The 60,948-nt window shown below is 37.4% G+C and overlaps 7 protein-coding genes and 1 pseudogene across 7 annotated transcripts; 2 read left to right on the top strand and 6 right to left on the bottom strand.

Annotated features, from left to right (window-relative positions):
* Positions 1 to 816: 816 nt before the first annotated feature.
* Positions 817 to 2,564, bottom strand: LOC18010482 (jacalin-related lectin 8). The gene is made up of 4 exons (XM_006392904.2): positions 2,476 to 2,564; positions 1,904 to 2,118; positions 1,294 to 1,719; positions 817 to 1,074 (listed from the first exon to the last, which is right to left on the bottom strand). Exons 1-4 carry the CDS (start codon positions 2,522 to 2,524, stop codon positions 817 to 819), a joined length of 948 nt encoding a protein of 315 aa, XP_006392966.1. The 5' UTR covers positions 2,525 to 2,564.
* Positions 2,565 to 10,404: 7,840 nt separating this feature from the next.
* On the bottom strand, positions 10,405 to 12,457 carry LOC18010481 (jacalin-related lectin 10). Its single transcript, XM_024150386.1, has 4 exons — positions 12,409 to 12,457; positions 11,576 to 11,790; positions 10,978 to 11,409; positions 10,405 to 10,662 (listed from the first exon to the last, which is right to left on the bottom strand). The coding sequence occupies exons 1-4, from the start codon at positions 12,452 to 12,454 to the stop codon at positions 10,405 to 10,407; spliced, it is 951 nt and encodes a 316-aa protein (XP_024006154.1). The 5' UTR covers positions 12,455 to 12,457.
* A 12,908-nt stretch (positions 12,458 to 25,365) lies between these two features.
* On the bottom strand, positions 25,366 to 26,136 carry LOC112082824. Its single transcript, XM_024150352.1, has one exon. It carries the CDS (start codon positions 26,134 to 26,136, stop codon positions 25,366 to 25,368), a length of 771 nt encoding a protein of 256 aa, XP_024006120.1.
* Positions 26,137 to 32,295: 6,159 nt separating this feature from the next.
* On the top strand, positions 32,296 to 35,131 carry LOC18010461 (protein CHUP1, chloroplastic). Its single transcript, XM_006392902.2, has 4 exons — positions 32,296 to 32,612; positions 32,911 to 33,160; positions 33,268 to 33,305; positions 33,461 to 35,131. Exons 2-4 carry the CDS (start codon positions 33,004 to 33,006, stop codon positions 35,003 to 35,005), a joined length of 1,740 nt encoding a protein of 579 aa, XP_006392964.1. The 5' UTR covers positions 32,296 to 32,612; positions 32,911 to 33,003; the 3' UTR covers positions 35,006 to 35,131.
* Positions 35,132 to 38,661: 3,530 nt separating this feature from the next.
* Positions 38,662 to 43,160, top strand: LOC112082823. The gene is made up of 9 exons (XM_024150350.1): positions 38,662 to 38,827; positions 39,065 to 39,078; positions 40,123 to 40,374; positions 40,474 to 40,980; positions 41,162 to 41,704; positions 41,930 to 42,294; positions 42,382 to 42,463; positions 42,544 to 42,762; positions 42,864 to 43,160. The coding sequence occupies exons 1-9, from the start codon at positions 38,662 to 38,664 to the stop codon at positions 43,158 to 43,160; spliced, it is 2,445 nt and encodes an 814-aa protein (XP_024006118.1).
* Positions 43,161 to 44,338: 1,178 nt separating this feature from the next.
* On the bottom strand, positions 44,339 to 46,060 carry LOC112082822. The gene has a single exon (XM_024150349.1). The coding sequence runs from the start codon at positions 46,058 to 46,060 to the stop codon at positions 44,339 to 44,341; it is 1,722 nt and encodes a 573-aa protein (XP_024006117.1).
* A 2,565-nt stretch (positions 46,061 to 48,625) lies between these two features.
* Positions 48,626 to 50,788, bottom strand: LOC18010450 (jacalin-related lectin 18). The gene is made up of 5 exons (XM_006392900.2): positions 50,558 to 50,788; positions 50,009 to 50,437; positions 49,498 to 49,917; positions 48,955 to 49,413; positions 48,626 to 48,877 (listed from the first exon to the last, which is right to left on the bottom strand). Exons 1-5 carry the CDS (start codon positions 50,753 to 50,755, stop codon positions 48,626 to 48,628), a joined length of 1,758 nt encoding a protein of 585 aa, XP_006392962.2. The 5' UTR covers positions 50,756 to 50,788.
* A 6,895-nt stretch (positions 50,789 to 57,683) lies between these two features.
* Positions 57,684 to 60,948, bottom strand: part of LOC18010505 — a 9,903-nt pseudogene continuing 6,638 nt past the window's right edge.

The following is a 60,948-nucleotide window of genomic DNA, read 5'->3' as shown; positions in this document are numbered from 1 at the left end:
TAATCCAAAATCACAACTCTATAAATTTGGATCAATTTTGTTAATTAACTATTTTTTTTTGATAGAGGGTATTCAATTAAAATGCAGAAAACAATACAAGCTATGAAAATTAAGTCATACAGTTTTAGAAATATGTAAGAACATAGTTAAAGAGAATTAAGCAAGAGCTTAATCTAATTTTTAAAGCTGAAATTAAAGCTTACTAGTAAAAGAAGAAATAGACGAGTTAAAGATTTGGACTTTTCTACTAGTTGAATAGTCCTCGGCCACCACGCCCTCCAACCGTAATCCATTGCTCTTGGATCTTTTGGGTTGGTTTAAGAGGTCTACCTACTCATCTATTTTGGGCTAACTTCTTACAAAAAGACATGAAAAAAGCACATCACGTCAGCAACTATGCGCTTCATTAGGTTTGCTGAAAATTTTACTTAGTTGGCAGAGATTAATATTTTAAATTTCAAAACATTTATTGTAGTATTTAATGATAGATAAAATAAGAAAAAGCATCACGCTGAAAATATCACTACTTGTTTTCTGGCAATTTTCTCACGGAAAAAATGTAAAATAGTTGCGTTTCTTCAAATTCGGGGAAAATTTGACAGATTTAAACCGGAGGATAGAAAAGGATTGATCAAATTCATTTTAATGTAATTCGACGACATGATAGTTATTTTATTATGAAATACTGATGATAGGTTACATAAACGTTTTCTTATTAAATGAAATTTATAAAACTGAAACACGATACCAAAGTAACAAGTAGTATAAGATAAGAAAGAACACGATTAAAGTTGCAAGGCTCTTGACTATGGAACCCTATGAAGGAGCCATAGGAGCGAAATAAACTCCGATAGCATCAAAAGAACCACCATCCCTTCCGTGGAACCCTATAATAGCATTACCTTGACTCTCCAATACGAATTTGGTACCAGTCACTAATCCAAATGTCTGAGAGATTCTCCCTTTTGATGTCTTGAAAGTCAAAGACGTAAGGACCAAATAGTTACCTTCATGTATGTGGTCGTAGGTACCCTCCACAGATGTCATATATTCATTAGGAAAGTCCACCACAAACTGCAATTAATGTATAAAATTAGTGTTGGAAATTCTGTTTAAAATAAATATAGACCGAACCTAGTATATAAAATTTGTTGACCATGTTTAACTAGTAAACTTACAGTCGAATAATTTTGATATAGATACAATATTCACAAGAACCTCGTACAATAAGCACTTCAAAACCATGTTTATATATATGGACGAAGAATGTTTAGGGTTGTAGAGATGTAGGACCTCTTGTGTTTCTCCATTCTTCATCCCGTGATAACAAGATGCCACTTGGCCGTCTTGGTCGTAGTCGATGTTCATACTCCTTATATGAGTTTCAGTAAAAGTAACATACACTGCTCTTACGCCGTCGTAATTAGGACCATCATCCCAATATTCGCCTCCGGTTATGCCACCTTGAAGCTCCGATTTGGTAGGAGGAGTCTTTAAATATGCTCCAAGAGAGCGGAGGTTGAGCCCAGCAGATCCATGGAAGCCAACAATGATCTTTCCACTGACTTCAAGTGAAAACTTAATACCCTTTTGATATCCAATAAATCCTGAAGTCTTGATGTTGGTTTTGAATTGGAGTGCTTGCATCACACCAGTCCTTACGTCATAGTAACCCTCAACAGATACAATATGTTCGTATTTGAGATGGTCAATCTCTAACTGCAAACAATAAATGCGAAATTTAATAATTTTGATTGTAAAATAAGATATAAATATTCTTATACTTTTATGGTTTGTTTTCACAGTGCTATACATATATATATATATATTTCTTAAAATACAAAAAAAAATTCCAATAAAAAGTGTCTTTATAAAATAACCCGCATGAAATTATTAAATATACCGTCTGTGTAAAGCCGTCGGCCGAACCACCATGGATGGTTCCATCTATGGATTGTCCATTCTTGACATAGTCGAATTTGATGTAGTGAATGCCTTCATGACCACCGTGTACATAAATCTTTGTTACATAATCATGGTCGGCTCCATCATCCCAAAGCTTGCCGCCCTTCCCACCAATCGCTTCTAACTTTTGAGCGATTGCGAACACATTTGAATCTTTAAAACATATATAACTGAATTAGGGTATTTTGTTTTAATCAGATCACCATAGTTTATGCTGGGACTATGAAAATAAAAATAAAAATTACTTTTTTTTACAAGCCAAGCATCAGCCCTTGTCAAAACGAAGGGAAGAAGACTTGTGAATTCTCTGGATATTTGTACACAAATTGATATTAAACGTAAAATTTGATGTTGCAAGAAAAAAGAAATCAATTCATATAATATTTCTTCAAAATAATATGACATATATACATATTATAATTTGAAGAAAAATGAGGAAGCTTGGCTGAAATCTTTCATTTAGATGGAATGAGATAGAGGAAGAGATCTAGACATAGTTAGCTTAATTACCCAAAATGGCAGATGAGAGAGAGAGAATAAGATAGAAGATCAACATCATATGCTTCAGTGATTGATGAATGTATAGTTTGGGGATGAAGATTTATGCATTCATTAACCATGTAGCATATCTTATATATACCAATAAATATTTTTGGCTCTATAAAATATGTATAGTGTCCCATAAGGCAATCACTACAACAAACACACCAAGTAGCGTCTCTTTTTCTGAGCCAGTTGCATAACTGACGCAATTGGACTATATAAAATTAAGTACTGTACTTTATGATAATACTATTCCCTCTTAATAATGAGTAAATTATAAATAAATTTATGCAACAAAAGTTCTTCTTCTAGTTTCTCTTTCCAGAAACTAAACACGGTCTCTCAAAATCAAAATCGAAGAACATAGTTTCATCGAGGTCATGGAATTTTTCGTTACTCTGCATCTCTAATTGAATTGGAATCGTTCACAGACTCAACAGTGTGAAGTAGCTTCACAAAATTCGTAAACTTTGAATTGCTTAGAATTTTGTTGTGCTTATGATGACGAAAAACTTGATTTGATAACGATTATGAATTTCATTGAAGAATATAAGGGACTTGTTTGAGATACGGTTTTAACGGTGGTGAATATTAAATTTAAGAAAAAATTAAGGTAATCTTAATTGATTATAACTTTGCTTCTCTTAACAAACTTTCTTAAAACGAGTCATCTTCAATGCCTGGTTGTATTGGAATCGCAGATTAATGGGAGTTGCATTTATGTAGATTGGATTGATTTTAAAAGTTTAGACAATTATAAAATTCGCAAAAAACCTTGTTAGATTTTGCATAGAGTTTTGTGTATTTCTAAAAATTCATCAAAATATTTACTGTAATAAATTAAAAAATCCAAAATTATCTATATGATTTTGGAAGTTTTGTTTTATGAGTTAAATTGTTAAAATAAATATTATAATAACACAAGTTTGTGATTAACAAGCGTATGTGACTATGTTCATATATATAGTTCGATATATTTTGAAGTTTATCATTGACCAGGCAATTAGAAATCGATTATTGTTAGCTGGTCTATCGTTTATATGAATTTCTTGTTCGATTGTTTTCATTTATCTTTACAGTTGACTTTTAGCGTGATACGAATACTTGTGATTCCAATTCACGTGCTTATTAGTGTTGCCTTCACCGTAAAGTTGAACATATACCGTATATGATATACGATCCTGAATCTGTCGTGGATCTCAAGTTTTGTTTTTTTTTTCTTTTTTTTTTTGTTGTTTCTGGTCAACGAGGCTGAGTGATTTTTCACTTATATGATCATTAATGGGATTACACGTTCCATGAGAATAAGATTTGACTATTTGAGTTGTTTTTCTTAAATCACGTACTTATTAGTGTTGGCTTCACCGTAAAGTTGAACATATACCGTATATGATATACGATCCTGAATCTGTCGTGGATCTCAAGTTTTTGTTTTTTCTTTTTTTTGTTGTTTCTGGTCAACGAGGCTGAGTTCACTAATAAGATCATTTATGGGATTCCACGTTCCATGAGAATAAGATTTGACTATTTGAGTTGTTTTTCTTAAATAACAGGTCCGATATATAATTTGGTCAAGTATCTTCTCTCATATAGAAGATGTTTTTTATAACAAGTCTCACCCCAAAAGGCCAAAACATATATTTGAAGTGATTCATGTATCATGTTCAACGAAAGATAAAAATGATCATAACGAAAACCAAACCTTCTATTAAAAAAAAAAAATCATAACGAAAACCTTTTTTGTATTTAATCGTAGGGTAGTCTGTTAAATTACTGCATGTTGGGATATGAACAGTATGTTGTATAAAGTATACGAAAAGTCTCAAAGACTTTTTTTTTTTTTTTTTTTTAAAGTCTATTTTATTTCATTCCAACCCTTTAAAAGGGACATCGTTTTGATTACAGGAACACTGAATTAAAAAGGACCTAAAAAAAAGAAATAAAAGACATATAGGAAACACATGTGAAACGGGAAATGAGTAGTCGAAGCCGTCACAGCTGGATGTATTTGAACCAAGTGTATATGAAACTTTCGTGATCAGGAGAAATGGAAGAAGTCTGACGGGAAAGGCTTTGAATTTCCTTGCGATCCATACTAGCAAGCTTAGCTCTGATGATTAGTTGAATTTCCCTGATAATAATAGAGGTCGACTTAAAAATTGCATTGTGCAACCGTGAGTTTCGTTCTCTCCATAAGGAATAGACCACTGCTTGTAGAACGATCTTGCAAATAGTATTAAGCTTTGCATTCCGTGAAGGATTACGAACCCAGGAGACTATATCAAGAAGAAGAGTAGGAGGCGAGAGAGTCCGGTGAATGAAGAATGAAGTCCAAACTTCCTTGGAATAAGAGCAATCGAACAGAATATGAGCTTTGCTTTCCGGATATGAGTTACACAAAAGACACTCTTCTGGGACATTCAAACCCCAACTACGCAAACGGTCCCTTGTTGGTAATCTGTCACGCATGAGGATTCAAAAAACAAAAGCTTGTTTTGGAATGCAATCTCTAAACCAAGTAGATCCGTACCAAGTGACAGCTGGGGCTGGCGGATGAAGGAGTTTCCAAGTTTTAGAAGTTGAAAACATACCCGGAGGTTCATTTGCAGAGTTTCTCCAAAGGAAGAAATCCTCTTGTTCAGAGGAAGTATCAGGTGGGATTTGGGGGAGACAGCCCCTTAGCAAAACCAGAATCGGATGTCTTCCGTTTGAAATAGCCCATGAACCATTTGCGCATGCTTGAGAGACCGTTGCAGAAGAAGATATTCCAGTAACCCTTGGACCAGGAGGTCCAGTTAAATCAATCAGGGATCCAGAGAAGTCCAGTCATCATGCCAGAACAGAGCTTTCCTTCCATTTTTGACCTGACAGGCCAGAAAGGAACGCGCCATGACTCGAAGCTTCAACAGTTTTCGGCAAATCCAGCTCCCGGACCGATGGAAATCTGCGGACCAAAAGAGTTTCTCCTTAATGATATTCTTCTTGATCCAGGCAACCCATAAAGACCCGTTTTTAGCAAATATCAACCAAATCAATTTTAGACTGTAGACTTGGTTGGAGTCTTTAATCTTCCTCAAACCCAAACCTCCTTCTTTCTTAGGAATACAAACATAGTTCCAAGCAATTTTGGCCCCGCGGGCAGAATCAGACGCACCGCTCCATAAGAATGCATTGCACACCTTTTCAAGGAGGTCGATGCAGCCTTTTGGCAAAGGAAAAACTGATGCCCAAAAGTTTATGATGCTGAAGAGAACCGACTGGATAAGTTGAAGCCTTCCTGCAAAGGAGAGATGACGGACAGTCCATGATGAAATCCTTGCTTTGACTTTATCAATTAAAGGTTGATAATCTTGAGGATTCATCTTATGAGGTAACAAAGGAAGGCCAAGATATCTGACCGAAAGAGACCCCTGCTGTAACCCAAACAAGTCCGCTAAATCTCGAGAAGCCACCAGATTATTTCCATCAACAAACAGATAAGACTTACTCAGATTTAGAGCTAAACCGGAAACCCCTTCAAAATTACGCAAAACACGTAATATACCGTCCAAAGACCTCTGAGAGTCATCAAAGAAAATGAGAACATCATCTGCAAAACTCAAATAGGTAATGAGAGGCTCATGACAAAGAGGATGAGGGTTAAAAACACCTTCACGAGCTGCCCTATCCAAATCTCTGGATAGAATATCCATTGCCAAAACAAAAAGAGATGAGGATATAGGGTCACCTTGCCTTAACCCTTTTTTGCCGGGAAAGAACCCTACTAATTCTCCATTAAGAGCCACCGAGTAGTGAGGAGTGCTGATACACTGATTAATCCATCGAATAAAACCATCCGGAAGATCATAAGCTTTTAGAATATTTAACACAAAATTCCATTCCACATTATCATAAGCCTTTGAAATATCGATCTGTAGACAGCCCCGAGAAGTATCACCAGGTTTATTGAAATCGACTACAAGTTCGGATGCAAGAAGAACGTTCTCGCACAATAATCTGCCTTGAACAAACCCTGCCTGATTTCTTTGCACTGAGTCAGCTGTAAAAAGCTTGAGCCGAGAAGCCAAAATACGGGAAATAACCTTGTAGACTGTGTTACATAAGGATATCGGCCTAAATTGTCCAAGCTTGGAAGCTCCAGGAACCTTTGGAATTAGAGCAATGACTGTGGAATTCACTTGCCTGTGCATTGAGGATGTCAAGAAAAACTCCTTAACTGCCTTAATTAAATCGGCTCCAACTAAAGTCCAAGAAGAGATGAAGAACTCGATAGTAAACCCGTCAGGCCCAGGGGCTTTACTCTTGGGTAAGGAGAAAACAGAAGCTGTGATCTCTTCATCGGAAGGAATAACACACAGCTGGGCTGAAATGGCACTTGAAAATCGAAAGGGATGAAGACTCTTTATATGATCAACAGAGTAGGGGTGGACGCCAGGATTTGCAGATCCTAATAAGTCCAAATAATACTGTGTTACCATATTTTTAAGCTGAAGAGGATCCAAAATTATGACATTTGCATTGTCGTAGAGAAAGTGGATTCTATTCCTGGATAGATTGGCAACAACAGACTTATGGAAAAACCTGGTATTAGAATCTCCCTCCGACATCCAGCGAATTCGGGACTTGAGTCTGAAGAAGTTTTCCTCAGCAGACGCGAGAAAATAACCACTTATCTTTAGCTATTTTCTCATCTTCGAATAATGCTGGAACTGGGTTAGATAACAGCCTTTATTGAATAGACTCCAAATTCTCAAAAGCCTCCTTGGTCCTAGACTGAATGTTACTGAAACTGCATTGATTCAAAGACTTGCAGCAGAGTTTTGCGGACCTCAAACGCTGATATAAAGTAACCATATGACCCGTTGGGTTGACCAGACTGTTCCAAGCACATGCCATAAGATCTGAATACTTCGGGTGAGAAGAATAAAAAGAGAAAAGGTAAAGCGGGTCTTCCTCCTTACAGATTCGTTTGACAAGGTGACAATGCAAGGAGAATGATCAGAGCTTCCCGGGGCATCAAAATAAGCGCTTGAGGAGGGAAAACTGACCTGCCAGCTTTCATTAATGAGAGCTCGGTCAAGCTTCCTGGACTTGGGGTTTGAGGGGCTCTTGTTGCTCCAAGTAAAGAAGCATCCCCGATGGGAAAGATCGAATAATCCAGAAGAAGACAGACAGTCCTGGAGATCGTTCATACCTTGAAGAGAGACGATACTCGGATGAAGGGAGTAAGCTTCCGACAAGGATAAAACTTGGTTGAAATCGCCCATGACTAACCAAGGATGATTGCCTAGTAGGGTTGAATTAGACAAATGGTCAATCGTTTCCCACAGAGAACGCCGTTCAGAGTATGTGTTCCGAGCATAGATGAAGGCTACAGTAAATGATTGAGTGGAGACTAGATTAAAAATTCCGCAGAGCATAATCAGGTCTGTCTTCATATAGGTAACAACTGATAGAAGGGGATTCCAAATGACCAGAATTCTTCCGTTTACTGCTTCCTCCGAGTGGTTTGAATCAAAGTTCTATCCAGGTAACACTTGCCGCATGAACTGATCCAAATTTTCTTGTTACACATGTGTTTCCAAAAAGCCGCCAAATAAAGGACGGTTGGTGGAGAGCCACCTCTTAACTGATAACTGCCGAGAGTCGCCGCAAAGGCCTCGTATATTCCAACAAAAACACTTCATAAGAAGTCAAAAGGGGAGTGCAGAGCACTAGGCTTTTAAAACTAAGGACAAATTGCGAGGGCAATTGTCCTTAGAGCCAGAATCAGGAATAGAACGAGGAGAGCGAGACGATGACGGGCCAGATGGAGAAGCAGATAATAAAAGGAGGGTTTGACGTTGTTTCCTTCTAGCACTAGAGGAACAGAGTTTGCCTTCCCCACAGAATCCGATTTAATACCAGAACTAGATATAATTCCTTCAGGACACCTGAGCTCCAAGTGCCCAAATTCCTGACACCGCCTACATCGTGGAGGAAGACTAGGATAAGATGCAAAAACAACCACTGAGTTTCCCAATTTGTCTGTGACACACACGGACGAAGACCTCTGCTTTGCAAGCTCGACAACAACCTTCAATTTTGCAATGCCGTTTGAGTAAGGAGGAAGCTTCGAAGATTCTGAATGAACAGGAATCCCAATTCCGGAAGCGATGGTACTGAAACTTTGAAGCGACCAAAGCTCTTGAGGAATATTTTTGAAGAGAACCCAAATTGGCGCGTGAACAAGTTTCATCGGTGCCAAATTCGCCAAAGGGGACCAGACAGAGACGGTGAAAGAGCAATTTCCGGAGTACCAAAAGCCTATATCCCAAATTGGATTTAAATCCGAAAATATTTTCGCTGAGGAAGGAGGATTTCCATGAAAATAAGCAATAAGGTGGTCTTTCCAAACTTGAGAGGATCCAAGGGTGATGGAATCTGGAGCCCTGACAACTGGAGTGCCGTCGGAGCCAAATGAAGGAGAAGCCACCTTAGAAAGCTTCTGGAAGGAAGATCTGACTTTCGAAACCCAAAGAGAAGGAGAATAGTCCTTAGATCCAGAGGCAACAACATCAACTTCTGCAGGAGACGAACCACCAGGGATATCCGAAGAGATAACACAGGCCTCCGAGGAGGGAAAGAGGGTCTTAGGACAAACCCCGCCGGAGCACCCAACTCAGAAATGGGATGGAGGAAGAGTAGATCGGGGGGAACAGGGGGGAGGGAGAAGAGGAGAAGAGAAAGGTTCAGCCATAGAGAGAGGAGGCAAAACAAGAGATGCGAGGAAAGGGAGAGGATTCTCACCGTCGGCGAGAGGCAAGACGGCGGCGGCGAAGGGTTCCTAGTCCTAGGTTCAGTTTAAATCAGATTCCTCAATTTAACCAAAATAATGTCTGGTAAACCTTTCATCCCACAAAAAATGTCTTTTTGTCAAGTCTCAAAGACTTTGTATCTCTATATGAACAGTATTTTGTATAAAATGGACGAATCATCTGTACTGCTATCCTATCTTATTAGGTAGCTACTAGCTAGCTGTTTTAGCTAGATTAGTAATGGAAAATCCGTCTCTAGGACTGAAGTTCTCTTGTAGTGTTTATATTGTAGATTGAGTTTTAATTTCTATCAGGAACACATTTTCTGAAAAATAAATAGTTTGATTGTCGTAAGTTAGATCCGACCAGGCAACCATGAACCATCTCAGACCACTAACAATGCTACTTAAATCTTTTGACATTATTTCAATTTACACCTCCTAATTGTCCACTAGTCCCCGTCTAAACCGTTTAACTGCTACTCCACCGTCCACTAGCCTACTGAGTTTTAGAACCGAGACAATGGAAAGTCCCGAGAGATCATCGTTGGTTTTCCCTTGAGCCATTGTCTCAGACACGGGACACGATCCACCCCTATGCTCTCAAACGACGACCAAGAAGCAGCTACCGAGCTTGTTGTCAAGTACAATCCGTTTCGCTTGGTCACCAAACACGGTTCAAAGTTTAAACATTTGGGAGATTGAGTTCACAACGTCAAGATTTTTTTTTTCTTACGACGTCACCCTCTATTTTGAAATTTTTCAACCCTAGACGCTGCCAAACAAATAGATCAATTTTCACCACTTAAGTCCGGCTGATATAACAAAAAAAAAATTTGTTCGTAATGATGGTACAAGAGTTGTTTTATTATTAAAATATTGAAATAGGCTTGAATAATTAAGCCTTGTCTTTATTACATGAGATTTGCAGAATGGAAAACCAACATCACATTAACATTTGAGACAACAAGTATAAATACTAGTACAGTAAGTAAAAGATACGAGAAATAATTTAAGCACCATGGTCAAACTGTTCAAACTCGTGGCTAGTTAGTTTTTCCATGGAACCCTAATAATTTATAATCTTCATAATTCTGAAATTACGAAGTAATCGTCGGTGAGAAATAAACTCCCATAGCATCGAAACCACCACCATCCCGTCCATGAAAACCAACAATAACATTACCTTCTCTCTCGAACACGAATTCAGTTCCAGACACTAATCCATACGTGGGAGAGATTCTTCCTTTGGATGTTTTGAAACTCAACGACCTAATGACCAAAACGCCATCCTCGGGGATTGTGTTGTAGGTACCTTTCACGGTCGTCAAATATTCGTTTGGATAGTCGATCGCAAACTACAATGTTTTATAAAGCAAAATTAGAAATTAGAACTCACCATTGATCTAGACAAAAAAAAGGAAGATCTCACCATTGAAAGAAATGGAGATCTAATACACATACAAATTCATGTCAAAACGTTTTCCTATGAAGTTCACATAAAATAAATCCTTGTAGACAAAGGATAACGATCCAATTAGTCCAAAGGAATGATATGGGCCAGTATATTCCGTACCAATTGGTTTGAAAGAACAAGAAGACAAGTTTTATCATATAGTGGTTCATCAAGAGCATTAAGAAGAATGTTAACATAGAGTTGAGGAATTTAGTACCTCCTTTGTCTCTCCATCCTTGCTCCCGTGATAAGAAGTTACCACTTGGCCGTCTTTGTCATAGTCGGTGCTGATACTCCTAATAAGATAGTTAGTATAAGTAACATACATCTTTCTTACACCGTCATAATTAGGACCATCGTCCCAATATACACCTCCATATAAACCACCTACAAGTTCCGATTTAGTAGGAGGAGCCGTTGTTACATATGCTCCAAGGGAGTTTAGGTATTTCCCAGCAGATCCATGGAAGCCAATGATAATCTTGCCATCGACTCCAAGTGAAAACTTCGTAGTACCCTTTGGATATCCAATCAATTCAAAAGTCTTCAAGTTGGATTTGAATTGAAGAGCTTGCATCACACCGGTCTTGTCGTCGTAGTAACCATCAACAGACACAATGTGTTCATAATTGGATTGGTCAATCTCTAACTGCCCAAAAAATAAAAAGATTGCTATATATAAACAAAGATTTCAAAATCATGGAATCTCGGCCACATTTTTTTTTTTAATTATCTCTGTATTCATGTACTTTTAGTAGAGTATTTAAATTTTTTTGAAGAAACTAGGATATCCACTTGAAAACTCAAAAACATACAGTTTGTGTGAAACCATCACTCGAAACACCATGGACTGATCCATCTATGGATTGTCCATCCTTGACATAGTCGAATTTGATGTAATGAATTCCTTCACGGCCACCTCGTATATAAACCTTTGTTACATAGTCATGGTCGGCTCCATCATCCCACTGTTTGCCCCCTTTTCCACCAACTGGTTCCAACTTTTGGGCCGTGGCTAACCCATTGGAATCTTCATAAATTGAAGGCACACAGTGTTATTATATTATAATCTATGTTGAGATTTTTATTTTTAAATGTTGCTTCATGTCAAGCATCATATCTGTTCAGAATTAAATTTTTATGCGTCTATAGTTTAATATATTTTGAACTTGATAATGATTATAATATATTTTTATGCGTCTATAGTCTTTATTCTTCAAAATTATTATTGAACTGTTATATTTTATGGTAAGAATATAATTAATAGAAATAATGAACATTAGTGTTTTAATGTAGTATCGTTTTAACATTTCATCTTATATAAAACAAATGCATGGAAAATCATGTATAATAAATTGGGATATATAATTAATAGAAATAATGAACATTAGTGTTTTAATGTAGTATCGTTTTAACATTTCATCTTATGTAAAACAAATGCATGGAAAATCATGTATAATAAATTGGGGAATATAATTAATAGAAATAATGAACATTAGTGTTTTAATGTAGTATCGTTTTAACATTTCATCTTATATAAAACAAATGCATGGAAAATCATGTATAATAAATTGGGGAGAGAGAGAGAGAGAGAGAGAGAGATAGATAGAGAGAGAGAGAGAGAGAGAGAGAGAGAGAGATTAATTACCTATAATGGCTGAGGAGAGAAAGAGAAAAATATAGATGATAAACATTTTTGCTGTGCTATGATGATTGATAAAGATGCTATTTATAGACACAAGTTTGTTCCGCTCTTTCACATAAATAAATAACTAGTGGCCTATATGGCACAAACAGAATAATGTTTTTCAGTTTTCAAGTTTTTATTCTTCTAAAGATTTTATTGGACCGATTTATTTTAAACGGAATTTGATTTTTTTTTTGTGAATAAAGGAATTTGATTTTTAAAATATTTGTTTTAGATGTGTAACGTTTAAAATATCTTATGAATTTATTGTACTGGTTATTAACTTTTTTTTTGTCAAAAAGTTTTCATTTTTATATATTTTTGTTTTTTTTTAATTTATAAAGGAAGATGGGTCAAAAGTCCAACACATAAAAAAAAGAAAACAAGGTCCAAAAAAACTCAAATGGACTCGATTAAGTGAAAATTCTAAACCAGAGAAACTACAAAACCGGTCTAAACCGGATGGCGGATACACATTAACCCAAAAACGAAAACGACTTTTCCACAGCCGCCGCTACCTCCGCCGTTAAGAAACAGAGCACCAGAAAACCTGAATCTGAGACCCAAAGAACGCTACCACCTCACGATGAAAGATCCGAGAGAAAAAGTAAAACACCTAGGATCCAACTGGTGACCATAACTGAGGAAAGGAATGATAGGGAATATGATATTCTTCTCCATTCCCAAATTTTTTTACTATTTAAATGGAATTTTTATTACATATCATTCCTCTTTATTCATTTTTATAGGAGGAATTATAGAACAAATATATTCCTTAGGGAATAGGAAATGATAAAGAAATAATAAAAATTGGTAAAAATATATTGTTTGACATCAATTTAACGTGAATTTGTTCCATTTTTTGTTCCTGTTTTTTAGTTACCATTTATTATGATAATCTGTTCTATTCTTTGATTCTTTTTATTTTTTTTCCTTATCATTTCTGTTATTCCCCAAATAGTCACTAGTTGAACCCCTAGAAAAGAAGAGGAGAGCCGATCCGAAGACAAACTCGAAAACCACCAGTGGGAGGAGAGACCCATACCACGCCTAGCGACCTCCGAGAAGCCTCCATCGACGTAGATCAGCCGCCGCCAGAAATCTCCTTTCATGAACCGTCTACGCCTTCAAAACAAACGTTTTACTCATGAGATCTCCGATGGTTCAAGCTCTCAAATCCTGAATCGCCGCATCTAAACCCCAACCTCGCTACAGCCACCACCACACCGCCGGGAACACCTTTAAAAACCATAAGAGGAGAGCTCGGCCGAGAGGCGCTTGAGGAAGCTTCACCCGATAGGATCCGCAAAGCACCACTACCACCGATCTCCTGCCGAGCCACCGCAGCTTCGCCGAGAAGCCCAGATTCGCCACCAACTCTGTTGAGGAGAACACAAACAAAAAAAAAAATAAAATAAAAAGGGGAGAGCCCTCTCCGGCAAGATGAATCGCCGGAGAGGCAAAGGAGCTTTCAGATGGCGTAGGCGAGAGAGAAAAGAGAGAGGAGAGAGAGGCCGCTCAAAGGGAAAAAAACTTCTACCGGTTATTAACTTACTATCCTTAATTACGATAACAAAAAAAACACATGAATGACTATGAATTATACTTGATTTATTTTCAAGTTTATTTATCATTGACTAATTAACCATAAAATCAATCAAATAATAATTCTTTATCAAAAAAATCAATCAAATAATAATTCACACATTTTTGCCCTTCATTCATCAAGACCCAGTGTAATCTACAAAAATAATTTTGTGCTTTCCATTTCTATCAGTAAATTCTTGTCTAGGGGTGATTTAGGATTTAGAGATGAAGGATTTTAGATCTATGATTCGTCAACACGTAAATTTTTTTTGATTCTTCTTTCCTTCTATATAATTTTATCAAAATTTTATTGGCCAAGGAGGCTGAGTGATATCTTCACTACTAAGATCAAGTTCTTGGGAATGTTTCCATGATTTTTTTTTCAAACCACACAATTCCGATATTTTGTTCAATACTTCTCTCATTTAGAAGGTGCTTTTTAGTAAAAGTCTCACACTCTTACCCCAAAACGTATATCTGAATCATTTTATGGTTACGAAAGATATATTATGAAAACCTACTTGCTTTTAACTAAGTCAGTCTCAGATCTGGTACCTAAATATATAGTTTTGACTTTGGAGACTATATACTTTGTTACTCACTTTTCGTGCCTTCTTAGCTTCACGTGTTCAATATTAATTATAAGACTGAAGTTCCTTAGACCATGATTATCGCTGGTCTTCATTGGATCTCTTATCATTAAAAGTGAATAACTATAATCCAATGGACCTCTAAAATGTTGAATACTTCTCTTATTTGAAATAAATTAGAGACGGTTTCAGGCTCTACGTGTCACGATGTCATTGGATATTAGAGAAAAGGGGAAAAAATTAGGATCTTTGATGAATCTGTCATTTCTCTTCCATGACACCTCGTTTCGTCTTCGATCTCTCCGTCAAAGGCGAGGAAGATGACATCTCAATCGACGGATGATCGGCCTGTTCTGTCATCGGTTTTTTAGCGGCGGATGATCGGACAACCTTTTCGACGGTAAGCAATTCCTCTTTCTTGCCTTCTCTCCTCGTTTTCATCGGACATTTCAAAAATAAGTCTACGATTTACTTGTGGTTTGTTTATTTCTTCTTCATCGTTTTCATTAGATCATTATTGATAGTTGATGCCTTTGATTACATCGATTTCTTTGATTATCGACTGTTTTTTTGAATGATGGTTTGAAAAATTATCGATGGTGTCTTTGATTGAACTTTTCAGTTTGTTGAATAATTGATGGATATATAGCAATGCATATGCAAAATAAGAGGGTCTTTAATTTAGGTTTCTAAACCCTGTTTATTATTTGAATATAGGATAAGATACCCATTAGGGTATATTAGGGTATACAGCGATGCACATGCTCTTAGCTCAAGATTGATATTAACTACTTGCTTGTTGATTAAGAGAATATTCTGTTTGAATTTGTGTTTACCATTTATAATTGCATGTTACATTTTTGTAAAGGTTATTTTAAGAAATAATAGTAATTCCGTTTAGTAAACCCAAAATAAAAGTTTAAAATATTTTGAAAATGGAATCTGAACCAGTTTTCTTTTCTTGATAAATTGTATAAATGGTCCCAGTTTTACTTATGGGATAGTTATCGGTTGTTATTTAATCTATGAGTTGCTCTAGTTTTGAGGTTTAATTTACTTAAACTTAGTATCAGAAACACACTTTTTTATAACTGCAGATGATACTTTTACTACAAGAAAACATGCATGTGGTTTCACACACCTTTACGTAAATATCACTATTTATATAATGTCAAAATATATTACTTATTTGAGTACATATTAATTAAGCTTATTTCAGATCTCAAATGAGAAATTCAGTAATAGTATTTTAATTTGAGATGATGCTTTTTCCGGTGCACCTAAATTCTACTATAGAACCGATCATATCTTATTAATTACCATATTTTGGTTTATTCGAGTTTGATAACATGTTTTAGCTCATCAACTTCTAACCCAAATCCGACTGGGACTTACCGTTTAAATATTAATTAAGTTCTCACTTTACTTCAGACTAGATTCTAACTCCGTGCATCCGCACGGAAATATTTTTTATTGTTTAACGAATTTTGTAATATAATATGTGTTTTTGAGTTTAGATATAATTATAATTATAAATATATTTTTAATAAGTGAAAATATTGATTTTTGTGTTTAGATATATTTTTATAGTATTAAAATTAATTATGATTATAAAAATATAATTTTAACCCGTCCGCTAATATTAATTCAAAATGAACTATTATAAAAACATAATTCTAACTTTTCCGTTCATATTACCGTATAATATAAATATTTGTTAAAAGTTTGAGATGTATTAACAGTACTATTTAGCATTATAGTTTTCTAAAATTTAATCAACGAAGGGAGTACAACTGTTTTTTCAAACCACATTATAGTGTATGCAATAATTTTTAATTTTTTATGTTTTTATTTTGTATGAAAAATATATTTTTGATATACGTGTATAATTCAAAATTAGTGATTTTAGTTACCAAAATATTTTTAACCCGATTTTTATATATATTTTTAGTTCTATAAAATTTTAAAAATATATTTTTAATATTTATATTATATTTTTTAATTTTACCTATTATTTTATTATTAATTTGTAAATAAATCATAATCGTAAATGATATAGGCACGGGCCTATAGATGGGGATGGATCCTTGTTGTTGGTTGTGTAACTCTCTCAACAAGAACAGAAATGGGTTTGATATGAAAAGAAGATGGAACTCGATCAGTTGGTTGTGTAACTCTCTCTGATTGAGTCAAGGAATGAAGCGAATGATGATGCACACGGTGGAACGAGGGTCGCCACAAAGCTCTATGGACTGAACCTTGATAAGACCGGCGAGAGATGGATCAAACACCAACTCTCAAGAGGAGGATCAAACACCAACTCTTAAGCGAATTCAGAGAATTCAAAGACAAGACAAAGCTTGAAAGAACTGCGTTATTTTATTGATAGTAGGGTAAAAGATACACGGCTGCTTATAGGGGACTTTATAAGAGAGTCCAATGCAGCTTTGCCCTTCTTGGGGACTTGAAGCAAATTACATAATAAGGACACAACTTTCTGGGACTCTAAAGGAACAGACTTGTGCAATAACTAAAGAAATATTCTAAGATTTAAAACTATGAATGGAACCTGTAAAACAAACCAAAGACAGAAAAACCATATTAGGCAAGTAAATAAACGTATTCATTCCCTTACCTTGGTGGGTTGGACGGCTGAGATGATCTTAAGTTGGTATGATGCTGATGCTGAACAAGGACACTTCTTTGTTGGGTCGGAGAAGTGGCAATTCAGTTGTTGGGCTGTCTTGTATCAGGTAAGCTTCTTCTTTATTAGGCTCCTCCAGGCTTCTTTCTTGGACCGTGGCCTTAAAGCTTGGGTACAAAGAGTCTTCTTGCTCGTGGATGCTAAGTAAGGCTTCAATAGCTTGATTAAACTCCTCTCTCAAGACTCTAGTTCCGGATCTTGTTCTTGGCCCTTGTCTCACGGCTGGTATAGGTGGAGCTTGTGCTTCTATGCCCTCATCATCCCCTCCCTCTTGAGAAGGTTCTGACCTCAGAACAGATTCATCTGCAACATAAGGAGACAAGTCAGTAACATTGAAAGTAAGAGATATGTTAAACTCACCTGGCAGCTCCAGCTTGTATGCATTGTCATTGATCTTCTCCAAGACTCGGAATGGCCCATCTCCCCTTGGTGCAAGCTTGGATTTTCTTTGTTGTGGGAACCTTTCTTGCCTCATGTGCAACCACACCCACTCTCCTGGTTCAAAGGTAACCTCCTTGCGCCCTTTATCAATTCTTGCTTTGTCCTTTTCGTTCTTTTTCTCCAGTTTCTCTTTAACTTTTTGGTGCAGCTTCTTCACAAAATCGGCCTTAGCTTCTCCTTCTGCGCTTGAATAGATGGCTGGTGGCAAAGTAATAAGGTCTAAAGGCGTGTGAGGGTTGAACCCATAGACAACTTCAAAAGGAGATTGGTTAGTAGCAGAATGTTTTGAGCGATTATAAGCAAATTCAATGAAAGGTAGACAAGATAACCAATTCCTGAGATTCTTACCAACCGTGGCTCTCAATAAGGTTGAGAGTGTACGGTTTACTACCTCTGTTTTTCCATCCGTTTGGGGATGACAAGTGGTGGAGAATAATAGTTTGGTGCCAAGCTTTTTCCACAATGTCTTCCAAAAATGGCTGAGGAATTTTGTGTCTCGGTCTGAAACAATGGTCCTGGGCACTCCATGTAGACGCACGACCTCTTTAAAGAAGAGATCAGCTGTTTGGGTTGCATCATTGGTCTTGTTACATGGTATAAAGTGCGCCATCTTTGAGAACCTGTCTACTACTACAAAAATGGAGTCTTTGTTGTTTATCTTAGGCAAGCCTAGAACAAAGTCCATAGAAATGTCCACCCAGGGTGCATTAGGAATAGGTAAAGGCATATGTAAACCATTAGGGTGTAACCTGGACTTAGCTCGGAGACAAATGATGCATTTGGTGCATAGCTTCTCCACATCTCTTCGCATGTGTGGCCAATAAAAGTGCTCCATCAGCACGCTTAGTGTCTTGTCTCGGCCAAAGTGTCCCATTAACCCGCCTCCATGAGCCTCCCTAGTGATCAACTCCCTCATGGACCCTTGTGGGATGCATAGCCGCTTTTCCTTAAATAGAAATCCATCTTGTTGGTAAAATACTCCAAATGCGGCCCTTGCAGTTTCTTTGTACACCTCTGAGAAGTTGGGATCAGATTCATATCCACCCTTGATGTGCTCAAAACCCATGATCTTGGCTTCCATTGTAGAGATGAGAGTGTAACGCCTTGAAAGTGCATCGGCTAAAACGTTTTCTTGCCCCTTCTTGTACTTAATCACATATGGAAAGGTTTCTACGAACTCTAACCATCGGGCATGCCTTTTCTTAAGTGTGGTCTGGCCTCTTAAGTGCTTGAGGGTCTCGTGGTCTGTGTGAATGATAAACTCCTTTGGAAGCAGATAGTGTTGCCACGTTTCTAGTGATCTCACCAAAGCATAGAGTTCTTTATCATAAGTTGGGTAGTTGAGTGTTGCTCCACTTAGCTTCTCACTGAAGTAAGCTACTGGCCTCCCTCCCTGAGTTAGAACAGCTCCTATGCCAGTACCTGATGCATCACACTCAACCTCAAACATTTTATCAAAGTTAGGAAGGACTAAAACCGGTGCCTGCGTGAGGCTCTCCTTCAGCTTGTTGAATGCGGCTTCTTGAGTCGGTCCCCAAGTGAAAGTAGTGTTCTTCTTGATCACTGAGGTCAATGGGGCTGCTATGGTACTGAAATCCTTGACAAAGCGCCTATAAAAGCTTGCCAGACCATGAAAGCTTCTAACATGTCCAACCGTGGATGGTGTGGGCCATTCTTGGATGGCTTTAATCTTCTCCTCATCCACTTTAAGACCCTGAGAACTTACAACAAATCCTAAAAATACCAATTGATCAGTGCAGAAGATACATTTCTTAAGATTTGCATATAAACCCTCTAATCTAAGTGTCTCTAGAACCTGTTCTAGATGCTTAATATGATCTTCTAAGCACTGGCTGTAAATCAGAATATCATCAAAGTAAACCACTACAAACTTACAGATGTATGCTCTCAAGACGTGGTTCATGAGTCTCATGAAGGTACTTGGGGCGTTTGTGAGGCCAAAAGGCATCACAAGCCACTCGTATAGACCTTGCTTGGTCTTGAAGGCAGTTTTCCACTCATCTCCTTCCTTCATTCTCACCTGATGATAGCCACTCTTTAGATCCACCTTTGAAAAGATAGTAGCTCCACTTAACTCGTCCAACATGTTGTCTAGTCTCGGAATTGGGTGCCTGTATTTGATGGTGATGTTGTTAATGGCCCTACAGTCCACACACATCCTCCAAGAGCCATCCTTCTTGGGCACTAACAAGACGGGTACTGCACACGGGCTGAGGCTCTCTCTTATGTATCCCTTAGACATTAAATCCTGGACTTGAGCCTCTAGCTCTTTGGCCTCAGTTGGGTTAACTCTATATGCAGCTCGGTTAGGCAAGGGTGCTCCGGGTACTAGATCGATCTGGTGCTCAATGCCTCTTATAGGTGAAAGACCGGCTGGTATCTCTTCTGGAAAGACATCTTGGAACCTTTCCAATAGCTGAGCCACCTCGTGTGGAAGTTCTGGACCTTCCTCAATACCTGAAAACAAGCTTTCTCTAAAGATCATTAGTAATACCGGTTGTTTATGATCAAGAGTTTTAAGAATTGTACTCGGTGAGACTAATATATTAGTTTTACTTAGCTGTTTCCCTTTGTTCATGGCCTGTTGCATTGCATGAACTTCTGATGGTGTAAGAGGGGCTAAGTTGTGCTTCTTGTTGTTGTGAGTGAAAGAGTAGTAATTGGTGCGACCATTGTGTACGGTTTCTTTGTCAAATTGCCATGGCCTCCCAAGGAGCAAGTGACCGGCTTGCATGGGTACAACATCACACGTGACTTGATCACTATACTTTCCAATGCTGAATGGCACGACAACTTGCTCCGCAATCCTCACCTCCGTGGTATCATTGAGCCATCTTAATCGGTATGGGCTTGGGTGCTTTGTCTTTTCAAGACCTAACTTGTCTACAAGATACTTGCTAGCCACGTTAGTACAAGAGCCACCATCTATAATGAGACTACATACCTTGTTTCCAATGCTACATCTTGTATGAAAGATGTTTTCTCTTTGGAGTGTCTCGGGGTCACTTAGAGCACCAAGAGATCTCCTGATTACCAACATCTCTCCAACCTCAAGGAAATCGGTTACCTCTTCTTCTGAGTCAGTGGCTTCTAGCTCGGCCTCATCTTGTGACTCATACTCTCCATTGTCTCTCAATACCATTACCCTTTGATTTGGGCATTCTTTTCCAAAGTGACCTTTTCCCTGACACTTAAAGCATGTTATATCTCGAGTCCTTTGATTAGGAACCTTACCTTGCTCATGTTGAGCCGGCTTTGATGGCCTGGAAGCTGGTTTCTTGAACCGACTTTCCACTTCTATAGATTTGCCTTTGTCCATCGGTTTAGAGAAGGGTTGAGTCCAAGTAGACTTTCCTCGGTTAGTGGCCGCTTTCTTCTTGAAATGCTGCTCGGCTTGTATAGCAAAGTGCAGTAGATCCTCCATGTGCTCATAGTTCTGCCACTCTACTTTTCTTGCTATTCTATCTTGGAGGCCATCAACGAATTAGGCCATCAATGTCTCCTCCGAGTCTTGAAGCTCCAATCGATTTCTGATGGTCTCAAACTCCTCGTAGTACTCTTCTACGGGCCTGTTTCCCTGAGACAACTTCCGAAAACGTTTCTGTAAGTCTCTAAAGTAATAAGCGGGCACATACCTCTTCCTTAGGTGGAATGTCATGTCCTCCCAAGTGGTGATCTGGCCACGTCTTAGCCTCCGTCTTTCAGAGACTTCTCGGTCCCACCAAGTGAGAGCATTGTCGGTCAGCTGTGCGACGGCTAGAGACACCTTCTTGGCTTTGGAATATTGGTAGTAATCAAAGATATGATCCATCCTTCTTTCCCAATCCAGGTAAGCCTCGGGGTTGACCTTTCCAGCAAAGGTAGGTGGTGTAAGTTTAAGATCTTTGCCCCCATGTCTCTCGTCTTCTCTATCTCTTTCACGGCGCTGTTGCTGGCCTTGGCCATGGTTATCCCGTCTGCCACGTCGGTGATTTGGGTCAGGTGGGAGTTCATCTTCGAGATTAGGCATGTCATCATCAGTCTCTTCTCCATCGTGGTCATGTTGTTGCCTCGGTTGATTCCCATTGTTGTTGGGTTGGGCTGGTGGTGGCAACCGTTGTTCCATCAAGTTAAGACGGTCACTCAGAGTCCTCATACCGTCAAGTAGTTGTTGCATGACTTCTGGTAGAGGTGCGGCATTGTCTCCCATGATTGGTGTCTACGTTCAAGAGCAAACAAAGATCAAGTGCAAAGGAGAAATTGAAATACGACTAAGTGTTGTTTTTGGTTCTTTCCTTTTCTTTTAATGCAATAAAACGACGGTGCAATGCTAAAGAAATGTAAACTCTTCTTTTTTTTTGTACGTGATTATGAAAACTTTCCTTTTCTGGCTAACTAGGGCTTTTGACAAAATTCTCGTTCTAACAATGAGCCGCAACTAGTCGATGCTATGAATGATGCTAAGGAGAATGATTCTAGATATATAGATGAATGTTCAAGATGATATGCAATGTATGCAACCGAATAGAACTCTTTTTTTTTTTGAAAAAGTGTGCGACAAGAAAACAAAGATGCAAAAGAGATTTAACCGAAAGGTATGAAAAGATAAAACCTGGTTTTTGGAACCTTTCGGCTCTGATACCAGATGATATAGGCACGGGCCTATAGATGGGGATGGATCCTTGTTGTTGGTTGTGTAACTCTCTCAACAAGAACAGAAATGGGTTTGATATGAAAAGAGGATGGAACTCGATCAGTTGGTTGTGTAACTCTCTCTGATTGAGTCAAGGAATGAAGCGAATGATGATGCACACGGTGGAACGAGGGTCGCCACAAAGCTCTATGGACTGAACCTTGATAAGACCGGCGAGAGATGGATCAAACACAAACTCTCAAGAGGAGGATCAAACACCAACTCTTAAGCGAATTCAGAGAATTCAAAGACAAGACAAAGCTTGAAAGAACTGCGTTATTTTATTGATAGTAGGGTAAAAGATACACGGCTGCTTATAGGGGACTTTATAAGAGAGTCCAATGCAGCTTTGCCCTTGGGGACTTGAAGCAAATTACATAATAAGGACACAACTTTCTGGGACTCTAAAGGAACAGACTCGTGCAATAACTAAAGAAATATTTTAAGATTTAAAACTATGAATGGAACCTGTAAAACAAACCAAAGACAGAAAAACCATATTAGGCAAGTAAATAAACGTATTCATTCCCTTACCTTGGTGGGTTGGACGGCTGAGATGATCTTAAGTTGGTATGATGCTGATGCTGAACAAGGACACTTCTTTGTTGGGTCGGAGAAGTGGCAATTCAGTTGTTGGGCCGTCTTGTATCAGGTAAGCTTCTTCTTTATTAGGCTCCTCCAGGCTTCTTTCTTGGACCGTGGCCTTAAAGCTTGGGTACAAATAGTCTTCTTGCTCGTGGATGCTAAGTAAGGCTTCAATAGCTTGATTAAACTCCTCTCTCAAGACTCTAGTTCCGGATCTTGTTCTTGGCCCTTGTCTCACGGCTGGTATAGGTGGAGCTTGTGCTTCTATGCCCTCATCAGTAAATATATTATATAAGCAACATAAATATCATATCATTTACATCATTATAAATATTTTATATTTCAAATATGACCATTATTTTTCATATGTTAATTATTTATTTTTATCAAAACTTCTAGGTATTTTTGATAAAAATGTTTAATAGTATAGAAATTATTTAAATTAGAATCTTTAAATCAAAAATTAATATCTGATTTATTATTTTTAATCAAATCAAATCAAATCTAAATTACCTATATTTTAGGAACTCTAAAAATATTTAAATTAATAATTAATTTTCGAAATTAAATATAAATAATTATTAAAATTATTTTTAAACACTTAAAAAAAATTAGGAGTGTTTGGAAGCAAGTATTAAATGTGCTTCTGTTTTAATATAATAGATGTGTAATCTTTCCGTACAATTCTGATCTCAACTTTTCAATAGTAAAAGTGTACGTATTTTTCTTTTATTTATTATTAATTTTTTATACTCCATTATAAGCGCATGCTAAGCAGCAATCTTTTTTTTTTTGCCCTCTAAATAATTTTATTAAGATTCAGGAGTACAATCGTTTGTTACAAAAGTTTGTAAAAAATTAGGACAACAACAAAACAATTTCCATGGGATCAGAGAGGTGGCTGCTTTTTTAGCTAGGAGATGTATACAAACGTTCGTATCTCGACCCCGAAATATAAACTTGATCGTCTCAAACATGGATTTCCATTTGTGGATGAGCTCGAGGTAATAACAGAGTCGTTCATTAGGCCGATTACTATTGATGAGCCGATTGATGATGAGATTGTCCCCTTCAAATTCTATGTGACGATATTCTAACGACCAAGCAGCTTGCATCACCCATATTGGTGCTGAGCATTATGATTCTGCTGGATAATGACGACCTTGAAAGTTGCCCATCCTGGCCTCAAGGAAAATGCCATTGCTGTTCCTTATAATCCAACCTAAACCCGAGTCCCTATTTCCTTTGTGATGTGAAGCATCATAATTATATTTCACCAAACCATTAGATGGAGGGCGCCATTTAGTTAATCGAGATGTTCTTCTTTTAGGTAAATTCTGGCCGGTTTGTGGAGATAACGAACTCTGTGAACTAGCCAACCATTCCTTCATATCCTCTATCGCTCGATTCAGTGTGCCTTCTTCACCAAGACTTTGACGATTGAAAACAAGATCATTACGACATTTCCATAATCTCCACATTATCCAGAATGGAAGATGTCTATTTTCTTCAGATATGTTGGTATCATTATGAATTGAAAATAGAAGCCGTAACTTATCTTCTAATATAACCAACAGATGACAAAGGATTTGTGTTGGGAGACCAGAGAGTCGCCATACCGTGTTAGCATACTGACAAGTAAAGAAAACATGTGTCACTTGTCTCTTCGGCAAAGCAGCACCGTGTACAACGGTAATCAATTCTCATCCTTCGCCGTCTAAGGTTTGATTTAACAGCAATGGCTCTGGAAGCCACCCTCCAAATGAAGTGCTTTATTTTTGGCACAACTGTGGAGTTCCAAATGCCTTTAGCCAGATCAGAATGTGAAGCCAATGGTGGTTTTGGTTCACTTTCATCGCTGTCATGGTTTATCGCAAGCTGATACCCTGATTTAGCCGAATAGATACCGTCATTGGTATAATCCCATATCTTAGTATCGTGTGAAGGTTCTGATGGGATAAATATCTTCCGAATAAGATGATGATCATCCTGTTCAATCAAATCGGCAAGGAGTTCATCATCCCATTCATGAGAGTCGGGATTGATGAGCGTTTTAACTGGTAACGTTGGGTTAGTATAGGGCAATAAACGTGGTGGTCGCGGCGGTATCACAGGGATCCAATTGTCACTGCCAATCATTGTATCTACTCCGTCTCCAGTACGCGTGTGCAGTCCGAGATTTAGAAGATCGCGACCAAACATCAAAGATTGCCATCTGTAAGAAGGTTTCGTTCCCATTGATGCAATAAGAAGAGTTCCATTAAGTAACGTCCTTTGAGCACTTGATAAAGAAGACTATTAGGGCGTTGTAATAACTTCTATACTTGATTGCCCAAAAGCGCTTGGTTGAACTTGTGTAGTTCCTGGAAACCAAGTTCAACCAAGTTCAAAAGCGCTAGAGTTAGACCTTCATCGAACTCCTTGTCTCCTTGTGATTTGATCGTACTAAGTCGGTTACGAATGGCTTTGTCCAAAGTTTTGATCAGTAGCTGCGGTGGTGAAGGAGCTTCTCCATGGCGACGCGCATTCCTCTCTCTCCATAAACCGTACATGGTTGCGTGAATAGAGTATCGGAGTAAGAACAGAGTCAACTTGTCATATTCTCTGTTCTTGATGATGCAGAGGACAACATTCCAGTTTGCTGTGTAATTCTCCCGCAGGATACCTTTAACAAGAGCTTCCCAAATATGAGCTGAATATGAGCATTCGAAAAACAAGTGTTGTGTCGTTTCTAAAGGATGATTACACAGAACACAGCTCGGATCAACGTTTGCATTCCATGTCAACATCCTTTCGCCAGTAGAGATCCTGTCATGCATTACAGTCCAGAACAAAAACGAGTATTTCGGAGTAGAATATTTAAACCAAGCCACTTCATCCCAGCCACAGCGTGGGTGATTTTCTCGAATTTGCAACCAAGTGTCTTTCGATCGAAACCTCGGCTTGTATGTATCAGTTCGACATTTCCATTTAACAACATCTGCAGCAGTGATGATCTGACCTTTGATAGATTCAAGCTCGTCCTCTACCTGCTGTAGCAGGATATGCCAATGCCTCCGTCGTCTATGAGATCTCAAAACTTCATCCATATTAGCATTCAGTGAAATCCCTATGTCTATACTGTCCCGGGGTCCCATAAGATCAAAAAGCCGACCCTGTTCTGACCATTGATCAAACCAGAAAGAGGTACCCACACCATTCCTGATCTCTACTTTGTGAAACTACTTTGCCAGAGGCCTGATCTTTAGGATTTTCCACCACATCCACGAGCCTTAACTGTATGTCTCTTTAACTGACCAAAACAATTCCTTGCGAAGCAGATACATCCGAATCCACTTACTCCACATTGAATCCTCCGATGAGAGAATTCTCCAAATTAACTTGAGGCAACTAACTGTGTTCACTTCTCTAAGGGGTCGCAAACCCAATCCACCCTCTGTTTTTGTCCTGGTAACTATGTTCCATGCGATCTTTGTCTTATGTGTACTCAACTCCGGACCAGACCAGAGAAAAGCAGAACAAAGCTTTTCGATTTCATCAGTGCAAGAGCTCGGCAACCGAAAGGATGTCAGCCAAAAGTTGGTGACACTCATAAGAACTGATCGAATAAGTAAATACCATGATGTCATCAGCAAAGCTCAAATGAGTAAGGGGAAGATTTTGGCATTTCGGATGATATCCAATATCCCTCCTCCGTGCCACACCATCCAGTAACTTGGACAAGACGTTCATGCATATGAAAAAAAGGTAGGGCGAGAGAGAACAACCTTGCCTCAACCCTCTACTACTCCTGAAAAAACCTGCAAGTTCACCATTCACCTGAACCGAGAAGCAGACAGTGGTGACGCACAGACTAATTCAGTGAATGAATTTTGGAGGAAATCACATTGCAGAGAGTGTATTAAGGATAAAAGACCACTGCACCGAATCAAAGGCTTTAGAGATATCAATCTGTAGAGCACAACACGACGATATAGAAACAGTGGTAGTCTTTGACTAATTCAGTTGCCAAAAGCAGATTCTCCACCAACAATCTATCTTTTACAAAAGCGGACTGATTTGGAGTTATAAGTCTTGGCATCAATTGCTTGAGCCTATTCGCAATGATCTTAGAGATTACTTTGTAAATGATGTTGCAGCAGGATATCGGTCGATAATTCTTCATCTCTTTTGCATCCGATTTCTTTGGTATAAGAGCAAGGATGGTAGTGTTAAGCCCTTTCGACAAGAAACCAGTAATAAAGAAAGACTGAATCGCAGTGATGAAGTCCTTCCTTATTACAGGCCAAGCTGATCGATAAAATTCATTCGTATAGCCGTCAGGGCCTGGGGACTTATTTGCAGGCATTGAGAACAAAACTTTTTGAATCTCTTCCTCCGTAAATTCTTTCTCAAGCAAGTCACAATCGGTCAAAGAACAGCGAAAATCCAGCAGATCTTCCAACATAGATACCGAATGATCTTCTAAATCAGCAGGTCTGTGTGTGAAAAATTCATGAAAAAATCGCTCTGCTTCCTGCTTTATGCCCTCCTGAGTATTCACCCTCTCCCCATTAGGGCACTGAATTTCCCTAATCGTATTTCTTGCTTCACTGATTTTACAGCATTGTGGAAGGTTTTAGTGTTTTGATCTCCTACCTCCAGCCAGTGAAGTTTAGACCTTTGTTTGTAAAACTCTTCCTCCAAAGTTGCTACTGTCTGCCATCTTTCCAAAGCATCTGCTTCTTCTTTAATATTTTCAGGAGTTAGTTGTTGGTGAGTTGCACTCTGTTTTTCACACAGGTGCTGATATGCCTGTTAAACTCTATTCGGTAAGTCCCCTAGTTTCTTCTTACTTAGCTCTCTGATGCCCGGTTTTAAAGTCTTCAGTTTCTTTGACAACCTAAACAAAGCCGAGATGGAATGGAATAACTCCTCTGTATGAGCCCAATACTCCTCCACCAGAGGTAGAAATTCTGGCATCTTCCCAATAGAATTCACAAATTTGAATGGTCTCTTTCTTTTTGATTTTTAGCAGCAATCTGAATTCTGCACTTCAGATGATCTGAGCAGCCTCCTGCCTCAAAAACACTATAAGCTTGTGAATATATATGGAGCCAAACATCATTCATAAGAACTCTATCCAACTTTTTGCATATGAGCCCTTCATCCCTCTTGATGCACCAAGTAAACAATGGGCCATGTCCTCCAAGATCCGAGAATGAGCAATGCTTTACCACCTCCTGAAAAATCTCTCATACCTGATGTTATACTTGGTGCGTTTTCCGAATTTGAGTGTTCCTCTACATCCAAAGTCTCATTAAAATCTCCCATGAGCATCCAAGGTTTATTTCTAAACATTGGTGAGTCCTGATGATTTTTAATATCCTCCCAAAGTAACCTTCTTTCCTCCACTGTTTAAAGCATAGATGAAGCTACAGAAAAATTCTTCCTCAGCCCCATCCAATAAAATAGAACATGTTATCAACTGATCACTCTTGAAAACAGGAGAACAACGAACAGTAGGTCTCCAGACGATCCAAATGCGGCCAAGATGATGACTTTCATAATTAGCCATGAAAGACCAGTCTCTGAACACAGAATCAACAATCTTCATGGATTTAGTTTCTTTTACCCTCGTTTCCAGCAAACTACCAAACTGCAACTCCTCTTCCCTAACCCAGTTTCTGACAATGAAATGTTTTAAAGTTTTGTTGAATCCGCGCACATTCCAAAAGAAACTCGACATTTAGTTATTTTTGCGAGAGACTTTTTTACCCGTCACAATAAGGATATCCTTATTTGCTTGAGTAGAAGTCTCCACTAAAAACCTGTGTCTGTTCTTTGAATCTCGAGGCAGTGATGGCCGTGTCAAGTTACCCTCCACCACCTCCTTTCGATTCTGATGCGTCTCGTTAGGCTTCGGAATAGACGATTGAAAAGCTTGCTGTTTCTCCGTGTGAACTAGTTCCTCTGTTTCTAGTTCTGTTTCCAGTATTTCCCCCTCTTCTCCAGAATTGCTTAGAATCGAAAACTTAGAAGGAGAGATGTGGGAGGTCTCAGCCTCCTGAGTATTCGATTTGTGTGGACTCCGACCTGACTTTGAGGGAGAGACCTTTGTCCACTGATCTGCGTTAACAACCGTTTCAACCTCCTGTTCATTTTCTGCTGATGTAGCTTCGATCCAAGCATCACTGACCGGGTTTACTAATTGAGTATTAGAATCTCCATCTGCAGTCTCTGTATTCGGGGTTACTTCCTCGATTTCTTTTCCATCTATCTTCCTCTTGTTCACTACACACACCATGTCCAAGTGGCCCCATTTATTCCAGGTGGAAAATCTTGGTGGGAGCCAAGGGTAGCTAAACTCCACCAAAGATTCATTTCCATGCTTTGAGAAATTCATTGTTTTGGGTAAATCCTTTAAAAGATCTGCATTGACAAACACTTTTGCTACATCAAAAGTCGAACAAGCAGTTGTTTCTGGGTGTAGATGCTATGGTTCTCCCACTGCACTGGTAATAAAGCTCAAGCCCTTCCACGAAAACATATTCATCGGAACTTTTTTCAATGAACCCAGATTGGAACATATGTTAGTTCGGGCGTATCTTCCTCTGTATAAGGCGTCAACTTTGATACCACCATAAGGTACGTCTGCTATATTCCACATATCCCGCCTTAGTAACCTGGCACGAGTTTTAGGATTCTGAATACGAAATTTCATTGTAGTAGCATTGATCACTTAGATAACGATCTTTTGGGAATCGACTCCTTGCGGCCAAATTTTATTAACAATGACATGAACTTTAGTGACATGTGGTGCTGCCGACAGAAACCTTCCAACAACAAAATCTTCCCACAGGGGAGACGGATTCACGAAAACTTCATAAGGAACCTCAACTGAATTCTGACCCTCTTCGTTTGAAATTTTCAGATCGTACTTCTTCAAAACATGCTTATTTTGCACCACCGATGCAAAGGAAATCGTCTGCGTAACAGGTGGACGAGGGAGGATCACCAGGACCCTCCAGAGATGCCATCGCAGCCAAAGCAGCGCCGGCGAGCTAACGTGAAGAAGACGAAAACCCTAAACCTTGATCACCTCCAAAATCGCCTCCAGAGCTAAAATGCACCGTTTTTCTAATATTCCCCCATAAGACTGGAACTTCACGCTGTACGAAGTTGGAGGATGGGTTCCGTACCCGTCCGTATGTGGATAGGAGAGCTTCTGGTGATTCCGAGAAGGAGCAGAGACAGAGCGAGATCTCAACAAGTTACATGGAAGTATCTCTGATGTCTCCATGTCCAACAATCCTTCTTCTACTACTGCTTCTGTCTCCTCCATTAGGTTTTCAAGGTTGTTGTAATAAGGTTTTGCGAATCTTGCGACTTCAACAACGAGTATGATATAGAAGAAGCAGTACACAAAGACTGATCCATAGTTGTTGTTTTTTTTCTTTTCCTCTGTCAACATTTTTCTCTTTCTTTTCTTTTAAGTATGTCTTGTAACATTTTCTTGTTTTGTTTAATATACATATATATACAACATGTTTTTATTTTGTATATATATATATATATATATAGTATAGACAAATAATTTTACCAACTCATTGATATATCATATGTGTCACAGGCAGTGGCGGAGGCAGAACATTTTTTCACTGAGGGCAAAAACTCATGTGATTCAAATAGTTTGGTTATGGGGGCAAAAAAAGAATTATGAGTGAAGACATTTATTTAATATCTTAATAATTTTCATTAATTAAATAAATTTGATTGGGGGTAGTTGCCCCCTCTTGAACCAAGTAGCTCCGCCACTGGTCACGGGATACACGTTTCACAAACAAACCGGTATGATTGTTCGTTATAACAAAGTCGAAAAGTGAACTAATGATCAGACACACATATATATATATATATATATATACATTAACTACTCTATGAGGCCTTTAATGCATCATGCATGTCACGAAGAAAACGTTTTACAAATCAGTATTGATTGTTCGTAACTTATATTATACTCCCTCTGTTTCATTATAGTTGATTTTCTAGGTTTTTTTTTTTGTTTCATAATATTTGATTTCCTACATCTAATTAATCTAATTAATGCATGTCTCTTCTTTAAATTGAATGAATAATATTAATGCATGTTGCTTTACTCTATTAATGCACAGTTAAAAAAGAAAAAGTAATAATAAAAATAATGAAATCAGTTGTAAAAGTAACTTAATTAACAAAAATAATTGAGCATTTATAGCTTTCTTAATCTGTGTGTAAATATTCAGAAAATCAACTATAATGAAACAGAGGGAGTACTTAATTCTATTAATTGTAGATTACCTATCTTCTGGGGATTTTTCATCTCTTTTTTCTTCTATTTGTATATCCGATCATTTATTAGTTGCTGAGTTTATCTAATCAGAAGGCTGATCTAAAAGTATTCAGATGGATGTAGAAATGAAAGGGATGGTAACCTAATGTGCAAATTTTAACTAAGTATTTTCATTAAAAAATAATTTGGATATTGTAGTGTACTAATCTCTTAAAATATTTAATAGTACCCTTAAACAAACATGTGAGCCATAACATGTTCAACAAACTAAAATGCCGATAAGAATAAGTAGAATCTACATTCACGATCTGTTCCATCCAGGAATGGATTAAGCTAATCTCATAGTAGGTCCTCATAAAACGTGTGAGTATTTTGTTTACGAGAAGTGCTGGTATCTAGCACTTTGAATATGATTCATTTATGTAAGTTCACAAACTGGTAGATTTTATTATCCATCATATAGAATATGAAATCAGAGTTTATCGATCATAGGATTATTCAGTGTGAATTGCACTGACTTTATCACATTGATTGCGTATATATACCTCCATGTCCTCATATGTCATAACTCATAAATACAAGGGTTGCATGAAACCATAACATTTTCAACCAGAACATGCATAATACTCACAACTTGTGTGGTTTGGCCTCTTAGCCTTCGACATGGGCTTTGTTGGACCAAGTTCTTCTTATATGGTATTGGGCTATCTGTTTAAATTTTATTTTTTCCTTTTAAAACCTTTTTGTTTTGTTGACTTCGGAACATATCACCCGAATCATGCTCATGACACTGACATGAAATCTTTATTATTAAAACATTAAATTTAATACGCCACAGCGAAACAGGGTACAAAACAGAACTGAGTCACACAATTAAGAGCCAGTCCATGAATAATTAATTGAATTAATAATGATTTGTTTAGTTACTGAAACGCAATCTGGCAATGTTCGTTCGATTCCGAGACCAGTCTCGTGATCGACTTCTCCTCCATTAATCCTCTGTTCAATATTTCTCCAACTCATCAATTTTTTTTCGCCGTCAAATCAAATCTTCCTTCTCATTTTCTATAGAAATATCAAACATTTACGCATTTGATCTATCGGACAGCGAAATACACCCACTTAAGAGAATCAAATTCATTTTGACCCACTAGAAATTTCGTATCTGCTACCAACTTCCTATATTTTTTTTTTCTTTTGGGAATATAGAGAAAAATTAAAACCAAAATCGCCAGGAAAACTATGGTGTTTCGAGTAAGTCTATGGTTTTACTAGTGTCTGTTATTTACTTGGAATGTAATAAGACAAAGATTTGATATTTCTATTTTTTTTTTTGTGGGTTCTTTCCAAGTTCTGCTTTTTGTCTTAAGAGGTAGATCAATCTCTGTTTTTGTACTCGAGATTAAGAAAGGACAAAAAATCAAAACTTTTTGTTTTTCCTTATAAATCAGCTCATTGGTTTTTCCGTAATGAGTAGATTATATTGATTCTCAGTGGGCTATTTGATCCCATCATCAAAATTTTGTCTTTTGATTTTTATCCGAACTTGCAGATGTAGTCCGACGAGGAAGAAGAAGACAGATAATTTTGCGTTTAGTCAACGAAAATCTTCTTTCCAAATTGAATATCTTAGGGTTTTGCAGTCATGATCCTTACCAAACACAAAAGAGATATAAACCTGTTTGTGCTCCAAATAGGAGCAGCCCTCGCCGTATCTTTCGCCGGATTTCTATTTTCCCGATTCAGAAAGAAAACGAAAAGAATCAGACCCACTTTGCCTCCTCTGAGAACTCAATCACCTGGTTTGTGTCTATTTTTGCTTTTGAATTACACGATTTTGATTGATTTACACATTTCATGACTCTAATCCGAAAAGAGGGTTTTTTCCCTTTGTTGTTGTGAATTTCAGATCATGGATACAGAGATTGTTCCAATAAATCCATCGATGTAAGTTTCGACCTTTAAGTTGCTATTTATAGATTTGACTTACGATCTGTAGATTGATTGTTTGGCTGCTGATTCGTTTACTTAAGCTAATGGTGGTCAATAACGTTTTGGAGTATTTAGACCATTTACTGGAAATTTTGATTTGCTTTCTGTAGAGAGAAGATTCAGAAACTCAGAACACTAGTAAAGAAGAAGACTCTTTAATCGGTTTTTCGCCACGGAAGGGCGAAAAAGATTTGTTTCTTTTACCGGAGTTTGAAGAGGAAGTGAAAAAGTTAGAATTGTTGGCCTATGATGAATGTGAAACCCCAAAGTCTGATTTTTCTGTTCCTTTAGCATTTCCAAGCGAAGAGGAAGCTGATTATGAGAATGAGATTAAGCGGTTGAGAAACACGGTGAGAGCGCTTCGTGAGAGAGAGAGATGTCTCGAGGATAAGTTGTTAGAGTATTACAGTCTCAAGGAGCAGCAGAAGATTGCAATGGAACTACGGAGTAGGTTGAAACTAAACCAGATGGAGACTAAAGTTTTCAATCTAAAGATCAAGTCTTTGCAAGCTGAGAACGAGAAACTCAAGGCACAATGTTCTGAGCATTCGAAAGTTGTGTTGGAGCTTGATTTGGCTAAGTCTGAGGTTCAAGTGCTTAAGAAGAAACTGAACATCAACACCCAACAACATGTAGAGCAGATCTTGTCCCTTAGAGAACGAGTTGCGAAGCTGCAAGAAGAAGAGATCAAGGCTGTTTTACCTGATCCGGATGCGGATAAGTTGATGCAGAGGTTAAGGGATTTGGAAGGTGAGATCAACGAGCTTAGTAACTCCAACACGAGATTACGTTTTGAGAATTTGGAACTTGCTGAGAAGCTGGAATCTGTTCAAATCATAGCAAGTTCAAGGCTGGAGGACCCGGAGGAGATGGAGACATTACGAGAAGATGGTAACCGATTGAGGAGTCAAAACGAAGAGCTGAAGAAGGAAATCGAGCAGCTTCAAGGGGATCGATGCACTGACCTCGAGCAGCTTGTTTATCTCAAATGGATAAATGCTTGCTTAAGATACGAGCTAAGGACATACCAAGCTCCTGCTGGTAAAACAGTTGCTAGGGATCTTAGTACTACTCTAAGCCCTAACTCAGAAGAAAAAGCTAAGCAACTGATCCTGGAGTACGCACATAGTGAAGAGCACGAGGAAGATAACACAGATTATGATCAATGGTCATCTTCTCAGGAGGAATCATCAATGATCACTGAATCAATGTTCCAAGATGATTCTTCTGTTGACACTTTGTTTGCGACCAACACAAAAAAGTCAGGGAAGAAGAAGCTTATGCATAAGCTGATGAAGATCTTACACGGTAAAGACACTCAAGAGCGCAAGAAGAGAGCTGGTTCATCTGAACCAAGCAGCTCAAACACGGGTGCTCATTCGACTCCTAGAAGGCTTCGATCAACACATTCAATGGACTTTCAAATGCTGATGCGATGCAAAGACGGCGAGGAGGACTTCAAGAATAGCATAGGGATGGTGCGTCGTAAGAGTGAAGCAGCAGATTGTTCCATCTATAAAGAAGAAGACGGAGGTGAAAACTGTTTGGAGACAGATCAAAACAGAAAGAAGGAGCTGATTAAACTGGCAGAGGCGCTGAGGAAATCTCGTCCTACAAAGAATCTGCATAAGAAATCTGTGTCGTTTTTCTTCTGAGAGTTTGGAAGAAACTGTATAGTACTTGTACTGTAACACACAACGCCTAAAGCTATATATATACGTATAAGTAGTATAGATATAGCTCAGAGTTGTAAATTTGTGAAGCAAACATACAATATATTTGCGAGAGTTGCAGCTTGGGAAAGAAGATTACCGCGTGCTGAGAAGCATTGGACCATATCTTATTTTCATAAGAAAATAAGATATTTTAAATATAGAAAACTTTTGTCTGATTACATTGTAACATGAACTTGTCGGTTAATCAGCATAGTAGACAAACGTGTGTGGTAGGGTAAAAGACGAGAGTGATCACTGAAGAAGATGATCAAAATAAATGGCGCAGAATTGAACATACATGAAAATGATAAGATTGGTAAAAGAGTATAGTTTTAACTATTTTGAGAGAAAAAAAAAATGTCATACCATTTTTCCTCACGAGTACTTAAGATATAAACAGTTTAAATAGGAAAATGATGAATAACATGAAACTACTTGTATATTTTACACAAAAGTCAAAGATTTTCATTTTTATATATATACTAGATATTTGGTCCGCACCTTGCGCAGAGAGATTTTATTAAATAATATTATAAGTAAATAATTCATTTTGTAGTTTTGATATTATGTTAAGTTTAATCATTATTTGTATAAATTAAATTTATACATTATTTTATTTATTTAATTTTTAATCTTCTTGTTTTGGCGAAATTGATTATCTTTGCCGATTCTTATTTTTCTCGTAAGCGTGGATATGTAACTATTATATGTAATTAACCGATCATTTTTGCTAACTTGGATACCATGTTTAGTTTCATCTTTGATTTTTTTTATTATATAAATGTACATTAAGTTTAAAAGATAATTTTATTTCTTTGTTCATATAGAACTTTCTCCCTGTTTAACGGAAATTAACTCTCTTTGACGGTACTTATCTTTTATGCAAGCACGGACACAAAACTTTGATATCAGATTGTAGGTAATTAAACAATATTTTTGGTAGTTTTGATATCATGTAAAGCTTGATCTTTAAAATAGTCATTATTTATATACATTAAGTTTAAAGATTATTGTAATTCCTCATTCTCTCTAGCCAGGAATTTCTTCCTCTTTTATCGAATTGTCTCTTATTCTTTTGGGGTTTTATCTTTCATGCAAGCATGAACACAAAACTATTATATATTTCCGGTCATCTCATTTCATCTCTCCTCCACGGCGGTTCCTAAAACATGGGCTTTTGTCACCTTAAACTTTTCTTTTCTCTCTCTTTTCACCACAAAAGGCCCATTCTTACACTTAGGCCCGAGCATATCCTACCTTCCTCAATGACTCTTGGTCCATCTTCCTTCTAACAGTTTCTGGTTTCTTTCCGCTTCGTGGTCTTTTGAGCTGTTTTCTGACTTGAGCGTCGGAGTACCCTCGGAAAACACACCTCCATCGTGTTTTCCGGGCCCTTGACGTCGTTTCTGTTTTGCAGGAGACTTACCCCTCAGAGGAGGACTGAAAATCTCATAAACAATATTTATCAGTTTTTTATATGTGAAATTTTAATCTAATTAAATATGATTAAAACAAATCTAATAAAGTATTCGTTAATCATATGTGTTATTCTGAAAATATTATTTGAATATCAAATATTAAATTAAATAGAACATATATTTAAAAAAGTATAAAGTAATCTAAATTAATATCTAAATAAATAGTTTGAATTCTAAATTAAATATAACATATATTTAAGGAAATATTAGATATCTAAATTAATATCTAATTTTTGGAATTAAATTTATATATAAAAAAGGCGGTTTAAAATAATATTGTATAGGGTAATTTTAAACTGTTTTCAAATAATTTTTTTTTTAATTTTAAAAGCGTTTGGAATCAAGTATTAAAAGTGTTTCTATTTTAATATAATAGATTTGTAAAAGCAAACTTTTTTTTTTCTTTTGGGCCTAGACCCAGACTAAACCATGAGAAATTAGGGGAATTGCTAAGAATATTCCACAATTTGATTCCAAATGCAAAAGTATACCTCAAATTCAACCTATTGCAAAAATAGGTCAGAGGAGTAGAAAAATTACCATTATCTCCTACATGAGTAAACAATAAAACGGATGTCTCAATTACGATTATAACCCTGCGAAGTCTGCAAATATTAATGAAATCTTCTCAGCAGACTGATAAAGAAGTCTACTATACTATTAAATCTTATTTTTAAATTTAAAAATTATATAAAAATAATGTAAACTGAAATTTGTTTCTATAAATCAAATGTCAACAAGTATGATCTATAAAAATTATAATTTAATAAAAATGAATCATTTTTAACCATCTAAGATAAACATAAAAAGTGAAAAGTTTTAAACTAGGGCTGGAGACTTCTTTATCAGTCTGCTGAGCAGACTGATAAAGAAGTCTACTATATTATTAAATCTTATTTTTAAATTTAAAAATTATATAAAAATAATGTAAACTGAAATTTTGTTTCTATAAATCAAATTTCAACAAGGATGGTCTATAAAAATTATAATTTAATAAAATGAATCATTCTTAACCATCTAAGATAAACATAAAAAGTGAAAAATTTTAAACTAGGGCTGCAGACTTCTTTATCAGTCTGCTCAGTAGACTACGGATCGAAGTTTTGTCAAACCAGAATAATTAACCTAACCAGAAATTTTTTTTTTAACATAGTATATAAAGAAACTTACCAGTCGTTACCATAAATAAAAAACCCTAGATCACTGTAAAACGGCGCTGCACTCTGGTCTCTCTTGCCGCGACTCTCTCTCGCAGTAAGCCTTTCCCGGCGCTCCCCATCTCTTCTTTTCTGTTTCTGATGCATATGTTGTTTCATATATATCACTACATATATTGTTGCTGCAGATCTCAGCCGGCGTCTTCATCGTTCTTAGTTATCTCTCCAGATCTGTGAGTTATTCGCCATTACATTCTCTGTTTAGTCTGTATCTTATTGTTTACTGGTTTGTCCTTTAAAATTGTTCTTTTGTTCTTTTGTCCTTTTGCTTTACTGTTTTTTTAACAGATCTAAGTAAAAATATTTTTTCACAGATTCCGTGAGCAAGTAAGTAAAAATATTTCGATTTTTTCTTTATTTCAAGATGTACCTTTTTTGTTATTTTGTTGTTTAGAGAGTAAGAAATACTTGTTTGGAAAGTTTTTTTTTGTTGTTTTGTTTTTAGCTGCAAAGTTATTATGTGGTCGTATCTGTTTTAGTTTTTTGTTTGTTAACTGCCAAGTTTGTTTGCTTGATCTCTACAGAGTAATGCCGATAAGCTACACCAACAGCTCATCTTCCAAAGCAAGCTATGACAGCGGGTGTGCCAAAGCTGATGGAGACTTTGGGATACCTGAACGATGCTATTGCGGCCTTCGATGTAGATTGGAAGAGTCTACAGCTCCAGAGACGTTTGGCAGGAAGTTCTATAGTTGCCCTGAAATATTAGGCGAATGTGTATAGTTTTAATGAGGTTTTTCTCAATATGTGTATAGTTTTAATGTTATTCATCGAGTATAACTGAAGTTTTCATTTGTCATATGTGTAGGATAAACCGGGTCACATCTCCAAATGGTGGGATGAAGCCATTGAAGAGCAGCTGACCATTCTTCAAATACGAATTGACAAGCAGAGCGAAAGCATGTTCCGTGACAACCGAACAGCCCTTCTGCAATCATATGAGAAGCGGCTGTATGCACTGGAGGATCGCCTTGCTGCAACCGAGAAGACCATTAGCAAGATCGAGGAGTTCATAGGGTTCATTCAGAGTGAAATTGCTGGAGTGAAAGAAGCACTTGCTAATCGAGGTTCTGATATCCTACTTTGTGTTTTTTTAGTTATTTTTGCAGTAATCTCTTATGTTTTCATGCGTTGGGATGTAGAATAGAGGACCAAGAGACTTGTGTAACCTTTAAGTAGACTAGGTGGGATAAAACATATGTATTTGACTTCTATGGTGATTAATGTTGGTGTTGATTGTTGCATATACATTGTTCGTATACTGGGGAATCTATGTGCACTTTGTGTATTGTGTACATATGCAGGCCGTGAGTTAAGGGTCTCTACATACAATCTCTAAATCTACTTATATAATATTAATAAAAAACACATTTGGAGACCCATGAGGGTATCTGCATTGAGGATGCCCTTAGGCAGACTTCTTAAACAGACTTAATATGCAGACTTCTTAGGAAGACTTCTTAAACAGACTTAATATGCAGACGTCTTAGGCAGACTTAATATGCAGACTTAATACGTAGAATAAACTAAACCAGACGGTTTTAAATTTATATTGCAAACCAGCTATACCAATTGAAGGCTAAACCAATTGCGTTTTAAATAACAAAATCGATAAACCACATTGAATAGGTACGACGGTTATTGAACTGGTACGACGGTTATTGAACCGGTACGACGGTTAAATAGGTTTCTACGGACATATATAAGAGTTTCTACGGTCACTGTATTAACACAAATCGGTTAAAAAAAAACTACTGTCGTTTGGAAAATTTTTCTCGGAACTTGTCGCCGGTTTTTATTGTACATCCGTTTACCATTTAAGGTAAGTCGAAATTAGTGCCGACTTCTCTTTTGGATCGAAGTCGTCTGTGTAATTCACGAACCCTAATCTCCTTCGCTTTCTATTCCAGATCTGGTGTCACCGCCGTCCGTAACTGTTCATTTCCGCCGTTGGTCGTGGAAAAGTATTTGGCTGTACTAATTTCTTATAATTTGTAAATAAATATCTTTACGGGTTCCAAGTTCCTAGTCATTTGGGTTTCTACATCGGTTTTTCTAAAAATCGGACAACAACGAGTAGATATTTCTAAAGTTACAGATATTTGTACTTCTTTTCATTTATTAAACGGACTTGGATAGTGTTAGGCGAACTATTTTGGAAGTATTATCTCGTAAAACAGAGTTCAAAACGGGTTGTGTTTTTTTAGAGAACTTTGTCGGCGGCTAGTTTTTTAGAAACTTTATTAATTACACTATTAAGTCTACAGACTTCAATTGCAGACTTAGTTGGCTGACTTCGTGTGCAGACTTCTTCGTAAGTCTTCATAAGTAGACTTCTTGAATATTTGACTTTGTTTTGCAGACGTCAGAACAGCCAATGGAAAACCCAGATTTCCCCCCGCATCTCTTCTCGAAAGGTGATGAGCCGTCTCCGCTGAAAAGCATCGGTTACTATAGCGGTGAGACGAAGCTGATGACTGCACTCGAGGAAGCACTCACACAAGATGAGTGGGAAGAGATATTGAACTCTAAACTGGGAGTGTTCTTGAAGTTCAGTCAGCTGGATTTCGGCTGGACATCTAGACTGGTGCATTACATTCTCGACATGCAGCTAGTTTGCAAGAAAAAATTTGAGATTTGAAGCCTCGTAGGTCTAATCCCGATCCACTTTTCTTTGAATGAGTTCGAACATATTACTGGCTTGAATTGCGAGTACGTGGACAATCTCGAGGATCCGGTGGTTGAGATAACTGAGGAGATGCAAGATTTCTGGGAGCGATTGGGAGTCAATCAGGATTTGGGCCCGAGCACTGAAGATTTGATAGAAGCTTGTAAGGAATGCGGGTCGTGGTCTTCCGAGGATCGGTTGAGGCTGGGATACCTTAGCATTTATGCTAGTTACATTGAAGCACGAAAGCCATCTTCAGCTACTTGGGCTAGGTTGGCAAGGCTTGTGATGGATTTAGATGCGTTTGAAAACTACCCTTGGGGAAGAGTGGCCTTCAAAAACCTGATGCGGTCGGTGAAGGAGAAAGAAATTTGGAAGTCGTCGTACACCATTGAGGGGTTTATTCAAGTACTACAAGTCTGGGTTTACTTTGCTCTTCCCGACTTTGCTGCTAAATTTGGTGAACCACTTCCAAACGACCCCAAGGTACCGCTGACAGCTTACAAGGGATCCAGGGGGAGGAAATTTATGAAAGAGAATATGCTCCAACAGGTAAGTAGTCTGAATTCATACTTGGTTGACTATTATATCGGCAGACTTATTTAGTAGAATTCTAGTGCAGACGTCTGTAATATACTTCTACAGCAGACTTCCTTAGTAGATTTCTAATGCAGAATTTGTTGGTAGACTTCTACATTATACGTTATATAGCACAGTTTTGATTTCCATGTAGACACGCATTAACAACTACGTTGTTAAGAAATTCTTCGACATGTTTCCGCGCTGGGAAGTTGAAGACAATGATGAAGAAGACGCGGGGACTGACAACATCATCAAAGCGATGTATGGTCATTTTGGCCCTAAACAATGGACATGGGAAAGGAGTCATTGGCCTCCAACAGGTGTGACCACGTATGTCAAGTCCGAAGGGTCTGTCGATCTGAAGAGGCTATCGGAATCAGTTGGTGATCAAGGAAGTCGGAAGCGGTTCTGCCCAGCCTCTGGTGATGAAGATGAGTCAATGGTCACGATTCTGAAGGACCACATGGACGACTGCTTCAACAAGATGATGGATGGGTTGAGTAGTTGTGAATCTCAGATCAAACTACTCAACACAAAGTTGGGAATGGTGGAGCAGAAATTAGAGGCAGTGATCCTCCAAGCTGGGACCGGAGGTACAAAGGAGGATGTGGCTCAGACTTGTGAAGCAGCCGCTGAGGACGCAAAACCTGTTGGCGACGATCCAACGGACGCGGACGCCGATCCTAATATCGACGTTAGTCCAAAACCCTCTCCAAAGAAAAGAGGAAGGAAACCCCGGAAAAAATAAAATTCCATATTTGTTTTCAAACTTCTCATCGAACCTTACCAATCTGTTTTAAAACCTTAGAAATCGAAAAATGTTGTCACCACTAAATATTTAATGCTTTTATTTGTACTCTTTAATGTTTGATTTTTGGTTTCGTTTCATTGATGTGTGTTTAAATCTTTATATTTGCAGAGTAATTTTATGTCTAAGCAAAATGAACAAATTGATGTCCCAAGTGAGAGCGCGAACGATGGTAAGCAGGGAACTCCAGAGCCAATCGTCGTTATGGTTGATCCAGCAAAATGCGACATCGACTTCGATCAGGTCCAGAAAGATAAAGACGAGAAAAGCAAGAAGGCGGCACAACTGGTTGCTCGTGCGAAGAGTGAACGTCTGCGAAAGTTGGCTCCTACCCAACAAAACCCTTTCAAACCCAACAGCACATCGAATGAAATAATCCCAAACAAAAATGTCCGAGGGAGCGGATATGATCCGTTTGATATGAAACACGTGAAACAAAAGATCGGTGTGCTAACTGATTGTCTGAAAAAAGATCAGTAAGTCTTTGTTTTGGAGTTATTATATCAGCAGACTTACAGATAAGAAGAGTAGTGGATGATATTGTAAAACGGTGGTGTTTTCAGGAACTATCCAAAACGGATAAAATGGTCATCTACGGACTGGTACTTCATTCTAAGAGTCCCAAAACAATGGCTAGCAGACACTGTAAGTTACACGAGTGTATATATGATATGAACACAACATATTTCTCTCTGCTTGAATAATTGTTTTCATTGAATATGCAGCACATGGAAGCTGGGATTAACCTACTCATGCTGCGATTTACAAAGCATCCTGAGTGGTTTAGGTCAGACAGGATAACATTCCTCGACTCTTACTTTGCAACGATGTGGAGGCACAAGTACAAGGAGTTTGTGGACTCTCACGCCAACCCTGATGGTTCAGGCAAGCTCCTTCCAGCTGGCTCGTTTGAGTACTACACTGGCGCAGCGCCAACCTACTGCGTTAGTAACAAGACGTGGGGTATGATGTGGATGACCTGTACTCGATGTTACACATCACTGAGGATCACTGGGTGGCAATGTGGATTTCGATTCCGATGAAGCATATTGTCATTTGGGATAACCATGCGAATACTCATGCATCGGATATTCAGATTGAGGCTGCTGTGATTCCGATTACCGTCTTGGTTCCCTATATACTCCGTGAATGTGCACCTGCTGAAGACCGTATCAATCTGATTTATGATCCATTCACGTGGGAGCAAATCAAGGGGCATTTGATCCCACAAAACAAACAAAGCGGTGACTGTGGCGTTTACTGCTTGAAGTACCTTGAATGCCATGCTCTAGGGATGCCATTTCCTAAGACCTTGTGCGATGCAAACATTAAAAACGTCTGAGACAAGCTGGGAGCTGAGATATTTGACGAGACAGGAGTAACCGGCACAGAGAAGTATGATTATCCATGGTTGGACGTATACGAAGGTAAGTGATATGTCCAACTATGTATATTCTGTACTGTAAGAGAAAGGACTCTCGTTGGATGTGGTATGGTTGGAAGTTTTTGGTTAACCTGCCAGAATTGTTGTTCTCATATTTAGCTGTAATGTTCCTAACTAGTTTTGGTTTGTTTAGTAATATTTAAAACAATGGTGTGGTTGTATCTTTTGGGAGGCTAAACGCTTGTAATAGACTAGTGTGGCTTTTGTGATAATTCACGTACTCTAAGGTTTAGCCTAATCATAGCTTCTTATATCGCATAGTTTATGACAATAATTAAGAATGATCGTACATAGACATGAAACAGACATATTTCAATAGTGTTTACCTTACCTGGTTAAGCAGACTTCTTGTGCAGACTACGGTCGTAGACTTCTAGTTGTAGTCTTCAGTGTAAGTCTGCTATTATAGGTTTAGGGTTTTATCTTGACTTCCACGTCTGCAAAAAAACAGAGGAAATTAACTTCGACCAATATAACCCTTAAAGTATGAGGTAACATAACACTTACACAATCCGGTCTGGTATGTCCTGGTTGGTGACATTTCGAAAAATTGTACTGCTTGTGGATCTTACGGGGTTTCTTTTGCTTATGCCTCGAAATTTCCAGCCAAGTTTGCAGTCTTGACTTCCTCTGCCTGCCTTTTTTACGTCGGACCTCCGGATGTAGACATTGTGTTGTTTCATCGGTTTTCATTGCAATACTTGGAGGATATATATTATGCGAGTACGCTGCATACAAGTAATCTTTGGAGTATGTCGGGCATACAAGAGTGGCCAGATGCATATGCATTGCATCTGAAACGGCTATAACATGAGAGCAAGGTATTTTCTCAATATCATACACGCCACACCCACACTTTCGAAGTTCCAAATCAACGACACAGTTATGTGATCCTCCTTTCACATTGAATCGCCAACCATCTATGCCTTCAACCGTCAAATTATCAGCATAATGTGAACGAATTGCCAACAAATATTCAACTCCTCGAGTATGGTTGGTTTGAAGACTCAAAGCATCTTCCCGCCTTTTACAAAACCACTTTGTTAGCTTCGCCCGTAAGTACTCCAACAGGAATACTATGGGAAATCCCCGTCCCGTTTGAGAGCAGAGTTGATAGACTCTGCGATGTTGCTCGTCTTTATATTGTATATATCACCTGGAAAGTGAACTCTTGACCACAACTCAATGCCTGCCTCCTCCAGGTACGTTGCAAGGTCAGGTTTTATATGCCTTATCTCGTCCATATAACGGTTAAAATCATGTACCGTATATGCATACGCAACACGTTTGACTAAGTACATAAGATGCTTTCCCTTAAACTTAGTGACAATATTGTGTTGCAGATGATAATAGCATATACCGCGTGTTACCCATGGTAAAACAGTCTCACATGCCTTCTTAATTGAATGATGCCGGTCTGAAACTATCACCAACGGATACTCGTCTGTAAAACACTCCCGCAATTTTCTAAAAAACCATTCCCATGCGTAATTATTCACAGAGTCCACTATTCCAAAAGCTAGTGGAAATATCTGGAAGTTACCATCTTGTGTTGTGGCCACTAGCAGAGTCCCTTCATACTTTCCAGTCAGATGACACCCATAGACAACAATGACCCGTCTGAGATATTGAAAACCAGATATGGAGGCTCTGAAGGCTAAGAATAGGTACTTGAACCTATTCTGACTGTCGCGTTCAAAGGCAGTTATAGTACCCGGATTTGCTTCAGCGATCAGATGCAAATAAGAAGGCAGTCGGCTATATCCATCCTCAGGGGTTCCCCTCACACATTCTTGTGCATACATCAAAGCTCTATACGAAGTTGTGTAGTCTATTTTCAGTCCAAACATCGCCTGCATTGAATCTTTGATGTGTTGTGCAGTAATCCCATCAATTATTCCCACACGCTCTATAAATAACTTTCCAATGTATCTTGGAGTCGTATGCTTTCGGTGAGCCAACCGATCTGAAACAGAACATGTATGAGTTTTGACATATTTAGTGACCCAAAACGTCTTTGCTTCATTCTTTACAGCTGCTCTAACTCTCCATTGGCATCCTTTAACAGCACATTTAGCAACAAACAGACGTCTCGATGACTTATCAACTCTGAATGCAAACTTCAACATAACAGCCATCAACCTGATCTCAGAAATCAGCTCGTCTTTTGTAGCAAAATTTCCGTTTACTTTTATTTTGTCAACCCAATTTCTTTCATATCCTCTTTGAGGAGCCTTCATCGGTTCTTCAATCCACTCACCCTCTGAATCAGAATTTGAATCCTCATCCTTCACTTTCCCATATTGGCTGTAGTCCTGATCCTCAGAGTCCTGATCCTCGGAGTCAGTAGCATCTTCCTCCTTTACTGGATCGTTATTGATGTCCTCGTTTATCTCATCATCATCATACTCATCGACATTTTCATCTTCACATTCCTCAGTAGTTTGATTCCCACCTTCAACAGAACACCCATCAGCATCATCAACACCACCAGTACGTCCATCATTGTCCTTGCGACTAGATACACAAAGACGTATAACATGCGTCTTACTCAACCCAATCAAGCTCTGTACCTGTCTATCATTAGTAATATGTATAGGAGGGGTATCTGGAGCCATGTTTGCTAACATTGAATCTGGCAATGCATAAGTGATAGACACGTTGTCCGTATTTCCATCCAGCATGTAATCATCTAGAGCCATAGCTACGAGTTCTCCATGTGTACAACCATCATTCATGAAGAACAACCTCCCTCCTTTGCGATTATCCACCTCAAAATGCCACGACTGAGCACCCATAACCTATTCTCCAAATACAACAGGCAACTGAGCCGCCATCTGCAAAAAAGGTAAACCACATAAGATAAACCGTGTTTTCCAAGTAACATAGAGCAGACTTCTAAACATTCAAGAAAATTCATCACTTTCTAATTATAACACATATCAACGTGAAACTCACGTATATGGAACCAAAAAAAGGCAAATCAACATGTCCAAACAAGATATTTATTTTAGCATATACCATTAATTCGAAAACGATTAAAATAATTAGGTAGACTTCAAGTGTTGTCTGCTGTGTTATTCTCCTTCGCCAGACAGACTTCACTTATGAAGTCTACTAATATGTGCCAATTACCGTTCAAATCTACAAAAATTATAACTATTAATGTATGACACATAAGCATACAAAATTAATACAGGTAAAAAAAATATACCTTCTAAACAAGAATAAAAATTCAAAAAAAAAATTCATCACACAAAAGTTTTAAAAAAGTGCTTTTTAAAAACGAAAAAAATGCAGACTTCCAGCAAAACTCCACCCGGTTTGTTTCACGAAGAAGTCTGCCAAAAAGGCAGGGTTACTTTTGCAATTGACCAAATGTTTGACTTTCGTAGTAGACTTCTATATAAAGTCTGCATAAGAAAAATGTTATTTCTGCAATTGACCAAACGTTTGACTTTTACAGCAGACTTCTATATAAAAAGAAGTCTCCTGTAAGAGGCAAGAAGTCTTCTGTTAATGTGAAGTTAGCTGAAGAAGTCTACACTACAATCGAAGTCTGCTGCAGGTTATTTCTGCAATTGACCCAAGTTTGACTTTCGTAGCAAACTTCTTTATAAGTCTGCTGAGAGGTTATTTTTGCATTTGACCAATTCTGAATTAAATTAATAGCAGACTTCTTTAGAAGTCTTGGTCAAATGTGGTCAACATCTTGGTCAAATGCAAAAATAACCTTTCAGGTAAAACTTATCTTTTTCAGACGTCTCCACGAAGTCTGCAGAAAAGGTCAAAGTATAATATTTTCCGGTCAAATGCAAAACTATTCTCGCTTTTCGGCAGCCTGAAATAGAAGTCTAAACGTTGTTTTTTGTATTCAAATGAAAATTCGCAGACTTACAAAGAAGTCTACTTTCAAAAAAATACCAAAAGGTCAATTGCAAATCTAATCTTTTACGTTGACTAGCAGACTGTAAAAGAAGTCTACTTTCGCGAAACATAGCCCAATGTTAAAGAAAAGATTTAGATGTTTACCTCCTTCTAATTTGAACTCGATTAACTTTGACAGAAGTTCAGAATTTTTGAGATGCACGGAAAGGAAACCAGCCCAGAACTCGGTTATCCAAGAATCTCACAAAATATATGATTTGCGAATTCAAACATATCAATGTCGACCAAAAAAGAGATTTTTAGATGAAATTAGAGAGAAATTTGAAGATAGAATGAAGTTTGAGCTGCCAAATAAGCATTTAGAGCTTCAAGTGCAGATGGGCAAGCATTAAGAGCTTCCATTTTGGTTGGTAATGGTAGTTGGCGAAATTGAAGATGATGGCATTTTCGTGAATACTTGATATATCTTAGGATGGTATGGTTAAGTCTTTTTCGAATTACCTAAAAAAATCGATAATTATAAATATAATGGTATTTATGTTATTATATGTGGCTTTAGGGAGAAAGTGGGGAGAAATTGGCTAATATTGAAAAGGGAGAAAAAAGAGGTTAGATTTGCATTTAACTTTAATTTTGAGGTCATATGTGCAAGAACCCCAAAAGAAAATAAGATTTTTCATCATCTTCAGTTTTATTTTTTTTTATATCAGTTTTATAAGAAAACTGGAAAACAATTTTAAATTTTACTCTCATTTTTTAATTGATTGCATATTATTTTATATTTAAGTAAATTTAAGTAAATTTTACTCTCATTCTTTAATTTTTTTAAAGAAATGTTATTAATTTAATTTTATTTTATTTTTTATTGTTAATAGATTAATTTTCTTATATATATATATATTTTTATTAATAATAATATTAATTTTTGAAATTTTGTCTTAATTTTGAATGTTGATGTGGACCAATAGAATTTTTCTTTTTAATCATATGTGGTTATGTTTAGAGACATTTAGCATCAACTTTTATTAGTATATAAGAGGATATATATATATATATATATATTTGAATGATCTTTTCTGTTCTAGTTAAAGGCTCACATAACTAAAAACTACAGCCATTTCAAGGTTGCGGAAGTGTTGTTTATCTCATATATAAAAGGAAATATTTATACGTACAAGAGTTGAACTAATACACAAGAAAAAAAGAAATTATAGAAAAGGTAATAATTACATATACATGTGCTAAGATGTAATGAGAAATATATCCCCAGTATAAGGCCTATGCTTTCGAAACTCTGCTTTTGGTTTTGTATATGTTTTTTCTAATTTTAGTTTGAATTGAAATTTATGAGCCAGAAAACATAGGAAATTATTAATAATACGTAATAGAGTACAAGATAGGAGATGATTAATTAAAGAAGATGATCAAACTTGTTCGAGAATGTTTCCTTCGAGCTCATATATAAAATGAGATCACTATGTAATGGGTAGGACATGGACCCCAATTTGATGAAGCATGATACTTGCTTTTCCATGGAATCCAACAATCTTGTGATTTTTCTTATGGAGTATGAAATTTGTGCCTGCTTCCGTTCCAAAAGTTGGAGAGGTTCGCATATTGGTCTTGAACCTAAGCATGACTATAGCTTCGGATTTACCTCCATCTACTAGATCATAACTACCCTCGACTGATATCAGGTATTCACTTGGGTTGTTTCCCAACTCAAACTACAAAAACAAGACAATCCCAATAAATAAGTTGATCAATAATATTAATTTTTTAAAAAGAAAACTGAAGTAATCACCTCTTCATATCCAAATCCAGGTAATTTCTTGCTCCCATGATCATCCCCGACCACCAATTGAGAGTCCTTGTCGTATAGAAACTTGACGAAAGCAACATTAATGAAATCGCCAATTCCTATGTATATCTTTTGAATACCATCAAAACTGCCATCGTCCCAAGAAGCTCCTCCATCACCACCTCTTGCCTCTAGTTTCTCCGCATCAGGATCAGGAGGCATCAGACAAAAATATGCTCCAAGAGCTCTAAGCTTACTAGTAGACCTTCCATGAAAACCAACAAGAGCACAACCTTTGCTCTCAAGCATGAATTTACTATTAGTCGCTCTTCCAAATGTTGGAGAGGTTCTCCCTTTTGATGTTCTGAAAGTCAACGATGAAACCCACTTATTTTTTGTACTCTCCATGTAGAAAGTCCCCTCCACAGATGTGATGAGTTCATTTGGATAGTCGACCTCAAACTGCAATTAAAGAAAAAGAAAAAAGATTGATATAAGCTAACATATTTGTGGTCAATGAATATTTATGGTTGTAGGAATTATGACCTTCCCTTCTTCTCCAAGCGCCTTAACGGCTGTGTTGTCGTAATTTAACATGACACGAGAAACAGAGCCATAATCCGATGCAGTAGCATAAACAACATACACCTTTCTTACGCCCTCAAAGGTACCATCATCCCAAAGTCCACCTCTGTTAGTATCACCTTTGGATTCCAATTTAGTAATAGGGAAGGTTGTAACATATGCTCCAAGAGAGTTTACATTCTTCTCAGCAGATCCATGAAACCCAACGATCTTCTTCCCATTAGCTGCTAGTTTAAACTTCTTACCCGTATCGTATCCCATCAGATCCGAAGTTTGGATGTTACTTTTGAATTGAATTCCTTGAATGACCCCGGTCTTGCTATCGTCGTAGTAGCCCTCAACAGATACCAAATATTCTTTTACAAGATGGTTCAAATCAAACTGCAAAAAAGAGCAAAAAAAAAAAAATGATAGACTACATTTATGCTCAAGAAATCATATCTACAGTTAACATATTCCTAGTTATACATACCGTCTGTGTGAAACCTGCGCCTGTGCTACCATGGGCTTGCCCATATATATGCTGTCCATCTTTGACATAATCAAACTTGATGTATCGTATACCTTCAGGACCACCTCGTACATATATTTTTGTAAGACCTTCATGGTCTGCTCCATCGTCCCACTCCTTGCCTCCATATATTCCTATCGCATCCAATCTAGTTGGAGAAGTCCATGTGAAGTATGCTCCAAGAGAGCTGAGTAGGCTTACGTTACTAGATCCATGAAATCCAATGATCTTCTTTCCATCCACCACTACTGAAAACTTATTGTAATCTTCTACAAATCCTATCAGCTCAGAAATCCTCAAGTTAGTTTTGAACTGAATTCCTCGAATCCCACTATTGTAGTAACAGTCAACAGATAAAAGTTGTTCATCTTTTAGATGGTTGATCTCAAACTGAAAATTTTGGTGAAACAAAATTTAGAATAATAAGTCAATAAAATCCACAATTAGCCGTAAATAGAGGGAGCTTAGTTAGTGTTTGCCCCAAAATAAAAAGGGAATTTTATTTTATACCGTTTGAGTGAAACCTGGAAAGTTTATAGGAGATACTGATCCATAAGCAAGATGGCCATACTTGATATAATCGCATCCGATGAACTTTATGCCTTCAGAGTCACCTCGTACAGATATCTTTGTAATATCACCAAGGTCAGATCTGCCTTCCCACTTATATTCGCCTTCTTCCCCTTGCGCTTCCAACCGTTGGGTCATATTGAACAGATTTAAATCTTCATATATGGATGAGTATTCTGTTATCAGAAATAATTTGCATTATACACACTTATGTTTCTTTAGATTGGGGATTTAAACAAGAAAAAGAAAGCCGTTCAAGTAAAGGATCAAACAGATTTTAAATCAAAGAAATAGGACAATTGGCAGAAACAGTTTCAACCAATTTCTAATAAGTAACATTTGGAGACGGGACATATTGATGCTTAACCTTTTTGAACTATGCTCGCTTATTAAGTTTAGAATGAGTCAAGGCTTTGTTACATTTATATAAATTAAAAGCAAGTTTGGGTAACATTTATATAAATAAAAGCAAGTTTGGAGAGAGAGCGAGAGAGCGGGAGCTAACTATGCAAGGTGGACAGAGATGGTGATCTATTAGCTAAGCCATGAAGGTGTCTTTTATACACAAGTTTTGGCTCTTTTGACTAAAGTATAATTATATATAAACGCGACTCAGCCTCCATAGTCTTTATATAACTAGATTAGAACCCGTATACATTAGAGTTATAATAAAATATTTGATAATCTGCAAAAAAAAATATGTGTTTATAGTTAAATTTTGATAATCCGTAAAAATTAAAAATATCTATAAAATTAAATTTATGATAAAATTTTTAATTTAATATTTGTATTTTCTATTAAATTTAATTTTTTATATTAATCAGTTTTTAAAAAAAAATCAATTATTAATATTTTTATTAACTGTAGCTTTTATGATAAATAGTAAAAAAAATTTTGTTTAGTAACGTTATTTTTTAGATGAAAAATTAATTAAGATTTTTTAAAATATTTTTAATTTATTTTTGCTATTATGATCGATTTACATATTTTGTTTTCTTTTTTTCTTCAATAGTTTATAGTTTAGATTAGAAATCGATTATGAATTTTACTTTTTATCGTTAATACTATATCAGAATCTAATTATAATTTTATTTTATTTGTCAAAATCTGATCAATTAACTGAATATATATCACAATCAGATGAGTTAGTAACTTTGAATTATTTTCATTTATATAATAAATTTAATATATTTAATTTTAAATATCAAGTTGATCAACAACAAAAAAAATCCAATATTGCAAGTAGCACAATATCTATTATTTAAATCGTGAATAATGAACAATGTTCGCTGTCTCTTTATATATAATATACTCAGTCAGACATCAAGTTATTCTCCCGACAAAAAAAAAAATACAATATTGCATTTGCAAGTAGCACAATGTCTAGTTTTTTAAATTGTAAACTACAGACAATGTTAGCTGATAAGACTTCATTTGGTCTTTTAATAATGAAGTTTTATGTATTATTTTTTGAAGTAAACCTGCACTATTGTATTTATAGTCTAACTTTTGGCAAAAAAAAAAAATAGTTTTGTGCTATATTAGGTTTTTTGTTAAAAAAAACTAGTTTTTTGCAAAAAAAAACTAATTAATGGCAAATTGTTAAATTACTATTACCAAATGACAAAATGATACCGAACAAAATTTTGGGTGGGGGGAGGCAAAATTGAAGAGTTCTAATTTAGGAATTTTTCATTACAATCTATATATTATTAAATTAGATATCTAACAAATTTATTTTTACGATGTAGGTTTGGAATCGACAATCAAATCGCTCGTAGCGTCTCGGATATTATCAAAGGGTTCTTTGTAGAATCTCATACCAGCTTTAAGAAGTTGGACCAACCAATTTTTGACATTTGGTTCAAGTGTTTTGCGGTAAGTTTCTTAATATTATTTTTTAACATTAATATTATTTATATTTTAAAATAATTTCTAACTCATTTCTTTTATAGCAAAAATGGCATTGAGAACTTTCCGCACATGGCCGTGTCAAGACGACGTTCAAAGAGAAGGTCAAGCAGTGTATCAACAACACCATTTCTGACTGGAAGAGGAAATGGGAGGTTGAAGGGGACAATGCAAAGCTTGGACCAATGGCTGATAGAGTCTCAGAGGGTCTAGTGTGGCATTGGTTGGATCAGCATGCCCTGACCATTGCCGCCAAGTGTTCCAGATCCAGGTTTGTTTTACGTTTAAATTAATATGTGTTTATGATTTAAAATATATTTTTATTTATATAACTAACAATTTTTTCTTTTTCAGGAACGATGTAGATGACGCGGGACAGCCAAAGAACGTCTCGCACACTTCCGGTATGGTAAGGTTAATTAACAAGCTTTTTTTTTTTACTTTAATTCTTTTTATTAATATTTTTCAATTGTTTTTGTAGGCTGAAGAAAATGAGGGAGAACTTCCTCCAATGACGAAGGTATTCGCCGAGACCCACTAGAAGAAGAATGACGAATTCACAGATTCTCGGGCGGAAGAGATTTACAATGCTGCCGTTGCAAGGATCGAGGAGCGGCAAACGCAGCTCTCCCAGCAAGTGCCTCCGACGTCTCCCAGAGGCGGTCTAGTCCACACTGACGCTGACAGTGGCGGAGATGGACAAAATCTACGAAGAAGTAAGTGTCATAAATTTTTTTCTACTTTACTTTTTTATTACAAATTTGTTTCTATACTTATGTTTTCAACATTTTTTTGCAAGTTGCCCCTTGTAAGAAGGACAGGATTTTAGGGATGAGATCCATTCACGATATTCTTGTCGCTTCTACGACCGGACATGTTCGTGCAGAGGATCTGATGGTTCTTCGGTAAGAGCTGCACCAGATGCGGGCGCAGTATGAGATCGACCAGATGTATGGTCTGTTTGACATTTTGGGCGCTGACAACCCTTTGCTCGAGGCACAGCTGGACATGATGCGGGAATCTGGAGCGTTTAGCTCGTCTTCATCCTCGAGGAGGCCGCCACCACCAGTGCAGATGGATGAGGAAATGTTCTGGTCTCTCGGGGTGGATCCTCCTAGAATCGGGAAGCAGGGTGCGGAAAACTTCAACCGAGCTACGGGTCACGAGGAGCAACCTGCAGGCGACGATGGGGAGCGGGAAACAGGGAAAGACGACGTTTAGTTTTAGATGTATTTATGTATTTATGTATTAAATAGATATTATTTTAATTTTGTTTTTTTATTTTAAATTTTATTTAGAATTTAATAATTATTTGTTTTTCTTCAAATCATCGTATAATCGTTGTAATTTTTAAAATATTTTTTATAATAGTTCATCGTAAATTCGTACGTAGTTACGACGAATAATAAAAAATATAATACGACGTTTTTAGGACGTTTTTTACGTCGTATATTATCTGACGTAAATACGTCGAACTCTTACGTCGATTATACGTCGATTATGATGGTATACAAATCGATGATTGTCGTCGTAAAATCGTCGGTAATCTTACGACGCTTTTACGACGGAAAGTTTACGACGATTTTACGATGGTTTGTAATTGTTTTATAGTTTACGATGATTTTATGACGAAATGCCTTTTACGACGAATTGCCTTTTACAACGATGCTTTACGACAGTTTTGAAATCGTTGTAAGTGCGTCGTAATAGGCCTTTTACAACGGTTTCAGCCATTGTAAAAAGGCATTTTTCTTGTAGTTCTTGTGCTTCAACAGCGGTTATGTGCTATTTTCTCCCAAGATGGTGGCAGATCTGTGTTTTCTGGGAGAGGCTGTGGTAGCTCTGTTGTAGATCGGCCGTGGTGATGCATGTGCGGATCCCAAATCTGATGAGGACAAGTTTAGGTGATGCTTCCTCAGGCTCGTTCTTTCCTTTCTCGGCTTTGCTCTCCTTCAGGTCTTTTCAAGGTGTTCCCAGCAGCTTTTGTTGGCTGCTGTCACTGGAGGTGGCGTTTGATGCGGCAGATAGTGTTTTAAAGCTTGTACCTCTTAGATCTCACGAGTAAGACTGTTTGTTTGAGGACGCAGACGGGTTCGTGAAAGGAGATCTCCGGAGGCGGCTGTCTTTTGGCGATGATGCCTCCTCAACATCTGCTTCTGGCGGTGTTTGGTTTTGCTTCGTCTTGGTTCTTATTCATAGCCTAGGTACCTGCTCCTCTCTCCGATTTTCTTTGCAAGGTTGGTGACTCTCTCAAGATCCCAAGTTCAGGTCTTTTCGGCGAATCGTTTTTCGACGGCGGATGTGGCAGCAGCTGCTGCAGAGCTTTTTTCGCTTAGAATTTCGGTTTTTCCGGTTTAGTCTGGTTTATAGCTTCTTGGTTTAGTTTTTTTCTTAACTGGGCCTGTTGGGCCTTTGTGGCCTGTTTTATTTTTATGCTTGTACCCCTTATTACTATCTATTTAAGGAAGTCCTTTAACAAAAAAAACAAAAAAAAAGTGTGAACAATCCTCATAAGACCATTGACATTTGTAGAGAATCCGACATGTTTGTACGGAAGATACGATCTCTGTTTTTTTCTTCCCTAATGCGCAAGAGAAAAAAAAAGATATTGCAGAAAATGTAATTAGTACATATACGTGTGTCAAGATGTAAATATGAGAAATATACTCCAATATAAGGTCTAGACCATGAACATCGCAGTCTCTTGCCGCGTCTCTTAGGAATAAACATCATTATTTTTAATCAGTGGAGCGTGTAAAAGTTTAAGAGACATCTCTTATATTAGTCTCTTCTATTAGAATTGTAAGAGATAGTTCTTAAAAACAGGTGGATGCACATGATTGGTTCTTCAATTTGGGGGAAAAACTTATTCCTTCCTTCCTCATTTTTTCCCAACACAAGTTTCATCATCGTTCTCTCTGTCGAATCCGTTGAAGGCGATGATGACTCTTTGGAATCTCTGTGGCATCATTGACGGTGTTAGAGGATCGAGATGCCGACGGTAAACGTTTCTTCTCTTTTCCATCTCTCCTCGGTTTTATCGGATATATCAATCGTCGTTTTCACAATTGATGTTTAGATCGGTTCAGGATTTTTGTCTTCATCGTTTTGATTAGATGGGTTTGCGTTTCTTTTTCTTCTGAATTGATTTAGGGATCGAGTGGATGATTGAGGTTTTAGTAATTCAGGGTTATGATTGATTTAGGTATCGACTGTATGATCCTTTGATTTAAGGTTATTTTCTTCATCGTTTTGATTTAGGGTTTGATCGAGTGTATTGTCTTCATCTCTCTCTTATGAATTGAGTTTTTAGTAGGATATAGTGTTTGACCATTTTCTCTTTCTGGAAGAGAAGTGTTAATTAGAACTTCATTAGCAATCAGGATTTTGTGTTTGTTTAAGTGTAAATCAGAACTTCATTTTGTGTTTGATCTGGCTTTAAATTCGCATACTTTGCTTAAGATTGTTTGCTTCAGATTTTTGTTATACTTCTTGATATATCATGGTTTTTATGGTTTTTGACCATGATATAGGTCTTATTTATGGAGTCTTTTTAGTGTTTTTCTAGTCTTTTAGAGTCTTTACAGGTCCTAGGTACGTTTTGAGCTTAATTGGAGATTTTTGACCATTTTGGAGCTAAACGGATCGATTTTCGTGAAGGATGATTTCAGCTGTGCATGAGTGTCAAGCGACACCACTTGTCGGTGTCGCTCGACACCGAAGGCCACAAAAGGAAAAACGTGATTTTATCCAATTTCTGAAGAATCTGTGAAGCCCTGAAGTCTTTAATATTTACAAAAAGGCCCAAAACGTGTTTTTAGATTTAAGAAGGGTTTAGGGTTCTCATAAAAGATTTCATTGGATGTTGGATTGATTGATTAGTTAGGGTTCATAATCTGATTAGTTCTTCACCATAGGTTGTTCTTAAAGCTAATTCTGGACTGATCATCTAGAACTTAGATCTTAGGTTAATTGATTGACACGAAAGTGTAATTGAATAACTGGAAAGAATCTAGGATGAGTAAAGTAGCTATCCGCAAAGAAATTTAGTTTAGATACTTTGTGAACATATCAAACCTGCACTTAAGGCTAGTTTACATCTTTAGGATTTGCAAAGAAATTTGGGATTCTAGGATTTAAACTTAGATAATTCTCGCAACGAAAGTTGGTTAATTATAATTTCGTGATTTGAATTCAAGAACTGTGCTTAACCTGAATCCTAACTTGTTGATTTATCTGCATTCTCTGATTTCCTGAGAAAGACCCTGAGCCTAATTCTTTTCCATCGAATTTACAACTGTTTTGCTTTCATTGTTATTTTAATTTCATTGTGTTTGCTTAGCATAATTCAAGCCTATAGAGTTTATTGAGCGAATCTCTCGTCTCTGTGGTTCGACCCCTGCAATACTACAATCACACATTTGTGCTCTTGCAGAGTAGCTCTAAAGATTAAACTTTGAGCATATCACTTCTTGGAAATATCTATGTCTGTATATGCATCAATCGGTTGAATTATTTGGAGCTAAAAAATGTATTTGTTTTTCTTTCAATGCAGCTTACGGTAATACATCTTAAAAGACGAGACAGGTGAAACTGGTGGAGCATTAAAGCAGCTTGCATAGTCATTCCTAGTAAGCAAATTTTCTAACATGTAAATAAATAGATGATGTCTTGACCAATTGAAAGCCGATTTGATTGAGAATATATGGTAAAAATTTGGACATGATCAAGATGCCAACTTAAAATTTATGACAAAATTTATATTTTATTTGTTTTGATGTTCTTGTATTAAGTATTTTTTTAGTGAAATAATTATTTTTTTTTTAATAAATTTTTTTTTTTGAAGAATTCCATAAGATTTTTAGCATTGGATATCCAAAACAAGAGAATCTCTTATACGGGTCTCTAAACTCAAATTTAATATTAAAAAATTGTTAAGAGACTCAAATGGGGTTCAGCGATGTGCTCTAAGCTTTCTAAGCTTTGGTTTCTGTATATTTTTCTCTGATTTTAGTTTGAGATGAATTTTACACACCAGAAAACATAAGAAATAATAATACGTAGTTGAGTACAAGTTAAGTGATATTTTTTAAAGGAGATGATCAAACTTGCTTGAAAATGTTTCCATCGAGCTCATAAATATTATATGATGAGATCAATATGTAATGGGCATGACATGGACCCCAATTGATGAAGTGTGGTACTTGATTTTCCATGGAATCCGACAATTTTGTGATTTTCCTTTTCGAGTATGAAACTAGTGCCTACTTCGGTTCCAAAGGTTGGGGAGGTTTGCTTACTGGTCTTAAACCTAAGCATGAGTATAACTTCGGATTCACTTTTATAATAACCTTCATCTACGACATCATAATTACCTTCAACTGATATCAGATATTCATCCGGATAGTCCTTTAACTCAAACTGCAAAAACAAGAAAATCTCCAATTAATAGGTTGATCAAGAACATATTAATTTATAAGATAAAGGAATTAATTACCTCTTCAACTTTAAGTATTGTCTTGCCCCCATGATGATCTCTGTTGAATTAAGTGATGAAAATCTATTTTGGTTAAGAGCTTGAATTAAAGACGGGTTGGTCTAATTGGGAATGTCGGTTTAGGCTTCTCATGATTCACGGTTTTGTAAAACCGGTTTGTTAATTGTAATTGACTTTGACCCATCGTCAAAGCGTGTAGATATATATAGCTCTTCTCTGTAGTTGTTAAGCTTGTAATAGAGAAGAGACATTGTGGTTGTATCGGATTTGATAGCTTGATTCACCAGGCCGAGACGTAGGGTGTTATCTCTTCTAGAGAGCTCGAACTCGTAAATCGTGTGTGTCGTCTTCTTCCTTATTGTTTCACATTCAATTCGTGAGAGATTGTGAGGCTGTGAGCTAAATCTCAAATTCGATTCGAAGTCTCGATCCTAACAAAGTGGTATCAGAGCCAGGTTCGTCGGCTCGGAAGTATCGATGGCGGATCTGAAGACTAAGATCAAGATCTTTGACGGTCAAGGCGATTTCTCAATGTGGAAGAAAAGAATGTTCGCTCATCTCTCGATTCTCGGATTAAATGAATTTCTCTCCGATTCAGCTCACTTCAAGATCGAGATTAAGAAAGAAGAAGATGAAGAAATCTTCAACGAAAGGAAGATTAAAGAAGAAGCTGAGTGGGTCGCTAAAGAAGAAAAGGCGATGAATATATTGATCTTGAATCTCGGAGATCATGTTCTGCGGAAGATGGAAGATTGTAAGAATGCATCATCGATCTGGATTACGCTGAAGAGGTTATACAATTCGAAAACTCTCCCAAATAGGATTCATATGCAACACAGATTCTACACTTTCAAGATGGCTGATTCTAAATCCATTGATGAGAATGTGGATGATTTCTTGAAAGTAGTTTCTGGTTTGAGTAGTGTGAATGTTACAGTGTCAGAGGAAGTGCAGACCATACGACTCCTGAGTTCTTTACCATCTCAGTATAACTCTGTGACAAACGCTGCAAAGTCAAAAGAGATCGAGGTAAAGGAAGTAAAAGAACTGATTGGGTCACAAAAGATTGGTGATGCTTACACTGCACGAGAAAGATCTGACAAACGTGAAGCAACACCAAGGAAGGGTAAAAGCAGATCAAGATCTGCATCAGGATCACGGATCACTTGCTGGTATTGCAAGAAGGAGGGGCATAAGAAGGCTGATTGCTATGCTCGGAAAAGGAAGTTGGAAGGTGAAGAAACTGCAGAAGCGGCTGTAGTGATTGATGCTTTCGAAGGACCAGATGCTCTTACCGTATCTGAAAAATGGCATCAAGACAAGTGGGTGATAGACTCTGGGTGCTCCTATCACATGACGTGCAGGTGTGAATGGTTCACCACGTTTGAAGAAGTTGCTTCAGGACAAGTCCTTCTAGGTGACGATTACTCCGTAGAGGTGAAAGGTATCGGGTCCATCAACATCAAAGCTTATGGTGGTACTGTCAAGACTCTGACCAACGTAAGGTACATCCCTAAACTTAGAAGGAATCTTATATCTACTGGAACTCTGGATAGATTAGGATTTGATCACTCAGTAGGAAAAGGAAAGACTAGGTTTTATATGAATGGTAAACTAGCGCTTCAGGGAACATTAGTTGGTACCTTGTATTTGCTGGATGGAAAGACAATTGCAGGTGAAGTAAACAGCAATGAAACAAAGAAAGTTTCAAAAGATGAAACTGCTCTTTGGCACCAGAGACTTGGTCATATGAGTCTCAAGAATCTGCAAATTCTGGTTAAGAAGGGCATCATTGATAAGAGAAAGAGTGGAGAGTTGAAATTCTGTGAAAGCTGTGTAATGGGAAAGCACAAGCGGTTGAGCTTCAACATTGGGAAACATAACTCGGATGAGGCTCTAAAGTATGTTCATGCTGATTTGTGGGGGTCTCAGAATGTAACATCTAGTCTGTCAAACAAGCAATACTTTCTGTCAGTAATAGACGACCATACAAGGAAAATATGGGTGCATTTTCTCTTGTCTAAAAGCGAGGCCTTTGAGAAGTTCTGCGAGTGGAAGAAACTTGTAGAAAATCAAGTAAATAAGAGAGTAAGGTGTCTTAGAACTGATAACGGATTGGAGTTCTGCAACCTGGAGTTTGACAACTTCTGCAAGAGCCTTGGTATAGAAAGACACAGAACTTGTGCTTACACTCCACAACAGAACGGAGTAGCTGAGCGAATGAACAGGACTATAATGAACTGTGGTTATAGACAGTAATATACCTGAAGAACTGTGGCTCTGAAAGAAGCCTAGGTATAAACATCTTAGAAGGTTTGGCTCTTTGGTTTACGTGTACAAGGATCAAGAGAAGCTTAAACCGAGGGCTCTAAAGGGTGTTTTTGTCAGCTATCCAACAGGTGTGAAAGGATACAAAATTTGGCTTCTGAATGAAGGCAAATGTGTCATAAGCCGTAACGTGTTGTTCGTGGAAGACAAAGTCTATAAGGACATAAAAGAGAATGGGTCTGAACAAAAAGGTGGAGCTGATGTGTCGAGGGAACAAGGAGTAAAAGCTGTTGTTAGTTTGGAGAAATTATCTGAGGGTGAAAACTTGAAGTCCAGGTCTCAGCAAAGCAGGACTTCAGAATCTGTTCATGTTAGTGACAGTGAATCCGAAGAAGGTGGAGCTGATGCAGGTTCCGATCAGGATGGTAATGCTGATGGATATCAGCTTGCAAGAGATAGGCCAAGGAGAGATATCAGACTTCCGACAAGACTTCAGGATTTTGATATACTGCATTTGCGTTCCTGGCCGCAGAAGATGTTAGTACTGAAGAACCCAGGGACTATGAAGAAGCTATAGACAGCAAAGAGAAGGATCTTTGGGGTGAAGGTATGAACGAGGAGATGAAGTCATTGGAAAAGAACAAGACTTGGATAG

The sequence above is a fragment of the Eutrema salsugineum genome, unplaced genomic scaffold (genome assembly GCF_000478725.1).
Source record: "Eutrema salsugineum unplaced genomic scaffold, Eutsalg1_0 scaffold_7, whole genome shotgun sequence".
In the NCBI taxonomy this organism is placed as follows: Eukaryota; Viridiplantae; Streptophyta; class Magnoliopsida; order Brassicales; family Brassicaceae; genus Eutrema; species Eutrema salsugineum.
The sequence above is the reverse complement of the archived record's forward strand: the minus strand, read 5'-3'. Positions and strand labels throughout refer to the sequence as shown.

Excerpts from the sequence above, each read along its gene's own strand:
- LOC18010482 (XM_006392904.2), bottom strand. The coding sequence starts at position 2,524 with ATGATGTTGATCTTCTATCTTATTCTCTCTCTCTCATCTGCCATTTTG. Across the intron at positions 2,119-2,475 it reads TCTCTCATCTGCCATTTTGG|ATTCAAATGTGTTCGCAATC; the intron begins GTAATTAAGCTA and ends TATGTTTTAAAG. Across the intron at positions 1,720-1,903 it reads CCGACGGCTTTACACAGACG|TTAGAGATTGACCATCTCAA; the intron begins GTATATTTAATA and ends TATTGTTTGCAG.
- LOC18010481 (XM_024150386.1), bottom strand. The coding sequence starts at position 12,454 with ATGTTTATCATCTATATTTTTCTCTTTCTCTCCTCAGCCATTATAG. Across the intron at positions 11,791-12,408 it reads TCTCTCCTCAGCCATTATAG|ATTCCAATGGGTTAGCCACG; the intron begins GTAATTAATCTC and ends CAATTTATGAAG. Across the intron at positions 10,663-10,977 it reads AGGATGGAGAGACAAAGGAG|TTTGCGATCGACTATCCAAA; the intron begins GTACTAAATTCC and ends AAAACATTGTAG.
- LOC112082824 (XM_024150352.1), bottom strand. The coding sequence starts at position 26,136 with ATGGATGAAGTTTTGAGATCTCATAGACGACGGAGGCATTGGCATATC.
- LOC18010461 (XM_006392902.2), top strand. The coding sequence starts at position 33,004 with ATGATCCTTACCAAACACAAAAGAGATATAAACCTGTTTGTGCTCCAA. Across the intron at positions 33,161-33,267 it reads TCTGAGAACTCAATCACCTG|ATCATGGATACAGAGATTGT; the intron begins GTTTGTGTCTAT and ends TGTGAATTTCAG. Across the intron at positions 33,306-33,460 it reads GTTCCAATAAATCCATCGAT|AGAGAAGATTCAGAAACTCA; the intron begins GTAAGTTTCGAC and ends TGCTTTCTGTAG.
- LOC112082823 (XM_024150350.1), top strand. The coding sequence starts at position 38,662 with ATGTTCCGTGACAACCGAACAGCCCTTCTGCAATCATATGAGAAGCGG. Across the intron at positions 42,464-42,543 it reads AACAATGGCTAGCAGACACT|CACATGGAAGCTGGGATTAA; the intron begins GTAAGTTACACG and ends TTGAATATGCAG. Across the intron at positions 42,763-42,863 it reads GCGCAGCGCCAACCTACTGC|CATATTGTCATTTGGGATAA; the intron begins GTTAGTAACAAG and ends ATTCCGATGAAG.
- LOC112082822 (XM_024150349.1), bottom strand. The coding sequence starts at position 46,060 with ATGGGTGCTCAGTCGTGGCATTTTGAGGTGGATAATCGCAAAGGAGGG.
- LOC18010450 (XM_006392900.2), bottom strand. The coding sequence starts at position 50,755 with ATGACCCAACGGTTGGAAGCGCAAGGGGAAGAAGGCGAATATAAGTGG. Across the intron at positions 49,918-50,008 it reads GCGCAGGTTTCACACAGACG|TTTGATTTGAACCATCTTGT; the intron begins GTATGTATAACT and ends TCTTTTTTGCAG. Across the intron at positions 48,878-48,954 it reads CTGGATTTGGATATGAAGAG|TTTGAGTTGGGAAACAACCC; the intron begins GTGATTACTTCA and ends TTGTTTTTGTAG.